Source organism: Pipistrellus kuhlii, unplaced genomic scaffold, assembly GCF_014108245.1.
Source record: "Pipistrellus kuhlii isolate mPipKuh1 unplaced genomic scaffold, mPipKuh1.p scaffold_m20_p_22, whole genome shotgun sequence".
In the NCBI taxonomy this organism is placed as follows: Eukaryota; Metazoa; Chordata; class Mammalia; order Chiroptera; family Vespertilionidae; genus Pipistrellus; species Pipistrellus kuhlii.
In genome coordinates this window covers 4245072-4298095 of record NW_023425521.1, presented here as the reverse complement: position 1 = coordinate 4298095, position 53024 = coordinate 4245072, and the positions used below count along the sequence as shown (strand labels likewise).

Here is a 53024-nt window from a genome sequence, read left to right as displayed (position 1 = left end):
TCGGAGGCGCTTCCCTTCGGAGCCAGGAGCCCAGGCTTCGCACGTCTCCCTCCGGCCTCTGCCTCCCGGCCCCTGCCAGCTCCCCCTTTAAATTTTTTTTTCTTTTTTTTCTCTTCTCTCTCTCCTTTAATCTAATTTCTTCCAACTCCACCTTTGTTGTTAATCGGCGTCACGCCGGGGCCAGCCAATCCTCGCCACGGAATCAGCTTGTCAAAAAGCCTGGGCCAGCCCTGGGAAAGCAGGCCACGGGCGCGGCCCCCACGGCCGCCCTCTCCCTCTGCCCCGCCGGCGGCCGGAGCCCCGCGGGGAGCCTGGCGCCCGGGCCTCCCCGCCCGAGCCCAGCCGAGCCGCGGCGGGCAGCCTGCGCCAGGCCTCCCGCGCTCCGGCACCCCGCGGCCCGGAGATCGGGAAGCTCGGGCGGGGGCCGCGATCTGCCCTCCCCCTGCAGCCGGCCGCGGTTGTCTGTCTCTGCCTCGCCTCCTCCTCGGAGGGAGGTTTATGGGGACGCGGGGAGCCAGAAGATGGGAGAACGCCTGGTTCCAACAGGCCTGACTGCGGCGTGAGCCCCAGCTCTGCAGGCAGCCATGGCTCCTGCTCCCAGGCCGCCCGTCTCCCGCACCCACTCGGCTCCGGCCCACGTCTCTGCCAGCCGGGTCTCCAGCCCCTGTGGACGCGGCCCTGGCACACAGCCTGCTGCATCCTCACAAAGCGGCCTCGCTGCTGTTGTAATTCCTCTTGTCTCCTGGGAGAAACGAGATTCCTTTCCCAGGACTCCACAGCCCTCATCTGCCACGTTTCACAAACAGGGAGGGAAGCCCTGTCAGGATCTGGAGTGTCCAGATTTTTCAGTGGGCAGGGCCTGGAAGAGGGGTGCTTCTACCTTAATGCTAACGCAGCTGGAGTCTCCAGGCCCCTCGTTTGTAGGGTTGTCTAAGATCCTGTGCTTAATTTTTGACTCATCATTCGATGTTTTTAAAAAATATATTTTATTGATTTTTTTACAGAGAGGAAGGGAGAGGGATAGACAGAAACATCGATGAGAGAGAAACATCGATCAGCTGCCTCTCGCACACTCCCTACTGGGGATGTGCTCCCAGCCAAGGTACATGCCCTTGACGGGAATCAAACCTGGGACCCTTGAGTCTGCTGAGCCAAACCAGTTAGGGCATCATTTGATATTTTTGTTAATGAGTTACCTCCCCTCACCCCCGCCCAGAAAAAAAAATTTTTTAAACAAGTTTCAGCCACAGAAATCCAGTTCTGCCCTTGGACCATACACAGGGCATTTTGTGTAGGATCAAGCCATCTCACAGGAACTGACTTTCTTGTTTTGACTGGGAAACAGCAAAGCATTTGGAAAAAGTGGTCCCAGCTTCCCAGCATCTCAGCTTCCCCACCATGTTAATAGTGTGAGTCTGACCCAGCCACCTGATCCCCTGTTCCTTATCTATAAAATTAGAGCCAAAACCGGTTTGGGTCAGTGGATAGAGCATCAGCCTGCAGATTGAAGGGTCCTAGGTTTGATTCTGGTCAAGGGCATGTACCTTGGTCGTGGGCACATCCCCAGTAGGGGGTGTGCAGGAGGCAGCTGATCGATGATTCTCTCTCATCGATGTTTCTAATTCTCTATCTCTCTCCCTTCCTCTCTAAAAAACTCAATAAAATATATTTTAAAAAAATAAAATTAGAATAACAATCCTATATTCTCTGCTTTCCTCACCAGGGTTGGAGGGCCAAGTGAAAAGATATACCGGTATGTAAAATTCTTCACGGTGTTACTTGCCACAATTAACAGTGGGAGAAACTTAAACCCCAAGGAACTCCCAAGTCTCCCATGCACAGATCTGGAGTCCAGGTGCCCTGCCTCCTGGCCCTGAACATAATGGCCGGGCGAAAGGACCTTTCGGTAAAGTGCTTTGGAATAAAACAGGATGAATGTGAATCACAAGAATGATTATTATTGACTTTTCATTCCTTGGGCAGCAAAAATCATGGCTGGCACTCTTCCCACTTGGAAACCGACTGGCTTGTTTTACATCCATTACGTCCCTTGGTGAGGTCAGAAGTCTAGGACTTGGGCTCTGGGCCAGAGCATGAGGGAATCTGCCCTTGGTCCTTTGCCTTTGCCTCCTCTCCCAATTTACCCATCCCTCCCTTCCAGCTTTCTGCCCTGTGACCTGGAGTGGAGCCTCCGCATTCCACAGCCCCAGCCCAGGCTGGTGACAAGGCGTAATCCTGACTGCAAGCTCTCTGCTTGGCCCCAGCCTTTGCCCGGGCTGCCAGTATTTCAGCAGCAGCTCATGTAAAACCCCCAGTGTGCCTGGAAAGCGTTAACGAAAATGTGGTACTTGAGTTCCTAGTGTGTTCGCGGAGTAATTTTAGATAGGGTATAGGTGAACTTATTTTTTCCAAAGTTATATATTTTAATGTGTTTTGGAAATGTCCTGTTTTTAAAGTATATATATATATATATATATATATATATATATATATATATATATATATATATATTTAATTGATTTCAGAGAGGAAGGGAGAGGGAAAGAGAGAGAGAAACATCAAGATGAGAGAGAATCATTAATCGGCTGCCTCCCGCATGCCCCCTACTGGGAATCAAGCCCACAACCCAGGCATGTACCCTTGACCGGAATCAAACCTAGGACCCCTCAGTCTGCAGGCTGATGCTTTATCCACTGAGCCAAACCAGCTAGGGTGAAATGTCCTGTTTTTAAATTTTTATTTAAGACTAGAGGCCAGGTACACAAAATTTGTGCAGGGAGGGAGGGTCCCTCAGCCTAGCCTGTACCCTCTCCAATCCAGGACCACTCGGGGGATGTCTGACTGCCTCTCACAATCCAGGACCACTGGCTCCTGCCTGATCGCCCCTAACCATCTCAGCCTGATCACCCCTAACTGCTCCCCCTACTGGCCTGATTGCCCCTAATTGCTCCCCTGCTGGCCTGATTACCCTATACCCGGGACCCAGGATTCCCTCCCTCTGGCCTGCCATAGGCACCTAGGACACTGGCCGACTTTGCCGGGGTCAGCTACAGCTTCAGGGGACCATGGGAAGGAGGCTTCACCCCTGTCCGGTCTTGGGACCATGGGGTAGAAGGCTTGTCCCTCTCCCAGGCTGCAGCCTGGCTGGTCCCTATTCCTCTCTCATGAGTTCATTTGTGCTTAGCTGGTCCCCCTTCCTCTCTCCCCAGTATTGAGTGTCTGAGGCATGAGGGCATGATGATCATTTGCAAATTAGCTCTTTATTATATAGGATGGTGACATAAAGACTTCTCCCTGTCTCCTTTCTTTTTTTGGGAGTGGCGGGGGGGGGGGGGGGGGGCGCTACTGTCCTTTATTTATTTTTGTTTTTTTAAATTAAGGTAGAGCCCTGACTGGTTTGGCTCAGTGGGTAGAGTGTTGGCCTGCAGACTGAAGGGTCCCAGGTTCAATTCTGGTCAAGGGCATGTATCTTGGTTGCAGGCACATCCCCAGTAGGGGGTGTACAAGAGGCAGCTGATCGATGATTCTATCTCATCAATGTTTCTAACTCTCTATCCTTCTCTCTTCCTCTTGGTAAAAAAATCAATAAAATGTGGCTGTGGGCACCGTCATCTTTGAGAGTGTGACAGTCAATTAGTATATTCCCTCCTTATTGGCTGTGGACACTGATTAGCATATTCTCTCTTTATTAGCTAGGATATGTAGCCTGGCTGATGTGGCTCAGTGGTTGAGTATTGACTTGTGAATCAGGAGGTCACGGTTCGATTCCCAGTTAGGGCACATGCCTGGGTTGTGGGCTTGATCCCCAGTGTGAGGCTTGCAGGAGGCAGCCGATCAATGATTCTCTCCCATCATTGGTGTTTCTATTTCTCTCTCCCTCTCCCTTCCTCTCTGAAATCAGTAAGAATATTTTTTAAAGTATGTAAATTAGTGTTACATAGAAATAAATCTAGAGGAATATGCTCTAAATTATTATTTTTAAATATATTTTATTCATTTTTTACAGAGAGGGAGGGAGAGGGATAGAATCGAACCTGGGACCTTTCAGTCCGCAGGCTGGCGCTCTATCTACTGAGCCAAACTGGCTTCGGCTGCTCTAAATTATTAACAGTGCTTACTGGGGATGGTTATTGGAGACTTTTGTTCTCGGTGTTTAGTTTCATAATCCTATTTTATAATATACATGCATCCTCTTTTGAAAGTTGGACATATAAAGATAAGTTTAAGAAGACAGACGGTTGCATGCCTATGAAGGTCTCCTCTCAGCCTGCAAAACATTCTTTTGTTCATCTTGGAAAAAGGTCAGCTGGACGCTCGCTGTCTGTGCTGTCCTTGCCAAGCTCCCGGACCGTGGTCCACACCTCCTGGGTCTGCTTCCTTACCAGCCCTTCCTTCCTCGCCGCCTGTCACCTGGCTGTGGGCCCAGATGCCTGGGAAAGAAACAACCTCTGAGCTCACCCTGTGGCCCGTCCACCCCATGAGGCTTTCCACCTTGTCATTGGACTTTGCTGAGCAATTTCACCCACTTTGTCTTTATGGATGTTTTCCATTTTCTGTTTCTTTTTTTTCTTTTTTTTAATATATTTTATTGATTTTGTACAGAGAGGAAGGGAGAGAGATAGAGAGTTAGAAACATCGATGAGAGAGAGTCATCGATCAGCTGCCTCTTGCACACCCCCTACTGGGGATGTGCCCGCAACCAAGTTACATGCCCTTGACCGGAATCGAACCCGGGACCTTTCAGTCCCCAAGCGATGCTCTATCTATTGAGCCAAACCGGTTTCGGCTGTTTTCCATTTTCTAAACCCTTATTCCCTCAAGACATCCCCCCTCTCTCTTCGCTGGGCCAGCTCTTACGTTACCCTCAGCAGCCGAAGCAAATGCCGCTGTCTCCAGGAACTCTTGCCTCACCCTGCCCCCCTTCTGTTCTCACTACTCCTTGCAGAATGCTCGTCACCGTTGTTGAACACCTGGCTCCCATGCTGACTGGAGCTCCTCTGAGGATGGGGGCTCTGTCCCCCTACCTGCTATTGACCCACATGCAGATTCCCAGTCTGCCTCCTGCAGCCAATCCCGCCTGCAGATAGCTCCCAAGTGAATCACTTCATACTGCTCCCCCGTTCAAGAACCTGCAATGACTTCCTCGTGAACCTGCTGAATCAAGTTGAAACCTTCAAGGGCTGGTAAGTGGGTGAAATTACTGAGCAAAATCAAAGAATTTGGACCAACAGAGCAAAGCCTGCAATACAGTGCAGATAATATATAGACGCACATACACACAAACACACACACCACAAAACAACTGCAGAGAGACATTTTTGAGAAATACAATTATATTTAATTACACTAAAAGGAAAGTTATCTGTTCAGTAGGGGGACAAAGTTTTAAGAGCAAGATGACAAGATGTGAGACTATTTTTACAAGGTCTAAAATAAACAAAGCGTAGAATCTTCCAGAATCTCTTGCAAATCAACATCCAAAATATTCCATTGAAATATGGCCAAGTGCCCTAACTGGTGTGGCTCAGTGGACAGAGCGTCAGCCTGGGCCTGTGGACTGAGGGTCCCATGTTCGATTCAGTCAAGGGCATGTACCTTAGTTGTGGGCACATCCCCAGTGGGGAGTGTGCAGGAGGCAGCTGATCGATGTTTCCCTCTCATCGATGTTTTTAACTCTCTATCCCTTTCCCTTCCTCTCTGTAAAAAAATCAATAAAATATATTTTAAAAAAAGAAAGAAATATGACCAAGTGATATGAAAAGACAATTTATAGAAGAGGAATAATCAGCCATTCAGAGATGCTCAAACTCTTCAGTGATCAGAGAAATGCAAATATAACAATAATGAGATTGATACTCCAGTCAGATTAGCAAAAATCAGACAGCTGGACAACATCCATCATCTGGGAATATGGGAGCCTCCTGCACTGTCTGTGGAAGCACGAACTGCTGCGGACCTAGAGAAAAATATGGCTGTATCTGGTCAAATGGAGACAAATACATTTATGCCCTATGGCCTAGTAACTCTGCTCCTGGCTCCTACATACACAACCCAAAGAAATTCTCCCTAAGATCCAAAAGAGGGTAAGGCTGAGCGTCCTTTGCAGGAGGGGAGTTGGGTGCAGTGGGGGCCCTCCCTGGAGGAGTGGAGAGGCTAAAGGGGGGGAGGCCCCACGGAGCACCCCACAGCAGTTACAGTAACTCCACGTTCACAGAGCAGCCGGCTGGTTAAAAGGCTGGTTGAAAAGACAGAGCTGGGTGAAAAGAGGACCAAGGCCTACAACACAATGCTGACAAGATATAGAAAGTCACACACACACCCCCCACACAAACCAAGTGCAAAGAGACATTTTGAGAAATCTGATCATAAATTGGATATTAGGTATTACAGCTAATTTTGTTGGGTGTGCAGTCAGGTAAGAAAATGTTCAGTGTTGGAGGGGATGCACAGCTAAAAAATATAGGGGTGAAATGGCATGATGTCGGGGATGAACTTTATTTATTTATTTATTTATTTATTTAAAAAATATATTTTATTGATTTTTTACAGAGAGGAAGGGAGAGAGCTAGAAAGCTAGAAATGTCGATGAGAGAGAAACATCGACCAGCTGTCCCTACTGGGGATGTGCCTGCAACCAACGTACATGCCCTTGACCGGAACCTGGGACCTTTCAGTCCGCAGACCGACGCTCTACAGCTGAGCCAAACCGGTTTCGGCCGGGGATGAACTTTAAAGTGGAGAAGGGAAAAATGAGAAAGATGAAACAAAGATTTAAGCAAAACTTCAAGGCAAAGTCTTGATAATTACTGAGTTTAGGAGACAAGTACATGGGAATTTGTTGTACTATTGTTTATATTTGGTATATGTATTACAACTTTTACTAGCATAATAAATTAAAAAATATCGATGATATACATATTTTCAAGGCTATGTTCACACAAAAAGATACACATTAAATATGTCTGAGTCATTGTCTATGGAGAGGAAAGAAAATAGGAATAGGAAATGAGGACGGAAGGGAGGGAAATGAAGGAAGGAAGGAAGGAAGAAAGGAAGGAAGGAAGAAAGGAAGAAAGGAAACATTAATATTCAATGATAATTTTTCGTGAACTGGGGAGGAGGATTAACTTAACCCTCCGAACCTGAAGTCCAGAAGAAGGGGAGGAAATGATATCCCCTATAATTCTCCCACCATGGCAGTGTAACGTTTTCCGTCAAGCAGCCTAACCTTCATTCTTCATTCGTGTGCACACTACACTTTCCTGCACAGCAGTCACCAGGGCAGTTAAATCACTTCGTGCCTTGCTTAACAAGAATGAATTTTTGTTCACCAAACGCCAGTCCCGGGCTGGGACCTCTGGGTCTGTGATCTCATCATCTCCACTTTACAGAGTGGGAAACTGAGCTCCGAGAGGAGGTTCTTTGTCCGGCTCCTAAGTCACAAAGCTGGGAGCTCCAATCCCCTGGGCCTCAGACACCCAGGAGTATGTGACTGCACCAAGCAGACCCAACAGCTTCTTTGTGACTATTTGGAAGGCCTGCCTGTGGCGCCTTCATATTGATGGAGGGTCATTTACTGCCTGCTCTCCTGTTTCTGAGAATCGGGGTTCTTTCTAATATTTTGCTTTCACAGATAGTCCTGCCAAGAATATCTTCAGGTTTATAGAGCTTTTGGCCTCTGGTGATCCCTTTCCTTACCAGGAGTGGGGTCACCCTGAGGGAATTTCCATGAAAGGAAATGCAGGGGGTGGGGGCGCAAAGACCTCTGTGCAGCGGCAGGAAATGCAGGGGGATGAGGCCTCAGGCCAGGCAGGAAGTCAGATCCTGATTGATTTCTGTGGTCTTCACGTTTTTCACCTGTCTTCCTGGCTCACGGTGGGGAACGAGGTTCTGGCGAGCTCAGGGCAGGGCCAGTGCGGTGGGACATGACGATGTGGGTGTGGGAGGTGGGTGGCTGGGTTGCCTGGGGCTCCTGTAGCTGCCTAGTCCTCTGGCTGCTGCGCTGGCCGGCCTGGGAGGGGTCAGCCGGGGATAGGCAGCAAGTAAATATAGATCCAGGGAAGGACGCCAGGCGGGCCAGCCGGCACCGACCTCTGGTTGGAAGGCTGGGGAGGCAGAGGGGGAGCAGGTCCTGGCATCTTCCTCTCCATCTTGGGTGACACCCGACCCAGTAGCTCCTTAGAATTGCTGAACGCGGCAGGGGGCCCGGTGGGGGGTCGGGGAGACAGAGTCTCCAGGGGAATGGGGCTGGGGGTTAGTGGGAAGCTGGTCAAGAGATGCTGTTCCTCTGAGACGGACAGCCAACTGCGTTTCCTCTCTGCTGATCCCTCTCGGAGATCGCCCAGTGTGAAGAGGCCAGCTCAGGGGCTGTCTGCTTCAAAGGGATGTGGGGTCCACAGTCCAGGCCCCTTTACAGCCCCCTCCCCGCCCCCATGGCTCTCACTTATTCTGGAGAGGAAGGATGTCCTGAGTGTAAACTTGCTTCCCTTGCTCTCTGCCCCTCACCGGGTGCCGGCCCTCTCAGCCCCTAAAGCTTGGGGGGCCACCAGCCTGGCCCCGCCCCAGCCTGGCTCTCCTTGCACCCAGGGCTGCAGCCCTGCACCAACTCCGCACCACACACCCCATGTCTGCCTGGCCCAGCCAAGACCCCTGGGACCCCTGACTCCGGGAGGGGCATTCCAGCAAGGCAGTCACTCCGCCACACACACACACATTTATTGGCAAAACCTGTTCGCCGAGGGGAAGGGCACTAGCAGAATGGGTGGCCTTCTTTCCAGGGTTCGAGGAGCAGAGGGAAGGAGGGGCAGGGACATCTCAGCCAGAAGCACAGAACCAGCAGGTGACCTTTATTGAGCTCTTTCTCGGAGGCCTGTGGCAAGCAAGCCTGAACATGCACTGTCTCATCAGTCCTTACGCAAGCCCAGAGCGTGATGCCATTATCGTTCCCACTTTACAGAGAGTGAAGTGGTGGGCCCTCGCCAGCGTGGCTCAGTGGATAGAGTGTCGGCCTGCGGACTGAAGGGTCCCAGGTTCGATTCTGGCCAAGGGCATATGCCTGGGTTGTGGGCTCGATCCCCAGTAGGGGGCATGTAGGAGGCAGCCGATCAATGATTCTCTCTCATCACTGATGTTTCTATCCCTTTCTCCATCTTCCTTCCTCTATGAAACCAATAAAGAATACTTTTTTTTTTTTTTTTTTTTTTTTTTTTTTTTTTTTTTTAAGAAAAAGAAAGTGAAGTGGTAGGAGGCAGCTGTCAGCCTTCAGGGATGGACCCAAGGCCCTTCCACCAGGAGCCCCACGCCCCTTTTCTTTTCTGTTTCTCAGTTTCAACCATCTCTTACCATTTCTAGTTCTTCTGACTCCTTTTATATTTTTGTTTTTTAAAAAAATAGACTTGCCCATATTCTGCAGAACCCACTGTCTCCTTCAACTGGTCAAATCTGGGTTCTCCCCAAGATTCCGCTTGGGTGGGGCTGGGGGCAGTGGGTCACTAATGGGGATCTGGGCACGTGTGAGGCCAAAGTACAGTGACAGCTCTGAGAAAATACACAACCAATAAATTACAAACTCCCCCCCTCCCCATACCCTCCCTCCCCACCCACCCAAATCTAGAACAGACTGAGTTCCCCGTCACTCCCATCCCTCGGCAGGTTTCTCAGCTCTGTGAGCTCTGTGTCCACAGGGCCCGGGGGCTCACTAAATGCTTGTGGAATGAATGAATGAGTGAATGAATGAGTGAATGAATGAATGAGAGTACGGGGGAAGGGAACAAGCACTCAGGAGTCCTGAGTCCCAGCCCTGATTGCCTCTTTACCCACGCCTGGCCCTCCCCGGGACACCTCCTCTGCGCCAGAGAAACGGGTCCCCAGGTGGGGGTTGGAGCAGAGAAGTGGGGGGGGGGACCGGCAGGGCGTCCTTGAGCAGGGGAAGGTGGATGACTGAAGCAGAGCACAGGGCTCTGGCCTCAGAACCGGGAGACCCGGCCCAAATCCCAGCTGTGTGGCCCAGGAGCTGTGTGGCCTTGGGCAGGCTTGAAGAAGAATGACTCGGGCATAATAGTCCTCTCCGAGTTCACAAAGCCCTTTGCTCACATCTATCGTTGGTCCCAGTAACCATCCTGCAAGGTGGGTATTACTATCAATATACCCATTTTACAGGAGAAAAAGCAGAAGCGGGGGAGGCTAAGGACTTGCTCAAGGCCACATAGCTAGCTGAAACTTGAACCCACCCACCCAACTCTCTCCCTCACCACTGCCCCAGCCTGTGCTGGATGGAAGTCTCCCAGCAGGGTGTCCCCATGCCGCAGTGTGGCAGCAGGGGGTGCTGCACAGTGGACGCCCTAATGGGAGCTCCGCTGGCCATTCCCAGCCCAAAACAGTCAGTCTGGCCATTGTGGAAGGCTTTCTAGACACCCCTTCCTCCCCCCACCCACAGCCCCGGGGCCTTCGCTGCTGCCCCAGGAGGGCCCTGGGGGTTCGTGAGGTGGCCTTGAACTTCTGCGTTTCCTGAGGAAGTGAAGCAGTGGAATGGGGGAGAGGGCTGGGGCCTGGGCCTCCTCTCACACAGGCATGGCCACCTCGTCATATTCATCCCGGCCTTCCTCCTCATCCAAGCTCGGCTTGGCATCATCAGCATCCAGCTGGAGGCAGGGCAGGAAGGAGAGAGGGTGAGTGGCCCGGGGCCCGGTGAGTCCTCCCCAGGCCTGAGAGGCAGCCCTGGAGTGAGGAGACGGCCTGGCTCTCTTTGAACCTTGGGAGGAGTCCCGCCTCCAGGGTTGGTCCACATGAGAAATTCCCAAAGGGCAGGGAGCCCAGGAAGGGCAGGGAGCCCCGGGCATCGGATGCCCTTTGCAGGAGGCAGGCCTCTAGAGGTCAGGCAGGGGACCCCTTCACCAGGCACCCCCACCTTAGACTATTCTCCTGGAGGAGCAGGCGCTTCCCAAATGGTTTATACCGCAGGACCAGCCGCCCAAGGGTCAGGACAGCTCACGGGGGTCACACCCGTGTGCCTCTACCCCTCTCACCCACCCTGTCAGTACCCTCCTCTCACAGGCAAGCAGGCCCAAGGCTCAGAAAAACGAGGCCCCCTTGGATGTGGCAGTGCCAGGATTTGAACACAGGCCCTAGATCCAGACCCTCGCCGCTCGGCTCTCTGCCTTCCTCAATTCTGGGACCCACCCTCTCTCAGGAGCGCCCCCTGAGCCAGCTCTGGGTCCTGCCCTCCGGCTCCTGCTCGCTCTCCCCCTCCCTCCCGCCCAGGCCCTGCGGGGGGGCGGGGAGCTGCCACTCACACACTGGAGCTCCAGGTTCCTGAAGATGAGCGGCAGCAGGAGGCGCCGCAGGGGCACGGTGAGGATCAGGACGAAGGGCAGGGCCAGCGAGGTGGTGGGGAAGGACTTCACCGCCCACAGCCCCGCCAGGCAGACGATCTGGATGCCGGTGAACAGGTGCATGCGCCAGGTCTTCACCTGCGGGCGGGCGGGCGGAGGCCGGGGTCATCGCCGCCCTGCCCGGCACCCAGCACCCAGCACCCGCCCCACCCTGGGCTGGGCAGCGGAGGGCCCCGTACCCGCTTGACGTAAGGCACATCCGGGTGGTACTTGGGCGGCTTGAAGAGGAGCAAGATGCGGTCAAAGAGCTGGATGCCGCTGAGGGACGTGACCCCCATGTAGAGGAAGATGCCGAACAGCACAGCCATGGGGATGTGGGACAGGACAGGCCCCATGAGGATGGACAGGCCTGCGGGGAGAACCACAGACGTTCAGCCCCACATGCCCTGGAGTACGTGAAACCAAGGCGCCAGGTAGAGTCTTCTCTGTGTTTTTCTTTTGTTTGTTTTTTTGCCCCTCCTCACCTGAGGATATGTTTAGACTGGGATTGAACCTGTGACCCTTTGGGCAGTGGGATGGTGCTCTAGCCACTGAGCCACATAGGCCAGGGCTCTGTGGATCCTTTGAATAGGTATTACCCACCTTTTAGAGATGAGGAAACAGACTCAGAGAGGTAAAGCAACTTGCCTAAGGCCACACAGCTAGTAACTGGCAGAGCAGGGAGGCAGGCTCCTGCCTGCCCGTCTTCAAAGCCTACTCCTGAGACCCAGGGAGGTCACAGGGTCAGAAAAGCCCGCTTTTCTCCTCACCCTGGCCCAGAATGCCTCCATCACCCTCAGTCGGGAGCCTAACCCTCCTCCAGCTAGCACCGGCTTCACCTTCTTTAAGAAGCTTCCCAGCCTCACCATCAGCCATCACAGTGAGGCCCACACCAGGTCCAGCGGGACTCACAGCTGCTCCAGACTCAGATCAACCGCAGCGACCCTCTGTCTTCTCCTCCCCCTCCCCTTCCCCCCTAGATCATGCCCTGGAGCACTACCCTTTGTGTCTGTCATAGAGCAGCTGAGCTAGAGAGACGGAAGGGGCATCTAAGAAACCCTGTAACGGTGCAAAAGGGGAAACTGAGGCCCGCGGGCCAGGGCTGGAACTCACAGTCAGTGAACTTAGAGAAGGCTTTAGCAATGGAGGCCCTCCTTCCTCCCAGGCTCAGATGCCCATCTCAGCGCCCTGGTCCTTTCCTCCGGAATCCCATCATGTAAGGAGCGCACCAGGGAGATGTGGGCAGCAGGTGTGTGGGGAGGGCTGGAGGGGGCTGGAGGCCAGGGGCGGGGCCAGCGGGCGGGAGAGAGTGTGGCCGGCCCTCACTCACCCACAAGCACAGAGATCAGGAGCCCGCTGATGCGCTGCTCCTTGACTTCCTGGATCTGGGCTGCAGCCCCGGGGGCGCTGGCCTTGCCCATGACGGTGAGGGCGTTGGCGTGGGTGACAGAACGCACGGTGGTGGCGCTGAGCCAGGGCATCCCGAAGAGAGTGGCCAGCCCGCCCATGCCGATGACCAGCAGCAGGTCCAGGTGGAAGCCGGAGCCCTTGATCAGCTTGCGCTCTGGTTTGCTGATAATCAGCCTGAGGGGTGGGGTGTGTGTGTGTGTGGGGGGGTGTCGGGGATAAGCAGGGCTCTTCCTCCCGCCCCCCTCGGCCCCTCCTCTCTTCCCCATAGTGGAGTCTGTACGTGCCTCCGTTTATCCTTCTGTGCCCATCCCCCTTGGAGCTCTGTGCCCCCCTCCCGCCCACCCCATCTGGAGAATCCGGACTCCAAGAGCGGAAAGGTCTTCAGGCATCTTCACTGAAGCCAACGAAGCGTAGGCTCCAGCCAGCGTCGCCGGCCCAGGTCCTTTCCAAGACCTGGCTCCTTACTTTGTATTCTCCTTTTGTGCTCTTTTCCTTACAGAGGGCTCCCTGAATTACACACCGCTGGGTCCCACACAGGCTGGCCCCGCCCCCCCACCCTCCCACCCCTGAGCCTGCAACCCGTCCCTTTCTCTGCCTCCAGCTCTCCCGGGCCCAGCCTCACCCGGGCCCTTACGTGGTGATCTGGGACTCGAGGAAGATGAGGATGAAGACCAGCAGCGCGGGCAGGGCGGAGGCAAACATCATCCAGATGGGGAATTGGGAGTACAAGCCCAGCGGGTGGATGATCCAGCCCCGGGCCGAGGAGTTGGAGACTTCCAGGCCTTTGGGCACCTTGAGTTTCTGCGGGAGGGGAGGGGGTACGGGTGAGAAACGGGGCAGATCGGGGCCTGGACACTTGGAAGCTCACTTTTATTGCGCATCTCCTGTGTACCCAGTCCCTGCATGGATGTCCGACTTTTACATACATCTCATCCCAAACGCTACAGATGAGGAAACAGGGTCAGAGGTGATGGAGCTTGCCTCCCGTCACACAGCTATTTCGGGGCAGACCTGCCTGGCTCCAGAGCAGGCTCTGTCCTGCTGCCCTGAGCTAACAGTAAAGGGGACAGCCTGGCCCAGCCCCAGCTTCAGCCCCCGGGGTGCTGGAAGGCTGTGGGAGGAACGTGGGGCTCCCCGGGGGCCAGGCATGGGGTAGGTGTAGTTGACTCCAGATTCGAGGAAGACATTCTGGGGAAGTGGAACGAGGGTAGAGGAGAGGATCACCTGGGTGTAGGTATCCTGGATGAAGAAATCAACCATGACCATGATCATGATGGAGATGGGGACCCCAAAGTCTCCGATGATCCGTCGCAGCTGAGGGTGGGCGGGAGAACCAGCGGTTAGTGCAGGTTGTCCCCCACCTCCCACTTGGCCCCTCCTGGCCCCTTCCTGCCCCCTCGTCACTCAGGTCCCTACCCCCTTCCACGCCCTGGCCCTGCCTCCCCGCTGGGCTCTCAGCCTGGGCATGCTGAGAAGGGGGGAGGGGCGGCTTCCCTGCAGGGTGGGATGTGGATGAAGAGGGGCCAGGGAGGCTTGGGTTGGGAATGGGAATGTAAGGAAAGAAGGGGAGCTAACGGCACTGAGGGAGCGAGGAGGGTGCTTTGGCCTGGGATAGGGCAGGGCAGGCAGGGGCCGTGGGGGCGAATGCTGACCTTGCCGGGGAAGTAGGAGCTGTTCTTGAACTTGCGCAGCGTCATGGCTAAGAAGAAGGTGCCGGCCATGAGCACGAGGGAGAGGAGGGCTGTGTTGGGCAGGACATCCTCAGGTTTGGGGTCCATCGTCACGTTGTGTTTGTAATGCTTCTGCAGCGGGTGGCTCTGGAAGATCTGCGGCAGAAAACCGAGGCATCCTGTTCCCGCCCTCCACCCTCTGTCCATCCCTCTGTCTGTCACCATCTGTCCATCCCTCTGTCCATCACCCTCTGTCCGTCCCTCTGTCTGTCACCATCTGTCCATCCCTCTGTCCATCACCCTCTGTCCGTCCCTCTGTCTGTCACCATCTGTCCATCCCTCTGTCCATCACCAACTGTCCATCCCTCTGTCACCACCCATCCGCCCATCCTCCGTCTGCCTATCTCCTGCAGCTGACAGGGTAACAGGGACAATGACATTCTATGGCTTGGTTTTCAGGGGTGCGGACCAGGCTCGGCTTGGGTGAGGTAGGCCATGAAGGTAATATGTACGTACCTGTGTGTGTGTGTGTGTGTGTGTGTGTGGTGTGTGGTATGTTGTGATCTGTGATCACCCAAGGCCTGGGAGACACGAGGAGACTGGGAGACTGGAGTATAGGGATTTAAACACTTGGAAAGACCCACCAACCTACAGAATCAGGGACAGACATATGGTGTCCACCCTTCCTATAAAATGCAGACCCAGCCTTAGCTGGTCTGGCTCAGTGGATAGACACAGCCCTAGCTGGTCTGGCTCAGTGGATAGACACAGCCCTGGCTGGTCTGGCTTCAGGACTGAGGACTGTAGGGTCCTGAGCTCGATTCTGGCCAAGGGCACATGCCTGGGTTGTGGGCTCGATCCTCAAAGGGGGGCGTGCAGGAGGCAGCTGATCAATGATTCTCTCTCACCATTGATGTTTCTCTCTCTCCCTTGCTCTCTGAAATCAATAAAAAAAAATCTATATTTTTAAAAATGCAAACATAGAGGCAGGCCTAGTTTGAGGTGACACAGCTGAGGAGTCAGGGTGCTCCGTCCACAGGACCTGCGGTTCTTGAGGGCAAGTGCAGGAGAGGGGGGTACATCAGAGCCTCAACCCCCCTCCTCCCCCACCGTCCCCCCAAAGCGTGCAATCCCCCATTTCAGCCTCACACACATGCTCACCCATTAGTCATCTGTGCGGTTCTAAACATGGACATGTGCCCATAGAGGGGCCCTCTCCTTGCCACAGTCATGGCAAGAATACCAGCAGCAGGTGTCAACACGTATGTGCTCCTAGTCACATACCATGAACACACGGCCCCACCAGGGCCAGACAGACAGGCAGTCACCTGGCTTTTGCTCCGCCTCACCCCCCCACCCCCCACCCCCCACCCCCCGCCCATGCCCGCTCCCCCGCCCACCTTGATCAGCTTGGTGAACGTCTCGTAGATGAAGATGAGGGAGATGAGGAAGGAGAAGATCTCCTGGGTGTAGCGGGAGATGAAGCGGACTAGGAAGCTGCCCTCGAAGGCCACCACCAGCACCACCATCAGGATGAGCCAGAAGCCGATCCACACGCGGCCCACCAGGTACTCCAGGCCGTTCCTGTCGCAGAACTGCGGGGCGGCCAGAGGGACCGGGGTCAGACGCGCAGGCCGGGCCCCGGGCGGCGGGCGGGCGGGCGGGGCGCGGAGGCCGGGCACGGGGTCGCGGGGGGCCGGAACGGAGCTACCGAGAAGAAGGCTTCCTCGAACACGAGCAGGGGCCCCGAGAAGCCGAGCACGAGCAGGGGCTGGGCCGCCAGCAGCGCGAAGAGCACGCCCTGCGCCGCGGTGGAGATGAGCAGCTCCGACACACCCATCTGGTTCTGCGTCTTGTCTCCTGGGGGGAGGCGGGACGGGGGGGGGGGGGGGGGTGTCAAGGTCAGGAGGCCATGTCCGGGGGCCGGCGGAGCGTTTCGTGGGCATGCGGATGCAGCCCGGGGCCCAGAGTGTCTGATGGGGCAGAAGTCGGGGCCCACGGTGCCCGGAGGATCAGAAGAAAGGGGGGGGGGGGCGCGCAGAGGCACTGACCCAGGAGGCCGCCAAAGGTGACGGCAGGCGACAGGGCGGCAAAGTAGATGAAGATGACGGCAGCCAGGACCTGGGGGCTGAGCGCGTCCGTGATGTCGCTCAGGTAGCGAGGGTAGCGGCGCTTCAAGTCCCGCGCCAGGCCCCCGAAGAGCGTGCCTGTTCGCTGCAGAGGGTCATCCGGGCCTCCAGGGACCCCTGGGCCTCCGTTCAAATCTGCGGCGAAGAACGGGACCATGGTCACAGGGGACAGCCGGGGGAGAGGCGTGGGGAGAGGGGAGGAAGGGGAGGGGGTATGGTCTGATGGGAATGGGGTAGCCCAGCGTTTCCCAAACTTTTGACATGTGTGTACCCCTTCTATAATGTTCGTAACGCTGAGTACCCCTCGCACTCATGAGATCGTAGAATTAGGCGCAGCTAAGCAGGGTGCAGTGCATATCCCCACAGAACTCCGGTGCAATGCGTACCCCCACCAAACTCTTCCCGTGCACCTGGGGGTACGCGTACCACGCTTTGGGATACACTGGCTAGGCCCAAGGAGGCTGGGTGGCAAGAGGATTGGGAGCAGGGACGCCAGGTGTTTGATGGGGAGAGGGAGGCGGGGCTCACAGGGCGGTGCGGGTGTCTGGGGGTCTGTGGGGGGGCGGGTACCTAGGCCTTTGTAGAATTTGGGGTCTGGCCTGGCCGGGCTGGGCAGGTAGCGTCTCCGCAGCAGCTCCTTCTGCACAGGCACCAGGCTGAGCAGGGCCTGCTCCGAGGGGGTGTCCGAGGGAGGCAGCACCAGGCTGCAGTCCAGGAAGCCCTCCAGGGAGCGCACCAGCTCCTGCCGGCTCTGGGCCAGGTACGCGTCCGTGCGGAACACCTGGGGGCCAGAGGAAGGGTCAGGGCTGCCTGGCCCTGCGGGGGGAAAGGGCCCAGGATCCACAGCCAGGGCCCCCGAGGACAGAACCCTCCTGCCTAGCTTCTCCTTGCTCGGAACTGCTTTTCTTGTTCACCTCCTTCACCCCATCCCACCCTGCAACACCCCCCCCCCCCCACACACACACACTGTGAAAGGGTCGGGGGGAAGCAGACCCGGTCCTAAATGAAGAAAGGAGATGCCGAAACCGGTTTTTGCTCAGTGGATAGAGCGTCGGCCTGCAGACTGAAAGGTCCCAGGTTCGATTCCGGTCGAGGGCATGTACCTTGGTTGCAGGCACATCCCCAGTAGGAGGTGTGCAGGAGGCAGCTGATCAGTGTTTCTCTCTCATCGATGTTTCTAGCTCTCTATCCCTCTCCCTTCCTCTCTGTAAAAAAATCAATAAAATATATTTAAAAAAAAAAAAAAAAAAAAAAAAAAAAAGAAAGGAGAGAGAACTAAGCAAACCTGATGAAGCCAGGCAGACTAGGCCATTCCGGGCCAGACGTGACCAGGGAGAAGCAGGTCAGAGGGGCCAGATCAGGTCACGCCAGGCCGACCAGGCCGGCTGAGCCAGCTGACTCGGGCCAGACACGTCAGGAACAGCTGGATCGGACTGAACGGGCCAAGCTGGTGACGCTAACCGGCCCAGGCCAGGCCACCGCAGCCTGGCCCCCCCGGCCCGCGCCGGCCCCCCTTACCCTCTCGGACATGAGGATGGCGGCCGCCCGGCCCAGCTGGCGGTAGTCGATGTGCGAGGCCTCGGGTCCCAGCAGCACCAGCAGGAAGCGCACGGGCACGCGCACCTGCACCGCGTCCTCCAGCTCCGCCGCCTCCTGCAGCCGCACGAAGCCCAGCACCGGCCGCTCCAGGAAGGAGGCTCGGCCTGCGGGACGGGGCGGGGGCGTGAGGCGGCCGGGCCAGGCAGAAGGGCCACGGCGGCCGGCCGGGGTCCAGGCGCAGGGAGAGGCAGGCTGGGCCAGGGCAGGCGGGGGAAGCAGGGGTGTGGAGGGGTGAGCAGGGAGGAGCACCACTGCTTACCCACTAGCACCAGGGTGGCCTCCGAATCCGGGGGGATCTTCTCCAGAATTCCAGACGGTGAGTGGCCCGCGGTGCCCCCCTCTCTCTGTGGGAGGAAGGTGGTGAGGAGAGCGCCCGGCCCCCTCCTCCCCTTGCGGCTCCCCCCTCCGCCCTGGGGCAGCCTCACCTGCTCACAGAAGAGCTGGGTCTCCAGCGAGGGGTGCTGGGGGAGCAGAGGCTCGGAGGGCTCCCCCGAACGTGTCAGGACCGTGGGCTTCACGCCTCCCAGGCCCTCCAGGTCTCCAGCGTGGCTGCGGACACAGGGGCGTGGGCTGAGTAAGCCGCTCAGGCCGGGCTATCTGCCAGCACTGGGATGGGAGGATCCCCGAGGACGGTGGTCGGCAAACTCATCGGTCCACAGAGCCAAGCGTCAGCAGGACAACGATGGACATTTCTTTTGAGAGCCAAATTTTTTAAACTTAACCTTCTAACGCCACTTCTTCCAAACAGACTCGCCCAGGCCGTGGTATTTTTGTGGAAGAGCCACGCTCAAGGGGCCGAAGAGCCGCATGTGGCTCAGGAGCCGCGGTTTGCCGACCACGGCACTAGGACTCCCAGTGGCCAGACTAGAAAGTTCCCTGGGGCAGAAGGAGAACCGGCCTCCTCGGGGGGATGTCGGCTGTCAGCAGGCGCCTCTTTCCGGAGTGACTCGGTGGAGCCGGAAGAACGAACGGAGGGAAGGGCCTGGAGAGCCTGCCCTCGGGGGGCCCCAGGGGTCCCCACCTGTCCAGAGCTGTCAGAGGGAAAACGGGGGGGCCTTTGGATTCCCGGGGAGAGCGGGGCGGATGGCCGGGGGAAGCCCGTGGGGAGCGGAGTCCGGGAGGGGGCGGCCGGGCACCTGTGTTTGAGGAGCAGCACCCGGAGCAGCTCGTCCCGGTCCTGAGGCCGGATCTGCTCCTCGTAGAGCAGCTGGTCCAGCAGCTGGTTGGCCACCCCCGCCAGGGAGGTCTCGGGCAGGCTCAGGAGCACAGTCCCTGCGGGGCACGGAGGGTGAGCGGGCGGCCGGACCAGCCCCCTCCCCACCGAGCCCGCGAGGGGTCCCGTCAGGGCCGCGGGGCTCACCCTTGGCGAAGGCTCGCTGCAGCTCCAGGAGGCTCCAGAAGGTGAGGTAAGACAGGTGCGGGCGGCCCCAGGCCCCGTCCTCCCCCAGGTTCTCCTCCACCCGCACCCAGCGCGCCGCCTCCATCCACTGCGGCTCCTGGTTCTTGGCGTCCATCATGAGCTCGTGCAGCTCCACATAGACCTGCGGCCCACAGACCGGAGTCAGCCCCCGGGCTCCGGGCCCAGGGCGCGCGGGCACGCGGACACGAGAGATGGTGGGAGGCCCAGGGCCCTGGAGCGGCGTTGGGGGCAGGTCCTGAGCTCAGAGGGTCAGCGGGTGGGGGGGGGGGGAGGGGAGACTCCAGCTGGAGTGTGAGTGATGGGAAGTGCGGGGAGATGCTTGAGGGTCCTGCAGGCAGGGCCCACACTCTGGCTCTATCCCTCAGCTTCCTGACTGGCCCGGGCCTCATTTCAGAGGCGTTTGGAGAACCTCAGACCAAAACGGGGCTGGAGGGGGCACTGAGAAGGGAAAGGAGGGGGAGTCCTGGGGTCCTCAGGTCATCTCCTGCCTCACAGGCTGTTGGGTGGGTGTGAGGCTTGGCTTGTTCTTGGGTGTCTTTGGGGCCAGGCAGCCACTCCTTTTTTAAACTTTATTTTAATTTATTGATTTTTTTACAGACAGGAATGGAGAGGGATAGAGAGTTAGAAACATCAATGAGAGAGAAACATCCATCAGCTGCCTCCTGCACACTCCCTACTAGGGATGTGCCCGCAACCAAGGTACATGCCCTTGACCAGAATCGAACCCGGGACCTTTCAGTCCAAGTCCGATGCTCTATCGATTGAGCCAAGCTGGTTAGGGCACGGTGGCCACTGTTGAGGGCCTGGCTGAGGACAGAACGAATATATCAGCCAGCTGGGCGGTCTGAGGACCTGCAGGGATGTGGGGGGCCGGCCGAGGAGGTGTTATTGTTTCTTGTTTCCCGGGGGCTGCAGGGCCAAGGGGGAGCGGTCCTCTTTCCTTCCCCCCAATTCCTAGGACCTGTCCCCCCAGCCTGTCGGTGGCTTGTGTGAAGCTGTGCCCCCCGCCCCCTGCTCCTCCCTGACCTAATGGTGGGCCCCACGGCAGGGCAGGAAGAGGAGCTGGGGGAGGCGGGGTCCTTACCTCGTGGGTGCCTGGCTGCGATGGGGCTTGGTGGTAGTCTGTGTCTGTTTGCTCGGTGGGGTGAGCTGAAAACCGGAGGCTGGTTAGTGCTACCACCGGACGGACGGACGGACGGACAGTCCTGGCCTCCGCCCTCAGCCCCAGAACCCAGCCCCAGAAACCAGTGCGGGGTGCTGTCCCGTGGTGCCCCCACCCCACCCTGGGCGCCCGTGCCCGGTGCTCGGCCCAGCCTGGCTCTGCCACGCCACACCGACCGAGCCTGGGGAGGCCCTGGGACTCCTCGGTGAGGAGCGGAGGGTCCTCTCCCAGGCGATGGGGGGCACCTGAGCGGCCATGTGCAGGGTTCCCTCAGGGTTTCCGCGCCTCAGGCCACCGCCTGGGACCCGTTCCCTCCCTCTCACCTGCCTCAAGGATCCTGCCCGTCCATGGCTTCTGCCTGCTCCCCGCTGAGCTCTGCCCCCTTTATACTGCCCCCTCGCCCCCCCCCCCAAGCCCTCCATTCCCGGGGGGCCTCCTATCACCAATGCTAATTGCCTGCACTTAAGTCCTGTTGACAGTAAATAAGCACCTGCCTGGGGCTCCCCACTAAGACCTTGGGCGACCAAGGGAGGGTTCCTGTGGTCCCCCTGCCTTGGGGGTCCCCAAGGCCCCCAATGTTTCAGGACCCGTGGACCCCCACATGGAACAGTGTTCCCAGAACAGGGCCGGGGCCGGGCCTAGGAGCCGGCGCCGGGTGGGCGAGGGCGGCCTGCGGGCTCCTGCCTCGAGCCAGACAGGCCTGGTGCCCTCTCACGTCTAAGGGACGCAGGATGGTGACGGGTGACCGGCCCTGCCTGCCCCCAGTGCCCTCCTGTGATCATTTCAAACAGAACTCTGTTTACCCTTCAATCAGCCAGGATTGCGGGAGAACTGGCCCTGGGGCTGGGATGGGGGTGAGGGGAGTGGGGAGGGAGGGAGTTGGGAGAAGTGGGGAGGACGAGTCCCCCACAGGCCCCTGCCTGGGGCTCGGCAGCTCTCCCAGCAGCAGAGAGGGAGCTGGGCTTACCTTCTGGCTCCTCCACCTGGGGCACAGGGACCCCGGGGTCCTCATACTCCTCCTGCTCTAGGATGTCGTCCAGCCCCTCCTCGAACTCCTCCTGCGGGAGTGGCCATGGGGCCGACTGTGAGGGGCGTCCGAGTCCCCGAGTCCCCGGGGGAGGGTGGGAATGCAGGGCCAGGTCCCCAGAGGCCCCCTGGGGGGGGGGGGAGCCTGCAGATGCCAGGAAAGACTCACCTGCGAATCCCCCATGGCGCTGTCCGGATGGTCCGATTATCCGCAGGGATCTGAGCCCCCAGCATAACCCGCACTGCGGGCCCCTGCAGGGAGAGGCGCGGGCTGAGAGAGGGCGGGCGACCCTGCAGTCTCCCTGTCCGGCCCCGGAGCGGCTGCATTTGGGTGGACGGTGTTGGGGGCCGGTGGGGTCAGGGAAGAAGGGGTGGGGGGCGGCATGGAGGAAGAGCTGGACTTTCAGAGGTGAGGGCCGGCGTGCAGGGCAGGGGAAGCCTGGCCGGTGAGGGTGTTCGGGGTGGATGGTCAGATCCCGCAGATCTGACTCCTTTCTCCACTGGCCAGGCCTCACCTGCCTTATGTCCTTGCCCGTCCCTGAGACACAGCCACCCCCAGGCAGCCTGACCCCCCCACTCAGTCCTCCGAGAGCCCCCGCCACCCGCGCTCTCACCCATGCTTGGCGCTGGGCTGGGGCCGCAGCATCCTTGGGAGTGGCCCGCAGGTCCCGGCGGAGGCGGCCCTGCTTCTCTCCCGCCTCATCCAGACTCGGCCTCTTTTTATCTCTCCCCACGTCCCCCGGACCTCCCGGGATCCCAAGCCCGGATCCGCCCCGGGGCCTTTGCATGTGCAGCTGCCCACACCCTGGATGCCCCTCCCCCTTCTCACATGTCAGGCCTCCAGATCCCCTCCCTGACCGCCCCAACGCGCACTAACTAAACCTGTCATTTTCTGGTGTCTGGATCCATTTGTGCACCTGCTGTCTGGTGATCCCTCCAGAAGGAAAGGCACAGGAGGGCCAAGACCCTGCATGCCTCAGCCCCACTGAATTGTCCCCTCCCAGCAGAACGGTTCCGCATAGTCACCGTTCGTAAACACAGGTAGAACGGATGTGAGGATGTGTCCCCCCGGCAGGCATGGGGCTCTGGGTTGTGGGGAATCAGTGTGACTGGGACCCAGACGGCCCTGTGCCTCCGTTTCCCGGCTGTGTCTCTAGCAGAGAGGCAGGCATGCCCCCCCAGGAGTGTGAGCACAAGTCCGAGGGTAGGGGGTGGCGGAGGTCCCGTGGATGGCCCCGGGCTGAGTATGAGAGACGTGCTTTGCCCCTCGCCCTGGGCAGCCCGGGGCATGGTGGAGAGAGGGTGGGCCAGGCTGGCAGATGTGCCTTCTCCGTGCTGCGGGTGCTGAGCAGTGGGATGCTGAGATGAAGACACTGCCCTCCTGTCCGGAGGCTCCCGCCCTGACTGGGGAGACAAGCCCGGGACACGTGACAGGCTCAGGGCTCAGGAGATAACAGGCCCCGCAGACACAGGAGCTATGAGCGGAATGTGCTGGGTGCCGGGGTCTGAGCTGTGGGGCTGGGGGTGGAGTGTCTGGAGGAGGGGACGCTGGTCCTGGCCTGGGAGCCCCGGGGTGGGGGGGAGGGCGTAGGGGGGGGGGGACGGCCCCGTGTGAGCGGCGGCAGGCAAAGGGCAGAGCTGGGACCCTGCAGGGCGGGAGGGTACACAGACAGGACCGCACAAGCACTTTCTCTCTGAGGAGTGGGCGGCCCTGCAGGCCTCAGAGACAGGAAGGGGGGCAGGACCCACAAACTGAGGACGGGGGGTCCCTGGCTTGGGGTGGTGATAGGGCAAGTGATGGCCATGGGAGTGTCCCAGAGCCTGAGATGGGACCGTCCCTCCTGCACAGCACCTGCCCCTTGAAGGTCCTGATCACATATCACTGTTCTCCCTCCCTCCCTGTCCCTCCCGTCCCCCTCTCCCCACGTTTCTCTACCTGCCTCTTGTCTCATCTCGACTCTGTCTCTCTTTTTTTATACATGTATTTTATTGCTTTTTTACAGAGAGGAAGGGGGAGGGATAGAGAGCTAGAAACATCGACCAGCTGCCTCCTGCACACCTCCCACTGGGGATGTTCCCCCCAACCAAGGTACATGCCCTTGACCTTCCAGTCCGCAGGCCGATGCTCTGTCCACTGAGCCAAACCGGCCAGGACTTGATTCTCTTTCTGATCCCTCTCTGGCCTCGCCTCTGCTTCAGCCTCTCCCCTGCAGATGCTCATCAGCGGCACGGGGCCTCTGCCCGTTTCCCATCTGAGGGCAGAGGGGCCTCCGGGACCCGAGAATCCAGGCTGCCTCTCTGACTGGCCGCACTGACAGCTCCCAGCCTCCCTAGGTGTTGGCCATTCTGTCTATAGAACAGGGGCCTTCCCACCGGTTCTAACGTCAGAGGGAGAGAGAAGAGGGGAGAAGAGCTGCTCCCCAGGCTCATCACCCGGATTGCTGCCGTCACGGCCCAGCACCTTCCAGCGGCAGGCCTCGCTCTGCCTGACGCTGATAAGAGCCTACCGCTGATCGCTGCCCTGCATCTGGCAGCACAGCAAACACCTGGCCGGCCGGCCGCCCGCCCGGGGAAGGCCAGATAAGGTGAGCCAGGAGCAGAGCTCCCAGCTGGAGAGGGCTGGGGGGCCGGCCCCGACCAGATGACAGGGAGGGCTCCCTGGTGACGTAATCGCCCCAGTGTGGCGCCAAGCCTACTGCCTTACTTCTTTTTCTTTTCTTTTTTTGCCTTATTTCTTATAACCCCAAACCCCTCTGCGCAGTGGGCAATGTCACCCGCGGTCTTACAGAGGAGAGGGCCGAGGTCCAGAGAGGTTTGCCTGGTAGGTGGGCATCACAGACAGGACTGAACCCTGCCTACCTGGCTCCAGCTGCATCTCAAACCGTGAGACTGAGCTGCCCCCCAGGAGAGAAAACAGCTGTTCCCCGGCTTAGGGATAGTAATTCAGGGCATGGACTCTGCCGTCAGACTGCCCGGGTTCAAATCCCAGCCCCGCCGTTTGCTGACTGTGTGACTTGTGTGACCTCGGGCAAGTGACTCAGCCTCTCTGTGCTTCCGTTCTCTCGTCTGTAAAAGGGGGTGATAATCATAACATCTACCTCAGCCCGGCCGGTGTGGCTCAGTGGTTGGGTGGTATATTTTTTTTTTTTTTAATTTTTGAGGAAAATCTACCTCACAGACTTGTTGTAGCCCCAAGCTCATTGTATAAAGCAATTGAAGAAGTGCCTGGCGCATAAGGAGCTCTGGGTGGACGCTTGCCATCACCATCACTGCACCTGGGTTCAGTCCTCCTCCCTCTCGTCCCCGAGCTCCCGCAGTGAGCCGAATGCTCTGAGTGCTCAGGTGGGGGGGGGGGGGCGCCTCCTCCCCCTCCAAACAGAACCTGGAGCAGGGACAGTGCCAGGCCCCCCTCAGAGGCCCCCCGAAATATCCCAGATGGGAAGAGCCGACAACCTTCCTCCTAAGACGACAGTGAGGAGGCCTAGGAGGCATACATGGGGAAAGAAGGGGCTGGAGTGAGACCTGCGTCTGTGGGATCTGAGGGGCCTGCCAGGGACCCCCACACACATTCACCCACCAGCCGCACACACCTCTGTCGCCACGTGCCAGCCTCTTTTTCCTGACACCGGCCGCTTTTCTTAACATCGGCCGCCCCGCTCACCCCAGCGGCAGGTGCCAATGGGCCTGTGCCCTGAGGGGCAACAACACACACTGCAATGTTCTCACCCCTCCCACCAGCGCCCCGCTGGGAGGTTAGGGCACCTGTGCCCACTGAGGCAGAGATTTGGGATGGGCACCTGCAGAAGCCCTCCCCACAGGTACCCCAAGACCAACCCTAACCCCTCCCGGCCCTGCTCACCTGCTCACGAGTCTCAGGGTCCCTCGGGGAACTCCTGCAGCCACCGGTGCCCTCTGCCAGCCAGCCGAGCTCACGCCCGCTCTAGCCGCACCAGGCTCTCGCTCCTTCGCCCCAGGGGCAGCTTGCAAACCCCTGACTCATGCCCCCGCCTCCTAATCTGCCCGCCCATGGGCCACAGGAGCCCCTTCTCCCCCCTCCGCCCCGCTTACACGGGGTGCCCGGTAAACAGAGTTATCTCTCACGCACATCTGGACAGCTGTGAGTCCGGCCCACCCCGCCCGCCCGCCCGCCCGCCCGCCCGTGGCCCCCAGCACCTCCCTCCGGGCCCCTGGGGCTCTCCGGGTCTTCCTTTGTGGGCTCCGGTGTGACGGCTGGGCTCTCAGCACGCCCAGCCCCCTGGCAGGGCCGGCCCGGCCTGCGGACGCCCCTGTCCTGACTGACGCGGTCCATCCTCCCGCTGGCCGGGCCCCTCCGCTCTGGCCCAAGATGCACCGGCGCCTTCTCCTCTCCTTTCTGTGTCCTCCCTCAGCACCTCCTCTTCCTCTCCGCCTTCCTCTCAGCACGGACCTGCCCCGTGCTCACAGGGCCCCGGCAGCTCCAGGAGAGGGGGCCCCGGCTGTGGTCTCCCCCAAGACCCTGCTGGGCTCCGAGAGCTGGCCCCTGGGTGCCAACATGCCGCCAGTCAGTCAACCTGAAACAATGTCAGGTCAACAAAACAACCTTCCCCACACAGGAGCGCGGGCTCACAAAGCCCCAATGTCTGGCACAGTGGCTCCTCTGTCGGCAGCCTGGCCCAGAGCGGCCGCATTCTCGGCCCACGCTGGGCCCTCCCCACACCCCCAGCGGGACAGTCTCTGCTCCCGGGGTACTGGGGTTGGCCTCCCTTCCTGGGCTCCGCTTGCTAAAAAGGCAGAAACTGGAAGGTGAGTTTGGATCGACAAGGAAGAAGAGAGGTTTGAAAGCAGACAGCAAGAGGTTTTCATGGACACTGCTCCGGGCCATGGAGGCGGGGAATCATCCCGGCCCGGCTCTGCCACTGACGGGCTGTGGGACCCGGGCGGGCCAGCGCCTGCCCCTCTCTGTTCTTTAGCATCCTCACCCAGAGAGGGGCAGTGCCGGCTCTGTGGCCGCCAGCCTGGGGGATTCTTCGCTTTATTATTTTGTTTATCTTCACCAGAGGCTATTTCCCCACTGATTTTCAGAGAGAGTGGAAGGGAGGGGGAGAGACAGAGAGAGAGAAAAACACGGACATGACACTTCGATTGGCTGCCTCCCACATGTGTCCTGACCAGGGCCTGGGCAGGACATGCCTGCCACTGAGGCACGTGCCCTCGACTGGAATCGAACCCGGGACTATCCACTGAGCCAAACCAGCTCGGGCGGGATTCTCTGTTTTAGATCCCAAACACAGAAACAGAGACAGGGACGAAGAGATGGGGGTATCCAGCAAGTCTACAATCATTTCCCGGGTCTCCAGCACCAGCCTGCACTGCCGGGCCCCATGCCCGGCGGAGAGGGCAGGGCAGGGCGGGGCTGATGGAGCCGGAGCCCTTCTGTTTATGGGGTTTCCTCCTGTTTATGGGGTTTCCTCCTGTTTATGGGGTTTCCTCCTGTTTATGGGGGCTTCTGTGCCAGACCCCGTGCCGGGGGCTTCGCCTGGCGGTCACACTCAATCCTTCCTGCACCCCATTCTACAGAGGAAAGGAACACAGCAGAGGCAAAGGGCTTCCCGGTGAAGACAGTGACCGTGGACGGGTATCGCTCGGAGTCCTCCAAGCGTCTGGGAGCCGGGCGCTGCTTATTGTTATTTCCCTCTCACAGCGAGGTCATCCGCACGGAGCTGGAGGACTCCCCCGGGCCCCTGGGCTGGTGGAGCCTCCTGCGAAGCACTGTGCCCCCTGCAGTCAGGACAGAGAGGCCCTGGCCAAAGGGGCCGGAGGGTGCTCCTCGGCTCCCGGCTGGTGCTCACTCTCCGGCCAGCGGAGTCCGTCCCAGGCCCTGGCTCAGGCGGGGCCGGCTGCTTCCGTGGCCTTTGGCAGCCAATGCCAAGTCACAGCCCTGCCTCCCACCAGAGCCCAGAAAGCCAGGTGCATGGCCCCCCACCCCCCTCGCCTGGCCCAGGAGCCGGGGAGCGGGGGGCGGGGGAGAGCTGAGCGCAGGAGGCAGCCCTGAGCACCTCTTCCAGCCCCAGAGCGGACGGGCAGCTGGCCTTTGGGGGGGTGACAAACAGGAACGTCTGGATCAGAGCGGAACCTGCCCGGCTGCTCTGCGGGCACCCCTCCCGCAGCCCAGCGCCGGCTCACACGCGTGTTCTGGATCGTTCCCGTGGCCCTGACGGGGTGAGGACGTTTCCCCCAATCTGCCCAACATCGTGCTTGCGTGTTTGAGCTTCTCCGGGAAAGAGCGAGGCTCCTGTCCCTCGTTTTATTCCACTCTGGAGCCGGGCCAGCTCAGTGCAGCTGGGGGCCCCGGGAGCTGGCACGGGGCTGGGCGCTGGAGAAACGAGATGAGCCCCCCTCCCGCCCCCTTAGCCATGGCCCTGGGTAGGACGGAGATGTCAGAAAGCCTGACATGCTGGGGAATTCAGGGGGACCCCGGGCACCTTGAGAGCCTATCCTGATTGGCCTCCCAGGGCCTCACACTCTGTCATCCTCTCCCCTCAGAGTCCCTCTTGCCACCCCCATCCTGCCATCGCCTGAAGCTCTGAGGGAGGAGCCTGCCAGAACCCCTCCTCAGGGTCCAAGTCTGTGCTCACAGAAGTGGGGGACCAGGCCAAAGGGTATGAGGTAAGCCCGGGGTGGACCCCCAGACTGGCTGGCAGAAAGCCACCCCGAACAGTGACTTGGTTGCAGCCCCACATGATGATCGTCTGGACCAGCCAGGGGGGCGCTGTGGGCAGGGAGCGAAGTTCTCTCTTATCTCTCATCGTCCTGGATGCAGCCGTCCTCGTCCTGGTCCTCGGGAGAAGCAGAGACTGGGCAGTGGGCGTTGGCAGGGGAGGCTGCTTCCTCTCCCTGGCAATGGGTGTGGCACTGAGGTGTCAGGAGGAGCAATGTGGGCCTGTGACCGCTGGACCCCCTAGAGGAAGGGGGAGGGAGAGAGAGAGAAACATCCATGATGAGAGAGAATTATTGGTCGACTGCCTTCTGCACACCCCACACTGGGGATCAAGCCCACAACCCGGGCCTGTGCCTGACCTGGAATCGAACCGTGACCGTCTGGTTCATAGGTCGATGCTGGGCTCAGAGTGATTGTTTAGAAACAGAAGTCGGAGGACGTCACCGCCCTGTATAAAATCCTTCATGGCTCCCCCACACGCGGAGTAACACCCACCCCGCTTCTGGGCTACTCCTGCCCCTGCTCACCTCCCGCCTCCGGTCCCACCCAGGCACCAGCGCCATTCCTGCTGGTCTCTCCCCACCTCCTAGGGGCTCCTCCCCAGATTCCCCAGCTGGGTCATTCTCGCTGTTCAGTCTGCAATAAAATGTTACCCCCCCAAAACAAACAAACAAAAAAAAAACCCCGCCTTCTTTGACTATCCATTTAGAGATAACCTTTCTGTGAGCCACTAGGTAAAGATGTTACATAAAATCTTTCTGGAATTTGCCGAAACCGGTTTGGCTCAGTGGTAGAGTGTCGGTCTGTGGACTGAAAGGTCCCAGGTTCGATTCCGGTCAGGGGCTTGTACGTTGGTTGCGGGCACATCCCCGGTGGGGGGGGGGTGTGTGTGTGCAAGAGGCAGCTGGTCTCTCATCCACGCTTCTAGCTCTCTATCCCTCTCCCTTCCTCTCTGTAAGAAATCAATAAAAATATATTTTAAAAAATATTTCTGGAACTAAGCACTAGGACAAGATCTGGAACTTCAGATGAACTGATAGGTTCTTTGTTTCAGACGAGGGAGGACTACCTACCTCATAAGGTTTTCCTTTTCCCCCCCCTTTTTTTAATGTATTTTATTGATTTTTTACAGAGAGGAAGGGAGAGGGATAGAGGGCTAGAAACAACGATGAGAGAGAAACATAGATCAGCTGCCTCCTGCACACCCCCTACTGGGGATGTGCCCACAACCAAGGTACATGCCCCTGACTGGAATTGAACCCGGGACCCTTCAGTCCACAGGCCGACGCTCTATCCACTGAGCCACACCGGTTTTGGCAGGTTTTCCTTTTTATCTTGCTGCCAGGAAACTTGGAGTTTGAATTAATGTGCCCAGAGGCAGCCCCAGCCAAGCTCTGGAGAAGCACTCTAGTGGACAGACTGTGTGATCTGGAACCAGGTAGCCTGACCTTGCGTTTCAGCCATTGCTCTGTGAGCAGGACATCCAGACTCCTCTGAACCGTAGGACCGTGGTCGCAAACGCAAAGCTGTTAGAAGGATTCAGTGAACTAATACATGGGAAAACCCTCTAGACATGACTGGATAATGGAGAGACGGTCAGGGAACACTCAGCTAGCCAAGGCTAAGCTGCAGCCTCTCAGGCCCCAGGAATTCTCCCACAAGAGAGTGACGTAGTCAGGGAAGGCTTCCAGGAGGCGGTGTCTTGAACGACAGGTGGAGTCCTCTGGTGCAGAGCATTCGACTGCATTATCCCCGTTGCCTACAGTGCTAACCGCTGAGGTCACTTTCAGTTTTCAACCCAGTCCTGCCTCCATCTTCCCACCCTTTTAGGTACATCTCAGCCATCGCCAATCCCACTGTCTACCTGCTGTTCCGGGGGTAAAGCACAGCGCGCAGGAGGAGAGAGCAGCTCACAGGTCTCCAGAGAGAGCGAGGTTTCCAAGGGAGGGAGAGGTTAGTCTTGGGAGGAGCCCGAGCCCCAGGCAGGAGGCTGAAACCTAGGCCTCCTCTCTTCCCCATTAACCAGCCACCTCTGCCCCCTGCCTCCTCATCCATACAGAAAGGCTTCATCAACGCACACAAAGACCACCCGCAACGCGGTGAACTGTCTGTCCTTACAGACTGCTCTTGGTTAATCCTCACCAAGCTGGAAGCCAAGGGGACACGCAACTCCTAAGCCAGGGAGCTGGGACGGGATTCCCATGCTGGCCGCCAGGGAGCAAAGCTTGAAATGGGGGCAGGGAGGGAAACTTTCCAGGAAATGGCTCTGGCCGGGTCAGTGGCAGTTGGAGGTCAGACTGGTCTGAGGGAGCCGGGCGCACGTGGGACGCTCAGCTGGGGCTCCGGAGGCCGCAGCGGACCGGAAAGCCACGATGCCAGAGGCCTGGGCCTGGGATGGACAGGCTGGCACAGCCCCCTGTTCCTCGCCACTCACTGCCCAATGCAGCTCAGGGCTGCCCCCCTAGACCCAGGGCCCTGGGCACAGGTCAGCGGGAGAGAGCTCTCCACCTGAGAGGACCCGTGGGGTGGGCAGAGAGCCTTCGGGGGGGAGAGGTGAACTGGAGGGTGGGAATGCAGGACAAGGACCCACACCCGGGCCTCTGTGGGGCGGGGGGGGGGGGGGGGGACCTGTGGTGAGAGTCCATGTCCCACTGTCTGCACTCCCCACCCCACCCCCTGCTCCTGCCTGCCTCCAGGTAAAGTCCAAATTCCTCCTTCTGGCCTAGTTTCTGCCAGCCTCGCGTCCTGGCCTCCTGGCTCTGAACTTGATCCCAGGCCCTGACCTACTGGTCCCGATGTCCATGCTCTCCCTTCACCTGGTTAATGGTTTGAAATGGAGCCCAGTCCCTTCTCTAGTCCAGCCACCTCCCTTTCTGTGGGCTTGCCACACAACACAGAAAGAAATGTCCCTCCCCTCCCCTCCCCTCCTCTCCCCTCCCCTCCCCTCTCCTCTACTCGCCTTCCCTCCTCTTTCTTCCCTCCCTTCCTCTCCTTGTCCTCCTCCTTCCCAGGTCCTCCTCCACCACATAGTCCTCCTTCCTGAGGCCCCATCTGTGACCCCGGCCCCCTCTGCGTTCAGGGTGAGCCCGGACCCAGTAGGAGCTAGAAATAGGCATAGCAGGGGCTGACCTTGGATTCTCCAATCTCTCAGCCACCCCCCGGAAGCTGGCTCTGGGTCCCTTCCCTCTCTTCCATGCCTGACCCTTGAACCCTGGAGCGATCTCCTTTGCTGGGGGCTGCGTGGGGGTCAGCCCCAGGCAGGATCCCTCTGGCTCGGAGGGCCCAGGATGGCAGGAGCCAGGGTGGCGGTGCGGGCTGTGTCTAGAAGGGCGCCCTCTGAACCTCCTGGCAGCAGGCCCTGTGTGAGGGGAGCCCCAGCTTAAGGAGGGACCCCCCCCCCCCCGCAGCCACCCTCTCCTGTGCACTTTATGTAAAGCCACTGAGTGCTGATAAAACATGTACCACTGCCACAGACTCCACATCCCACCCTAACAGGAATACATGGACCCTTGGAAAATGGGGGGGGGAGGTTAGTGGCTCTGAGCCCCCCACACACAGTCAGAAATCCTTGTGTGACTTTTGGCTCCCCACAACTTAACTATGGTTGTTCCTCAGCATCAACAGGGATATGTTCCAGGACCCTCTCAGATACCAAAATTTGTGGATGCTCCAGTCCCTTATCCTCCTATAGACTAAAGAGCTAATATGCAATGTCATCATGCCCTCACTGCAGAAACCGCTCAGACACTCAGCACTGGGGAGAGAGGAGGGGGACCAGCCAGGCACAAACGAGTTCGCGAAGGAGGAATGGGGACCAGCCAGGCTGCTGCCTGAGAAAGGGACAAGCTGCCCACCCCGCCATCCCAGGAGCCTGCGGCTGCAGCCCAGGTGAAGCCGCCCACCCACGATCCCCTGCAGCTGTGGCCTGGGTGAAGCCGGCCCGGGTTCTGGGTGCCTGTGGCCAGCCAGAGGGAGGACAGCCTGGGTCCCAGGTGCCTGCCACCGGCAGGAGGAGGGAATCCTGGGTCCCGGGTGCAGGGTGAGGCAGAGGCAGTTAGGGGCGATCAGGCCAGCAAGGGAGCAATTAGGGACGATCAGGCAGGCATACAGGTGAGCGGTTAGGAGCCAGCAGTCCCAGATTTCAAGAGGCTGTGGGACATCCCCCAAGGGGTCCCGGATTGGAGAGGGTGCAGCCTGGGCTGAGGGACCTTCCCCCCTCCCCCATGTATGAATTTCGTGCCCTGGACCTCTGGTATAAAATAACATAGAACAATGCATTCAGTCGGCCCCCGGCATTCATGGAGTCCCAGTTGGGGATCCAAAATACAGTGTGTGTGTGTGTGTGTGTCGTGAGTTGACTCAGCAGATGCAAAACCCAAGGATACGGGTGGCTGGATGGCCAGATATATATTTATTGGGGGGGAAAATCCGTGCGTAAGAGGGTCCATTAGCTGTGTTATTGGAGAGTTAACGACAACTGACTGGAGCACTCCCTGCGCTGGGCCTGGGCGGTGAGTGAAGGAGGAGGAGGGGGAGGGGTGAAGGGAATTGGAGCCTGAGTGTCTGTGCGCCAGACACTGCTGGTGGGCCCCGGGAGAGGACGGAGGGAGGACCTGCTCCCTGGTCCCCTGCCTGGCCCCTGGCTCGCCTCTCATGCGTCCCCTGAGAGTCCTCTCTGACCTCTACGCAGGGACCAGGGACGGAGGGTCTCCCTGTTGGCCCGGGCCGCCCCTCACAGCCCCCGAGGGCCCCTTCTCCCTCCCGCCCTCCTGAAGGAGGTGCAGATGGCTCCCCAGGGAAGGGCCAGGACAGCTCCAGCCCTCCTGTCGGCCTCCCTCCTGTCGGCCTCTGCCTGCCAGCTGATGGCAGGGTCTGTCTCAGGGCCGGGCCTGTGAGTGTGTTCCCCACGGTGCACTGTGTGAGTGTGTGTGTGTGAGTGTGAGTGTGAGTGTGTGTGTGTGTGTGTGTGTGTGAGTGTGTGTGTGTGTGAGTGTGAGTGTGTGTGTGTGTGTGTGAGTGTGTGTGTGTGTGTGTGAGTGTGAGTGTGTGTGTGAGAGTGTGAGTGTGTGTGTGTGTGAGTGTGTGTGTGTGAGAGTGTGAGTGTGTGAGTGTGAGTGTGTGTGTGTGTGTATGTGTGTGTGAGTGTGAGTGTGTGTGTGTGTGTGAGTATATGTGTGAGTGTGTGTGTGTGTGAGTATATGTGTGAGTGTGTGTGTGTGTGTGTGTGGAGGAGAGTTGTGGTTAAGCCAATGGCTTTGGAATCAAACCAATCGTGTCCGGCCTCTCACTGGCCGGGTGACCTTGAGTAAGTTTCCTGATGTCTTTAAAGCCGCAGACTCTCCACCCGTAAGGTCCAGCCTCCCAGAGGTGCTGCCTGTGGCAGGAGATGCTGTGCAGGAAGCCCTGAGCACAGCGCCAGGCACGCAGTAATGTTTGGTAAACAGTAGCCATGGCTGCAGTGAGGAGAAGACCCCCATCGCATGCGGACTCTTGAGGGGGGTCCTTCCTACGCTGGCCCCTGAGTTCTGCTGCTCCCAGCAGGTGCGGGGAGGGACCCACAGGCCTGGCTGATGGGAAAGTGAAGGAGCAGGGCCTCTGGGGCCCAAACCCCTGAGCTTCCCCTCCGTGTGGACCGTTCCGATGGGGGACCGTGAGCTGCTCACACCCCCTCCCAGCAGGAAAGGTGAGGTCTGAGGAGACCTCTGTCCCTCCCAGGTGCCTCTGCTCCCCCAGGGGGCGGCCAATCAGACTCCAGCTGACTCAGCCAGTGGCTCCTGGTCTCTCCAAAAGCCGGGGCGAGGGAAGGGAGTCCCCAGCCCGGCTCCCCTCTCTGCCACTCCTGTTTCCTTTTGAACAGGCCCGGGGCAGCCAATCAGGTCCCAGAGCCTCGGCTCTGCCCGGGACTGGTTCCTTTCAGCTGGTGCCGGCCAGTGGCGCCGGCGGGTGGGGCGGAGGGAGTGGTTCTGCAGGGCCGGGGCCCCTATCTCGGGTTCCAGCGCTGTCAGCTGGGAGACCATGGTAGCCCATCTCACTGTGCAGAAAAACACACTGTGTCGGATATCTTTGGGCTAACTGGAGGAAACAGGGTTTCCTAAGGCTCAGCTTTGAGAGGATGGGGGAGTTCGTTCACTTATTCATCCGAGCATGCCCACAGCGTTTATTCTGCACCTGCTAAGGGGTCAGGCAGGCGCTGTGCCCGGTGGCTGGGGAGACAGAGCCTGAAGCCCAGGCTGAGGGGCTGGAGCTCCCAGGAGCCCTGGGGCTGTGCAGGGGAAGGCAGCCCACAGCCCACGGGGCCTCCCCTGCACCACGTCACCATCACGCTGGCCAGCAAACCCCCGAGTGAGCAGGGACTCTCTCCCGTGACTTAGCCAGAAGGTACACAGACGCACTCCACGTGCTGTGGCAGGCGTGTCCGTGAAGGATGGAGCCGCAGCCTGGTGGATCTGCCATCCCTCCTCCATCCTGGATGGAAAGTTCTGGAGGGCGGATGCCAAGAAGGATTGCCAGGACCTGTCACACAAAGGCACCCTCCTCCTTCGGCCTCATCGGCCCAGCGAACCCCCAAAGCTTGCCTGCCCTCTCCACGCGTGTGTCCTCTCAGGCCCGGGGCTCTGCGGCGGGATCCACTGTGGAATCATTCCCACTCTGGGAATGAGTGCACTTAGTCCAGAGAGAAACAGCTCCGCTCCCAGGAATTACGGTTCCGGGTGAGAGCGGCTTCCGCGTCCTGGGGTGGCAAAGCCTCTCAAAGACGCCCGGGGCGGGGGGCTCCTGGCCTGTCTGAGCCTCGGGAAGAGAAGGATACGGGAAGAGAAGGATAACAGGGCACAGCTGCGCTTAGGCCAGTGTGAAAAGCTGCAGGAGGCACAGCAGGAGGCCCAGGCTCACAGATGCTTCTCACCACAGGCAGGCCTCTGCCTGAGAACCTAGACATCCTTGCCCTGGCCAGTTTGGCTCAGTGGCTAGAGCGTCAGCCTCTGGACTGAAGGGTCCCAGGTTCAATTCCGGTCAAGGGTACATGCCCGGGTTGCGGGCTCCATCTCCAGTGTGGGGCGGTCTCCAGTGTGGGGTGTGCAGGAGGCAGCAAATCAATGATTCTCTCTCATCATTGATGTTTCTCTCTCTCCTTCTCCCTTCCTCTCTGAAATCAGTAAGAATATATATATATATATTTTTTTATTTTTAATTTTTAATTTTTATTTTTTAAATATATTTTATTGATTTTTTACAGAGAGGAAGGGAGAGGGACAGAGAGTCAGAAACATCGATGAGAGAGAAACATCGACCAGCTGCCTCCTACACACCCCCACCGGGAATGTGTCTGCAACCAATGTACATGCCCCTGACCGGAATCGAACCTGGGACCCCTCAGTCCGCAGGCCGACGCTCTATCCACTGAGCCAAACCGGTCTTGGCCATATATATATATATATATACATACACACACACACACACACACACACACACACACATATATATATATATTTATTTTATTTTATTTTTTTATTTTTTTAATAGTGAGGACACAAGAGATAACTTCTACATGGTGGCTTTAAGTTCACTCTCCTCATTGTAAAGAAGCTCCAATTTGCCTAATAACCAGACATGATACATTCGGAAATAATTTTACTTGTGTGTTTGCCAGTTGCTTGAGGTGTTTAAAGTGTCCGAAAAATCAGCCATGTTTTCATGACCTTGTGTATCTGTGGCAGAGTCTCCATGGCCCAGGTGACTGAGTGTGACCGGGGCCAGGCACTTCCCTGTCTGGGCCTCGGTCTCCTCGGGTGTGAAATGGGAATCAGGTGACAATAATAGCAGCTTCCTCCCGGCTGGTGTGGCTCAGTGAGTGAGTGTCGACTTATGAACCAGGAGGTCGAGGTTCGATTCCCGTCTGGGTTGTGGGATCATCATTGATGTTTCTGCCTCTCTCTCTCTCCCTCTCTTTTTTTCTATCTGAAAATCAATAAAAACACATTTTTTTAAAAAAACACCACAATAGTAGCTTCCTCTGGGGGCTGTTGTGAGGGTAAGTGAAGTAATGCTTATAAGTGCTCGGCAAAGAGTAAGTCACTATTTTGTTTTCAAATATTCTAATTTTTTTTTCAAATATTCTATTGATTTTTTACAGAGAAGAAGGGAGGGGGATAGAGTTAGAAACTTCGATCAGCTGCCTCCTGCTGGGGATGTGCCTGCAACCAAGGTACATGGCCTTGACTGGAATCAAACCCGGGACCCTTCAGTCCCCAGGCCGACGCTCTATCCACTGAGCCAAACCAGTTTCGACTAAGTCACTATTGAGTGTTACCTATTGCCATTGTTTTGGTAACTCAGGTTTAAAGAGTTTGGAGAAATTTAATTGGCCAATTTCCAAAGGGTTCCCTTTTTCTTGGTTGAATATTTGACAGATGTTGGTTGCTTAAAGGAATAGCACTTATTCAATAGATTCAGAAGCTTAATAAACATCATGAAACCAACTTCAGGTGGGAGAGGATTTTTCTCTCTCAGTAAAGGCCCTTGGACTGAAAATTTTAATAACCTCTCCTCCCCAACTCCTGTAAACTTGTCTGTAGTGACACCACCCGTCCTCCAGGGGGCCCAGGCTGTTCAGTGTGACTCCTACCTCTCTTGAGCCCCCTGCCCGCATCATCACCGCACTCCACTTCTGTTCTTCCTCCTTCAGTCTTCCCAAAATTCCCTCCCTCTTCTTGCTCTTCCCCTACTGCTCTGATGAGCAAAGCCTACCCTATTAAAATAACCAATCCTCCCTAAACCTCTCTGCTCTCCTCACAGCTCAATTCCTCAACGAATAGTCCTATCTCCCCTTTCTCGCCTCTCATTCCCTCCTCTACTCAAGGCAGCTCGCTTCCCCCCTACCTCCCCTTCCCACTGATAGCGTGAGAGCTGCCAAACCTATGGACACTCCCCAGCTCCTCAGCTGGAGTTCACGCATGCAGCCTCTCCCTTCTCAGAAACGTCTGCTCTCAGTTCCCCTTCTAACTCTCTGATGATTTCTTCTCTATCTTCTTGGCTGGCTTGTCTTTCTCCTATCGCGTCTGGCCATGTTGGTGCTCCCCTAAGTTTGTCTTTTCTGAGCTATCTTCTCTCTCCACTCCGCAGACTCTTGTAACTTGGCCCTCCTCCAAGGCGCTCTATCTCTGCCAGGGACACCCCGGTCCACCCATTGCTCACGCCATACACCCGAGGGTGACCGAAAAACTCCCACCTTATCTGGCCAGTCACCAAGGAGCCATCCTTTCACTCCCCTGTAAATTGACAACTTTTTAAAAACCCCAAAATCAGAATCTGTCACTCCTTGCTTATATTCAAATGCTAATGCTCCAATCCCACAGCTCTAATTTTGAGTTTCATTCTTCCTCTTAATTCCCTCCACTTATAGACGAACCTCGTCGTCCATAAACACGCATCTACATGCAGTTCTTAAGTGATTTGCACAGAACATGGCACAGAGTAGGTGCTCGATACATGTTTGCTGAATGTGCATAGTAAGAGGTAAAGTAAGAAGATGAGGAAACATATTACATGCAGTTCCCAATGGCCAAAGTGGAGCACCAGGTAGAAAAAGAGCTCCAGAAACATGGATCAGAGTGTCCTTGAGGCTTGTTTACTACTAAGCCGTGCACGTGACTTGTTTCATACTAAGCTCCACTCATCTGAATCAGTGGTGTTCTGTAAACTAACGAATTCCCAGACCTGACAGAAGGCTAGTCAAGCGTTGACCACACAGAATGGACAATCTTTGTTAAGAGCATTGGTTAGAGCGTTGCCTGCCACCAAAGGGTTTTGGTTTTGATTCCTGGTCAGAGGCCCGTGCCTGGGTTGTAGGTTTGACCCTGGACCCTGGTTGAAGGCAACCAATCGATGTGTCACATTAATGTTTCTCTCTCTCTCTCTCTCTCTCTCTCCTCTCATTCTCTTTCCCTCTCCCCTTCCTTTCACTTCCTCTAAATATCAATGGAAAATTGTCCTCAGGTGAGGATTAACAACAACAAAACACCAGGCACTCAGTAGAGACCTCGGAAAGTAACATGTTAGTAGTAGGGCTATGTTAGCCTTAAAGTAAATGCAAATTTAGACCTTCCCTGACACCTAAGAAAAATAAACCTCAAATGAGTTGTTTATTATGAATAAGCTGACTAATTGCCTGTTAGAACAAAGTTCAGCATTTTGGAAAACAACAAAATCCATTACATTGAGTCTTATGACAAGTCACAGTTTGGAAGAAAAAGTTTGCACACAATCAAAAAAATGTTTTATTTTGTTATCTATACTAACAAAATGATAATATGCTAATTAGACTGAGTGACTGGACATCTTCTAAATGTCCAACTTCCTTCTGGACAGTTAGGGGGTGACCAGGCAAGTAGGGGGGCAGTTGAGGGAGCGACCAGACTGGCAGGAGGGCAGTTGGGAAGCAATCAGGCAGGCAGGCAGGCAGGCGAGCAGTTAGAAGCCAGCTGTTCTGGATTGTGAGAGGGATGGGGCCTAAACCATCAGTTGGACATCCTCTGAGGGGTTCCTGTTTGGAGAAGGTGCAGGCTGGGCTGAGGGACCCCCTCCCCTATACAAATTTTGTGCACCAGGCCTCTACTATTGAACAAAAGACTTGTATCTAGAATATATAAAGAACTCCTGCAACTAAATGATGAAAAAGACAATCAACTCAATAAAAAATTTGCCAAAAGACATGAACACAACTTTACAGAAGAAACTATACAAGTGGTTAATACACTCAGGAAAAAGGTTAACATTATTAGTCCCCGGTGAGATATCATCACATACTCATCAACTGGCTAAAATGCAAAAAGACTGAAAACTCCAAGTGCTGGAAAGGAGATGGAGCACTGGAAATCTGACACATCCGTACAAATGGCACAAGCACTTTGGAAAACAGGCATATATATCTTAAAAAGTTAAGCATATACTTATACTATGACTCATTTGTTCATTCGTAGATATTTACCCAAGGGAAAATTAAATATATGTCCACAAAAACATTGAATGAAAATGTTTATGGGAAATTTAAAAAATTGATTGAGAGAGGGAGAGAGAGAGAAACATCTATGGGAGAGTGCGACATCGATTGGCTGCCTCCTGCCAATCTCCCTCATGAACATAAATTTTATTTTATTTTATTTTTAAAATATATTTTATTGATTTTTCACAGAGAGGAAGGGAGAGGGATAGATAGCCAGAAACATCGATGAGAGAGAATCATCGACCAGCCGCTTCCTGCACACACCCTATCAGGGATGTGCCCGCAACCAATGTACATGCCCTTGACCGGAATCTAACCCGGAACCCTTCAGTTTGCAGACCGACGCTCTATCCACTGAGCCAAACCGGTTTTGGCTTGAATATAAATTTTAAAATCCTAAATAAACAGACATTAGCAAACTGAAACCAGTAACATATAAAAAGGGAAATACATCATGACCCAATTGAGTTATTCCAGAAATGAAGTTTGATAATATTAGAAAAATCGATTCATGTAACCATCCACATGAACATGAGTAAAAAATAAAAACTTTGTATTGATCTCAAAAACAGAAAAAGCATCTGATAAAATTTGCCATTGTTAATAATTAACACTTTGAGCAAACTAAGAATAGAAGAGAACTTCTATAACCTGATAAGGGATATCTATTAAAAAAAACCTCTAGCAAACATCATACTTAATATTGAAGTTTTTCCTTCTGAGATCAGAAAAAGGACAAGGAAGCTTGATTTGGCGAGGAAAAAGCAAGCCTGTAATTTGCAAAGGAACTAATTTGTAGCAAGAAAATCCAAAAGAAGCTATAGATAAGTTGTTTCAATTTATAGAAATGTTTAGTACATTAGCAAAATCAACTTAAAAGTCAATTGCACAAAGACAATCCAACTGAAAAATGGTCAAAGGACTTGAATAGACATTTCTCCAAAGAAGATATACAAATGGCCAATAAATACACTAAAAATGCTCATTATTAGGAAATTGCAAATCAAAACCACAAAGAGAAACCCCTTGCATGTAGTAGCATGGCTGTTATAAAACAACGGAAAATAGCAGGTGTCCAAGAGGCTGTGGAGAAACTGGAACACTTGTACGTTACTGATGAGAATGCAAAGTGGTTCAGCTACTGTAGAAACAGTTTTATATTCCTAAAATGTTAAGCAAGGAATTCTCATGTGACACAGCAATTCAAAAGAATTGAAAACATAGATTTAAGCAGATACTTGTACACAAATGTTCGTAACAGTGTGATGAAGGAAATGAACAGTGGTGATGGCCATACAGCATTGTAAATGTAATTAATGCCACTGAATTGTACACTTAAAAATGGTTAAAATGGCAAATTTTATGTTATATAATATTTAACACACTAAGCAATCAATTGCTTATCTATATCAGCAATGGTTAGAAAATAAATTTTTAACAAGGTACCTTTTAAAAAAGTACAAAACATATAAATAACCTAGGATAAACCTAACAAAATATGAATAAGATTTTTTTTTTGAGAAACTGATATAATTTTGATAAATTTTAAAGACAAGGTAGTGCGGCCAGGCCTGGAGCAGTGGCTGCCAGGTTGGGAGTGGCCAGGCCCGGAGCGGCCGGGCCCAGAGCAACCGGGCCCAGAGCAGCCGGGTCGGGTGCGGCCAGGCCTAGAGCAGCAACAGCCAAGTCCAGAGCAACTAGGTCGGGAGCGGCAGTGGCCAGACCCGGAGCAGCTGGTTGTGGAACGAACCAGAGCAACAGAGGCCAGGCCTGGAGCAGCCAGGCCCGGAACAGTTCGCTCCTCACCTGCCCCTGCCCCACGGCTGCCTCTCAGACATGGCTGGAAACTTTTGCAGGAACTTGAGGGTCTGCTGAATCAAGTGATGAAGGCTTAGATCTGGATGTGTTGAGTTAGTATAGCGCTGGGGAGTTGATCTGTGAGTGCCTTGGGTGGGGCCTGGATGAGGCTGGTTGACCTATTTGGAAATGTTTTTTGTGTGAAGTGTATCATTGGGCATGTGGAGGTATTATTGATATGAGAAAATGCTAAGTAACAGATTTACTATCTGAAAAGGGATTTACTATCGGGGAAAGGGAGGGAGGAAGAGACTGAACATAAACTGCACCTATGGATGAGGACAATGGGGGATGGGGAGGGGGCGGAGGGTGGGGTGGGAGCCAGGTGGAGGGGGGAAGAAATGAGGAACCTTTGTAACAATATGAACAATAAAGATTGATTTTTAAAAAAAATCCTACTAAGGTTAATTTGGTTTTGTTGCACTTGTAAAGTTAATTTTAACATGATTATAGAAATGCAAGGGACCAAGAAAAAACAAGACACTCTTGAAAAATATAAAATGGAAGGACTTGCCTTACCAGTCACCAAGACATTATAACGTGTGTGTGGTTTTTTTTTCCATATATTTTATTGATTTTTTACAGAGAGGAAGGGAAAGGAAGAGTTAGAAACATCGATGAGAAAGAAACATCTATCAGCTGCCTCCTGCACACCTCCTACTGGGGATGTGCCCACAACCAAGGTATATGCCCTTGACCAGAATCAAACCTGGGACCCTTGAGTACGCAAGTCCATACTCTATCCACTGAGTCCAACCGGTTAGGGCTAGAAAAAATTTCTATTCTTTTCTTTTCTTTTTAATTATATATCTTATTGATTTTTTACAGAGAGGAAGGGAGAGGGATAGAGAGCTAGAAACATCAATGAGAGAGAAACATCGACCAGCTGCCTCCTGCGCACCCCCTACCAGGGATGTGCCCACAACCAATGTATATGCCCTTGACCGGAATCGAACCTGGGACCTTTCAGTCCTCAGACCAACGCTCTATCCACTGAGCCAAACCGGTTCCAGCTAGAAAAGATTTCTTAAAAGGAGATTTTAAAAAATGATACATTTTATCATATTAAAACTGAGAATTTTTGTTCATGAAAAGATACAATAAACAGAACCAAATGGCAAGTCACAGAACGCGAGGAGATATTTGTAATACATATAAGTGACAAAAGATACAAAGCAGTTAAAAATAGTCCAAGAGAAAAATGAGCAAAACGCTTTGAATAGGAACTTCATACTAGAGAAAACCCAAATGATTAATAAGCATGTGAGAAAAACACTCATTCATTAACAAACATGGAAATGCCAACTAAAATATAGTGTTTACATAACAACAGTATTCAAAGTCAGAGAGCGACGAGATGGAAGTGTGCTTCTGTAAGATTCTTTTTTCGTCACCAAATAAATAGCACATTCTAAATGTCAGGGGCACTCGGTCTGTTTTAGGAAAACTGTCACATCATCTGGCACAGCAGTTACATTGGGACGACCTGGGGCTGCCACTTTGTTATGTCCACCATCATCTGGTTGTTGTCGAGGGCCAGACTGATGAGTTACATGGGGACATAACAGGGACCACCACTCCTGCATCCTTTGTGGTCTGCAATCACTATCATTCTACCAAGAGTGGGTATTCCTTCTGATGTCCTATCTAGGCAAGGCGAGGGGGCCGTTTCCACTTAACTTCTGCAGCTGTTAAGTCCTAGACTCCATTCCAGTTAGGGATTAGGGGACCAGGGAAATGATCGCCAGGCGAATAAGAGGACCTCTTACACTCACTGTGGGATGAACTTGGCCAGGTCTCCTCTTATCGCCTGGCCTGTGTACGTCCTATTCTAATACAGTATGTGCTCTTTTCTAAAATTGATTTGAGAGGTAGATAGAAACGCCGATTTGTTGTTCCACTTATTATGCATTCATTGGTTGATTCCTGTAGGTGCCCCGACTAAGGATCAAACCTGCGTCCTTGGCGCATTGGAATGACATAAGCAATTGAGAGCTACCTGTCTAGGGCTCTACTATCTGTTCTTTAAAAAAAAATATATATATATAAAATTGATTTTTTTTTACAGAGATGAAGAGAGAGAGAGAGTTAGAAACATCAATAAGAGAGAAACATTGACCAGCTGCCTCCTGCACGCCCCCCACTGGGGATGTGCCTGCAACCAAGGTACATGCCCTTGACCGGAATCGAACCTGGGACCCTTCAGTCCGCAGACCGACACTCTACCCACTGAGCCAAACCGGTTTTGACTAATATGTGTTCTTAAGAGCACTTTGGTCCCCTAGTTATAAGAGTCAACTCAGACCCTGTATCCAAAGTCTTGAAAGATCTGAGATTCCCCTTTCCTCAGGGTGCAGTTGCTCTGAAAAATGGCTGTGAGCACCTTTGGAAGATGCGTGAGATCATTATTATGATATAAGCAATGTCTGTGGCATTGCAAGATTTTTCCTGAAGGAAACTGGCCTCCCCTTCGATCAATGGGCTCTGCAGCCAAAAATGCTTTGGGTCTGGAAGTTGGGGAGGGACCATGATTTTTCCTTTGCAATGGTTGACATCAGCCTTCTGCTAACACATGTGTCAAACACAAGGCCCGTGGGCCAAATCCGTCCCGCCAGGTCTTGCAATGTGGCCCGCACCGCGCTGTCATCACTGCACTCCGCTGCGTTTCCATCACAATGACAGTTTATGACTGTTCAGTAAACCATTCGGCCCCCGATTTAGGCTGGATTTTAGAATTTGGCCCCTTCTCTGATTGAGTTCGACACCCCTATGCTAACTCATTCTTGCTCATTTTTGGCTATGAAATCATGACGTACAATCATTGGCTGTCCACCTGCCTAGATGGTCTATTGGCCATCACACTACATCCCAGTTTGCCATTGGGTCCTTCTGCCCATTACAGTAATTCTGTCCACCTGGACTCTGATGACTGAGCTCTGTAACCTGGCCTCCTTCTGAGCCCGTCATACCCACTGGCTCTAGGAAGCCCAGTTCCATAGCAGCTTCTGCTACCAACAATGAAGAAAGAAGTTACTGTCTGAGGTGGCTGATCTCAAATACGAAGGACGAAATGGTTGCGATTCAATTCTGAGGACTTAGATTCTTCAAGAATGAAGGTTTGTCCCTGGCTGGTGTGGGTCAGTGGTTGGAGCATTGGCCCATGCACTGAAAAGTCACCGGTTCGGATCCTGATCAAGGGCACATGCCTGGGTGGCAGGTTCAATCCCCAGCCCTGGTTGGGGGGCATGCAGGAGGTAACCAACTGATGTGTCTCTCTCACATCGATGTTTCTCTCTCCCTCTCTTCCGCCCTCCCTCCTTCCTTTCTACTTTCTCTCTTATAAAAAAAAAAAAAAAAAAAGAAAAAGGAATGAAGGTTTGGTCACCTGGCCTGGTTAAAAACAAAGGGAAAAGTGAAAATAAAATGAGTAATGGAAGAGGAAAGTTATAAATATCAACTTCTAAGTTTCAAAAATAATTATTGTAGAAGCTATGTGTATTTTCTTTCTTGCTTGTTTTGTACCATATACTCTATATATTAATTTCCCCATCCTTTCTTTCCCTTATTATTTTATTAAGGATTTCTGTTGGTAGTGAACTTTATAATTTAGTCTTTATGTTTTCAGAATTCTCTAGAAGAAATGTGGCTGAACTACTAGGTGTACCGGTTAATAATGCAGATTTTTTTCACTAGATGGAGTTACACATATGTTGATATAGATGCAATTTGATACGTATGCTATTTTATTATATTGACAACAAGCTTCAAAACTTTATATGTCAAATGTTCTGAAGGTGTTAACATCATAGATATTTTTACACTTAAAAATGTTGAATTTTATGCCAAAAAAAGAGCATTTGCAAGAAGTTTTAATTATTAACCAGTAAAGGGTCAATCTGCAATTTTAACTGGTATCTGCATTTTTTAACTGGTAAAAGGACAATCCACATTTTTTTAACCAGTACCAGTTAATAATGCAGATGCTTGTTAAAGATTCAGCTTTTGTAATAAAAGAAAACACATTAATTTAAAGAGAAACATCAGAAGTGCTTTATTCAAAGTAATGTCCATCGCTAGCTACACATTTCCCCCATCTTTCAGGTAATTTGTGGATACCGTCCCAATAGAACTTTTCTTGTTTTGAGGCAAACCATTCAGAGACCCAATTCTCCACTTCTTCGTATGTTTTGAAGTGCTGCTCAGAAAGTATGTGTGCCATCGATCCAAACAAGTGGTCATCTGAAGGAGCAAGGTCTGGTGAATACAGCGGCTAGGTTAATACTTCCCAGGCAAGATCTTTTAACGTGTCTTTAACTGGTTTTGAAGTGTGTGGTGGTGTGTCATCATAAAGCAAAATTACTTTGCCGTGTCTGCTGGCCCATTCTGATTGTTTTACAGTCAAACCATGGTTCAAATTGATTATTTGTTGTTGGTAGCAATCAGTATTAACAGTTTCACCTGGTTTTAGAAGCTCATAATACACCACACCTTTCTGATCCCACCAAATGCAGAGCATTGTCTTCTTTCCGAAGCGATTTGGCATTGCAGTCCATGTTGATGGTTGACCTGGATCAACCCAAGATTTTGTGTGTTTGGGATTCTCAAAATAAATCCACTTTTCATCGCCAGTCACAATTCGATGCAAATATATATATTTTTTTCTTTGTGTCGTTAAAGTAACATTTTATTGATGACTTTTCGGTTTTCCATTTGTTTTTCATTCAATTGATGTGGCACCCATTTTCCTTCCTTTAAAATCTTTCCCATTGCTTGTAAACAATCGGAAATTGTTTGCTGAGCAATGTTTAATCTTTCTGTAAGTTGTTTTTGAGTTTGACATGCATCTTCACCCAACAATGCTTATAATTGTTGGTCTTCAAATGTTTTCGGTTGACCTGGACATTCTTTGTCTTTCACATCAAAATCATCACTTTTAAAGCATTTAAACCAGCGTTCACAGGTATCTTGAGATGGAGCATGTTCACCATAAGCCTCCCGAAGTATATGATAACTTTCAGCAGCACTTTTCAAAATAATGAATTAAAACTTCCCACAAATGCTCTTTTTTTGGCACAAAATTTGACATTTTTAGGCGTAAAAATATCTATGATGTTAACACCTTCAGAAAATTTAACATATGAAGTTTTGAAGCTTATTGTCAATACAACAAAATAGTGTGCATATCAAATCACATATATGGTATAGCAGCATATGTGTAACTACATCTAATGAAAAAAATCGCATTATTAACCGGTACACATAGTAGGAGAGGTATTAACATCAGCCAGAAATGGCTGACTACTGTTACTGGAGAGATTGCATTTCCACTTTATTTTATTTTATTAATATTTTTATTTATTTCAGAGAGAAAGGGGGAGAGAGAGAGAGATTGATGATGAGAGAAAATCGTTGATTGGCTGCCTCCTGCACACCCCACACTGAGAATTGAGCCCACAACCTGGGCATGTGCCTTGACCAGGATTTACACCATGACCTCCTGGTTCATAGACCTCCGTACAACCTCTGAGCCACAACGGGCCGGGCTGTCAATATTCCTTAAACTGCACACTAGTTTTTGTATGCTCTGTTGTGCATAACATTTATCTTGAATTGAAAACCAAAAGGACATCAATATTGCCAACGGCTATGAGTCTGAAGGCAGGAGGATGCTGGGAAGAGTTTCTAGAGACGAGGCAAGAGGGAAAAGGCAAAAGAGGGGCAGAAAAGACCAAGCCTGAGGTCCCAGAAGCCAGAATTGAGGCTGAGGCTGAGGCTGAGTGAATATCAGGTCTGAGCCAGCAGGCAGGACCTTCTCCCCAGCCCCAAGGAAGCCGACCAGCGTTGGGAATGTCTCCTGTCCTCCTGTTTGTGCTAACAGAGGACACCTGCTTGCCGATCATATTCAGATGTGGGTGCATGTCTGAATCAATGTGGAGACGCTGATCATCTATTAGCAGAGTAGAATAAATCCAGTGATTAGGTAGAGTTGGTGAATACATGAGCTGAACCCCAGGACAGACGTTCCTGAGGCCAGGTGGAGAAGTTGGGTGGAACCCCTTTAATCCACTTAGCAAGGCTTTCTGTGGAAGCTGGAGACTCAATGGGTGAAAAAGAACAGGCTGAGTTGGGGAATGAAGCAGGTGGGAGGAGGGATGTGAGAGAACACTGAGAGGTAAAGGGCAGCGGGGAAGCCAGGCTGCCTCCATGTCCCCCACCTTCCTGTAAAAGATGCAACCAGCTTTGCGGGGACCTCTCAGCTTTGCAGAGAGGCTTGATGGCAGCATGCAACAATGCTGGCAGCCAAGAGGTTAACTGGAAGCCAGGTGCCCCCAGGGTGGTGTGAGGGGGTAAGACTGCAAGGGGAAGCGGTGCCTTGAGACTACTGTGGGCACCAGCTCTGCCGCTGGGAATCCCCACAAACCCAGGCCCCTGGCTGTTAGTCTGCTCTCCACTCCGCCCTGGGAGGTTCAGGCTCTGGTTCAGCTGATGGAGACTTCCCATCCCCCACCCTGGGAGCAGGAGACTCCGGGGCCGTCTGGACAGATACGTCGTCCCTCTAGGCTAGCTGCTCCTTGGCCTCCTGAGCCAGCGGAGCAGGGCCACCTGCGCTCTCTGGAGGGACACAGACCTGGCCCCGAATGGGGAGGGAGGTGCTGGGTGAGGGCACAGGAGGTGAGGACCTCCATCCATTACCAGGGTGAGGTCTGAGGTGGACACCACTGACCACAGGTCAGACACTGGAGAGTAGAGGAGTGGGAGCTCAGAGCCGTGAGACGAGGGGTCCCGGGCTCTGGATATGGGGGTGGAGGACAGGCCAGATACCCCCTCTTCCTCCCTCCAATCGCTGCCTCTTCCAGGGGACCCCCCCCCTCCCGGAGGTCCTGGTCCTCTCCCCTCCCCCACGAGGCCCTGCATCCTCCGCGGATTGGTCCCCGGCCTGCCGGGGGCGGGGCCCGGGGCCGTGACGTCACCGGCCGCGGTGGGGGGCCGGCGGCTGGAGGAGGGGGTGACGGGTCGGCTCAGCACCTCGGAGAGCTCCCTCCCCGGCCTTGTTTGCTCCCGCATCGCCGCCGGGGGAGGGAGCCTGGGGCCGGGGATGGCCGTGCGGAGGGCGCGGGGCCCCGGCGGGCAGGGGGCCCAGCCGTGATCCGGCGCGGAGGCCGGGGTGCCGGGCGGGGCGAGGGGCAGCTGGCAGCGGCGGCAGGGGCTGCACATCTGGATGGAAGCGAGCTTTGTCCTGACCGCCATGGCTCTGGGGCTGTCCTCCAAGAAAGCGTCTTCCCGCAACGTGGCCGTGGAGCGCAGGAACCTGATCACCGTGTGCAGGTGGGCTCTGCGGGGCGGAGGGGCCGCGGAGAGTTTGGGAACCTGGAGGAGCCTGCCCGGGGAGGATGCACAGCAGCCGGAGGAGAGGGAGCTGGCTCAGGGCTCAGAGGAGCGAGTGCACGTCCTCTGAGGCCCAGACCGGGAGGGGTTTGGAGGTCTGGTGCCTACCCGTCTAGGCCAAGACAGGCCTATGCCCAGCCGAGGCCCGGAGGGTGGGGGGTGTTTCATTGGTGCTGCAGCTTCCTGTGAGAGCCAGGAAGTGACACTGTGCCGGGGGGAGGGGGGGGGATGGTTGGCTCCCTTGCTGAGGACAGGGAGGCGGTGAGAGGAGGTCACTGCCTCCGAGCACCCCCTCATTCCTACCAATAGCCTGGCCTCTCTGGAGCGGGCTTCTCTGGGAGATTTTCTAGGGCTCAGGTCCTGAAGCAGAAATGGTGCCCTCCTTCTCTGGGCAGCGGGACCTGTGCAGTCAGCAGGGCCTGTGGGCGAAGACCCTGAACTCATCCAGGGAAGGCTGAGGGCCGGGCCGCAGAGACCCGGGTCTCCTTGGATGGAGGGGAGGAGATTGGGAGGGCAGGCCCACTGGTCCCTGAGGGTGGGGCTGCTGTGGTGTTGAGAAGATTCCCCTGCTTTCTGGGGGCCCAGGAAGTGAAGCTTCCCGCCTCAGCCCTGCAGAGACCACCCTCCCTGGCCTGCCCTGAGGAATGCCATCAGCTCAGCCTCTACCTCAGCCCTCACCTGTACCATCTCTCCTAGGATCCCCATGTCAGCTGCCTTCACCTGCAATCTCCCTGCTCCCCCACCCCATGCCGCCTCTGAGGGCATTGAGCTTCCAGCGCACATCTCAGCTGGTTTCCCTTGCCAGCTCCGCCTGCCTGTACATGGGAATCCGTGCCCACCTGATGCCCGGCTACTGGGTCCTATAGCTCCTCCCGGGTTCCTGAACACACACCCAGCCCCACTGTGCCCGCCCGTCTCACACCACTGGGTCCCCAGGGCCTCGCAGTGCCCAGCACATCAGGCCTCTGTAAAGACGCCTGGGATGTTAGGGAAGGGATGGGTACAAAGTGTAGACCTCCGCCTCCACCCTCACTCTGCATCTTCTGCCAGGGTTTCTGCCTTTGGGGCCAGTGGCCCTAGGTCCAAGCTCTTGCTCCTTCAGTTATTAGCTGTGCAGCTTTGAAGTCTTCTACTCATCCCGGGTCTTGGGTGCCTGCCTCATCACCCCCATTAGAGATCCAGCAGCCATGCCAAGGAGTGGCAATGACATAATCCACGTAGGAGTCTAGCCCAATGCCTGGCACACAAGCCCCGTCCTGATGGCACCCTTCCTGTCCCTCTCCTCCCTCGTGGCCTCCTCGGTTCCTCTTCTTTCTCTTGCCGGCCAGGGCAACGGGGTCTCTTGAGCGTGTGGGGAGGGGGCCTCTCTGTGGCCCAGGCTGCAGAAGCAGAGGTTCTGGTGGATTGAAAGGGGCTGGCGCTGTGGTGGGAGAGTTTGGGGAGAAACAGGGGCATGACTAAGAAAGGCTAGAAACCCCTGGGGCTCTGCTGCCTCATCACTGTCACATGGTTTGCCTCCAGCTCCCAGAGCAGGTCCCTTTAGCAAGCTGAGGTCTCCCCTGGGCCCTGGCCTCCCTGTCTCCATGGCAACCTGCAGCAGCCACTGCACATCCTAACGGGGAGCACACCATGGAGCTCTGGGGGCGATGACCATCCCTGCGGACAGAGGCTACAATACTGAACCCAGCCCCAGGCCCCCGCTGTGGTCTGCCCCGATGGTCAGAAATCACCAGGCTGTGGGGGGCTGCATAAGGAAACCCAGATAACACCCTAAAACACAGACTCCTTCTGGCAGGCCCAACCTTCCCGTTAATCCAGCCTCACCACCTCAGGATTACACACACTCACCTGCTGGTCCTGTCTGGGATCTGGACCAAAATGTCAGGAGGCAGGTCATACTATTCCTGTTTGCACCTGAGACCTGGGCCTCTGAGAGGAAATGACTTGTCCAAAGCCACAGGGTGTCACAAGGGAACAGGACTTAAGTCCCAGGCTGCCCCCCCCCCCCCCCCCCGGTGCAACCCCCACACAGACCTGGCTCTGATCTCAAGCCAGACCAACTCTAAGTCCAAAGGGGAGGGAAGGTCCGTGGACTCAGCTGTGCCATTGGCCTGCGAGCCAAGGAGGCCGGTGCCCCAGGGCTGGAATGTAGCGCGGAGGGCAGAGGGCAGAGGGCAGAGGGCAGAGGGCAGAGGAGGCAGGGGCTGCTCAGGTCCTTGGGAATTTGACAGCCACCAGGGGACCAAGATATACAGAAAGAGCAAGGGCTTTGGAATCAGGCATGCTGACTTGAATCTTCAGAAGCTGGGTGGTGTGACTCAGAATAGATCCGTTGACCACTTGGACCCTCAGTTACCTTATATGTGAAATGGGGATGATGTTGATGATCAGAGGAACTATTTCCCAGGACTGTTACAGGGATGGGTGAGGTGGCACTGCACAGTATAGTGCTGGGCCAATTATGGGCCTTGATCAGCTTAGGGGGGAAAGGATAGTTATAAGCAACCCCTGCATCTGCTCTGCCACCCACAACAGGGCAATAGGGGATGTTGGGACCCGTGCCCTCCGCCCTGCCCCGCACACGGCAGCATGGCGGGTGGAGATTGCAGGGTTGGGAATAGGGATTGCAGAGGGAGCTGAGGCTTCAAGCAGGACTGTAGGGAAGGATGGGGGCTCCTGGGCTTCCCCTGACTTCCTCTTCTCTGAGAAGCCAGGTGAAAGGCCCCCGCAGATCCGCAGCCAGTGCTCCCTCCCCACAGCCTGTCTGTCAGGCCTACAAGCACACCTCCCCCGGCCCAGCTCCGCACCTCCCCGTTCCGGTTCCGGGCAGCTGGTGTGTGGGCGGCTAAGCAGGGAAGGAAAAGGGGACAGGGGGGCCTTGGTGTGCTGAGAGCCCACCTGGTCACCATGCAAACCCACACCCCATGTTTTCAGCGCCCACTCACAAGCCCTGGCGCTGCCCCCCCTACTCCAGAGGGTACTAAAGGTTATGCCAGCAAAAGCAGAAGACAGCGCAGTGCAGGGGTACAAACCAGCTCCTAACTCCTAGCTGACCCCCAACACATACGTAGAGAATGCCACCCCAGAGGGTGGGCAAGGAGGGGCTCCGGGGCAGCCTCCGGCGCCAGGTGCCCGGACTCGCTACCTATTGTTTCACCCCTTCTCGTACCTTGTTCCCAAAGCTTCCTCTCTCTGGCTGTCACCCTTCCTGTCACCCCCTATGTTCGTCTCCCACCTGCTGCCCCAGCATCCCCCTGTCACAGCACCTCTACCCTGTCCTCCCCCGTCTCCCACGCTTTCCCTCTGCCACCTGCTCCACCCATGCTCTTCATGACTCTTCTCTGCTCTCTGTCCCTCTCTCTGCCTGATGCCCTTACCCTGTCTTCTCACCCGACGCCCCCCGCCCCCTCTCCCTGCCCTCCCCCAGGTTCTCCGTGAAGACCCTGCTGGAGAAGTACACGGCCGAGCCCATCGACGACTCGTCCGAGGAGTTTGTGAACTTCGCGGCCATCTTAGAGCAGATCCTCAGCCACCGTTTCAAAGGTGTGCCTGGGTTCCCATTCCTTGGTGCCCAGCCCCCCAACCGCCATCCTTTAGCGCCCAGCCCCCCAACCGCCATCCTTTAGTGCCCAGCCATCCACTCAGACCTACTCTGTGGCTTCCTGAAACCCATCGCTGACCCTGGTCCCAGTTCTGGTCCATGTACAGCAACTCATGCACAGAGTTAGGGAGAGGGGACGGGGATATGATGTCCCTTTGTGGGCATGCATATGTGTGCACATATGTTTAGGGCAGGCACTATGTATGTGCGTGACACACACTTATGCATGTATGTGACCCATGACATGGGCCCTCTCTGAACTCCCTGTCTCGCTGAGCCCCCTCCCTGCCCTGGCTCAGCCTGTGCCCCAGCAGGTCCAGTGAGCTGGTTCAGCTCCGACGGGCAGCGGGGCTTCTGGGACTACATCCGGCTGGCCTGCAGCAAAGTGCCCAACAACTGCGTGAGCAGCATCGAGAACATGGAGAACATCAGCACGGCCCGCGCCAAGGTGAGCAGCTCGCCCTGGGCAGGACCGGGCAGCTCCTCCGAGCTCCGGATATCGGGGAACTGCCCGCTCCCCGGTCCTCACCCCGCCGTGGATAATGGGGAGAGGAGCCACGGGAGGCCCAGGCCCAATGGTACACACGTGAGTCCCTTCAGTAAAGGTGCGCATGCCTTCCAGGGCCGGGCATGGATCCGAGTGGCACTGATGGAGAAGCGCATGTCGGAGTACATCACCACAGCCCTGCGGGACACCCG

General features: G+C 55.3%; 2 protein-coding genes across 7 annotated transcripts in view; one reads left to right on the top strand and one right to left on the bottom strand.

Moving 5' to 3' along the window:
* Window positions 1–10389: 10389 nt before the first annotated feature.
* SLC4A1 (solute carrier family 4 member 1 (Diego blood group)) lies at window positions 10390–25800 on the bottom strand. 2 transcript variants are annotated; one of them, XM_036450854.2, is made up of 20 exons: window positions 25645–25800; window positions 21955–22037; window positions 21727–21817; window positions 20682–20746; window positions 19538–19718; window positions 19314–19449; window positions 18603–18726; window positions 18437–18521; window positions 18097–18281; window positions 17149–17359; window positions 16501–16713; window positions 16161–16309; window positions 15850–16044; window positions 14432–14605; window positions 14004–14093; window positions 13414–13580; window positions 12700–12953; window positions 11570–11739; window positions 11292–11468; window positions 10390–10640 (listed from the first exon to the last, which is right to left on the bottom strand). In XM_036450854.2, the coding sequence occupies exons 2-20, from the start codon at window positions 21967–21969 to the stop codon at window positions 10560–10562; spliced, it is 2763 nt and encodes a 920-aa protein (XP_036306747.1). In that variant the 5' UTR covers window positions 21970–22037; window positions 25645–25800; the 3' UTR covers window positions 10390–10559. The 2 variants fall into 2 exon arrangements, with proteins under 2 accessions (XP_036306747.1, XP_045442157.1); XM_045586201.1 differs by lacking the exons at window positions 21727–21817; window positions 21955–22037; window positions 25645–25800 and adding an exon at window positions 21083–21126.
* A 22532-nt stretch (window positions 25801–48332) lies between these two features.
* Window positions 48333–53024, top strand: part of RUNDC3A (RUN domain containing 3A) — an 8831-nt gene continuing 4139 nt past the window's right edge. Inside the window, exons 1-4 of one of the 5 annotated variants that reach the window (XM_036450922.2) lie at window positions 48333–48664; window positions 52152–52267; window positions 52625–52773; window positions 52948–53024. The exon at window positions 52948–53024 is cut by the window's right edge and continues 9 nt beyond it. In XM_036450922.2, the coding sequence (XP_036306815.1) occupies window positions 48558–48664; window positions 52152–52267; window positions 52625–52773; window positions 52948–53024 (449 nt within the window). In that variant the 5' untranslated portion in view covers window positions 48333–48557. The remainder of the gene's footprint in view (window positions 48665–52151; window positions 52268–52624; window positions 52774–52947) is intronic. The other 4 variants (XM_036450924.2, XM_036450923.2, XM_036450921.2 and 1 more) reach the window with 4 other exon arrangements.

What these genes read in the sequence shown, in the direction of transcription:
- SLC4A1 (XM_036450854.2), bottom strand. An exon ending in TCGAGGAAGCCTTCTTCTCG is followed by an intron (nt 16,045 to 16,160) that starts GTAGCTCCGTTC and finishes GCCGCCCCGCAG; the next exon opens with TTCTGCGACAGGAACGGCCT. An exon ending in TCCAGGATACCTACACCCAG is followed by an intron (nt 13,581 to 14,003) that starts GTGATCCTCTCC and finishes CCCCTCCCGCAG; the next exon opens with AAACTCAAGGTGCCCAAAGG.